Below are 70,252 nucleotides of genomic sequence, written 5' to 3'. Positions count from 1 at the left end.
AAACTCTAATTTCAATTCCTCCAAATTTGTAGCAGTTTTAATTTATTTGTCTTTAACTTAATACTTTAGTAATAGCAAGTAATTATTACTATCATTATTATCTTTTCATGCATTTTATTTATTCAAGCATTGGTCTTTATTTTAGGGAATTTTGATAGTTGTTTGGTAATATTGTATCTAATGAAAAATAAATATTGTATCTAATGAACATATTTTTCATTAGATACAATATTTTTTTACTTCCTACTAGAGAAACGTGCCTTGCACGTTGAGTGCCAACTAGTATATATATATATATATATATATATGTGTGTGTATACATACAAATCTTGATGCAAGTTAATATTGTGAAAAACCATGACAGAAAAATAAAATAAAATATGAAATTTAATCACACACAATATATATCAAAATTTACTTGATTTAGCTAGCAATAATGTACCTACATTATTTATGGAGTTGTAGATGATTTTACAATTCCTCTTTTGGTCTGTCCAGCTGATGTTGGGTGTTTAACAGCTTCCAATCAAAACATGCCACGTATGAAGTTTTACATTAAATACAATAAATATGATTTTATTTGGTTAAACCACACTATCAGAATTTGAGAAGCGACCCACACTACAAGGAATTTGACTTTTTGTAACGCTAAAAAACGTTGCAAATACTACATAAAATGCTGCAATATCTCAATTGCAACTTTTTTAGTTCTTTGCACATTCGACACTGTAATCTTTTCTTTTTTGATCAATTGCAACGATATCAAAAAAATGTTGCAATTGATATCAATTGTAGCGATATATTTTTGTTACAACTTATATTGCAACACGTTGGAAATGGGTTATGAAATTCGCATTAGGATCGCTGCTTTTGAGCAATTTCAACGATTTTAATCATTGCAAAAGCTCATAATAGAGCTGCAAATACCTTATATCAGAAGCAATGCTTGCTTCCTTCGTTGTATTTAATATTTTTTGCAAGGAGTAAAATCACTGCAAAAGGTCAAAAAGCGCTGCAAATACCCCATATCAGAAGCAACTCTTGCTTCCTTCGTTGTATTTAATATTTTTTGCAAGGACTAAAATTGCTGCAAAAGGTCAAAAAGCACTGTAAATACCCCATATTAGAAACAACGCTTGTTTCTTTTGTTGCATTTAATCTTTTTTCCAAGGACTAAAATCGTTGCAAAAGGTCAAAACGCACTGCAAATACTCAATATCAGAAACACCGCTTGCTTCCTTTGTTGCATTTAACATTTTTTTCAAGAACTAAAATAGCTGAAATAGAGTGATTGCGATGAGTTTTGAACTATTTGCAGCGATTTTTTGACTAAAATCATGACCACGAAATGAGAAATCCAGACCACCACCACCACACGAAACCCAAATCACCGCCGCACCAAACCAGGTCCATCATCGCCACAACCGGACAATGCCGTCACAGCCTCCCATTTGCAAGCCCTCAACCTTCCTTTTGCAAAATCTTGAAACCCATGAGGAGTGATTCGTTGTCGTCATCATGAGGTGTTGTTGTGAGGCATTGTCGTTGCCGTGAGGAGTCGTTGTTGTCATGACCCCTAGGCTTCGACCATCCAAATCGAGAAGCTTAACTCGAGAAGTTCAAAATATTATGATCAGAAAAAGAGAGAGAGAAGGACCTCGCCTCCACCTCTTCCTCGCATTCCTCCTCCACTGCCCCTTCTCTCCTCGTCAACGTCTTGCTTGCCATCCCTACCAAATCCGACTCCCAACCCTCCAGCCGATCCGCACCCTCCCTTGACTCCACTACCCATCCTCTCGACTGGTGATTCTTGTAGCTTGCAAGTAAAAGAAACTTAATCTCCATGCTCATGTAGTTCTATGGTTTAACAAAACGAAAAATAGTTTGGCTAGGTACAAACAGGATGTGCAAGTTGGAGGCAATTGGGTTGTACATGAGAGTTTATGTTGAATAAAAATAAATAAAAAGGACAAAAGCAGACTTCTCTTTTTCTCTTTCTTCTTGCATTTCTTTATTTCTCATACGTCTTTCTCTTTTTTTCCTTGTTTGTTTTCTGGGATATAGATTTCTTCAATTACTTTGTCTAAGCTAGTTCTATGTTTTTTGTCCATGTTTTCTACTAGGTCATTTCTACAACATTCATGGTAAAGCACTTTTTTTTTTTTTTTTTTTGTACTTCCTTCTGTTTCATGATTTCTTGATTGGGTAATTTTATACTTTACTGTTTCTTGAATGCGGTGGGGGGAAGATGATGGCCCATGGCCATTTGCATCATTTGGGAGGTTTTCATTCAAAGAAAAAAGCTAAAGGTGAATTAAAGGTGTTTATTAAATTTTCAAGCATTCTAGACTTCTAGTCCTGTGGAAATTTTCGGACAACTTAAAGTGGGAGATGAACTGAGAGATTAAAGATCCTTTAGATAACCAATGGAAGGTCCTTTTAGTTTTAAAGTTCTAATTTTGTTTGCACAAATGAACAAAAAGCATCTCTTAGATAGATATACCCCTAAATCAAATAAGCTTGGAGATTTTAAATAACAGGAGTTTCAAATACCAATGACAGTAATATCACGACCACCATTTGCGAAAGATCCATTGAGCAAAAAAGAGGAGCAAGTGCCAAGCAATGCTCTTCCATGCCAAACCCACAACCATCTTTCTCTCTCGCTCCTTTCATCCTCTCATCCAACCAGTAATCTCCATAACTCTTGATTCTGAAGTGGGTATCTTCTCTCTCTCTCTCTCTTTGTCTTGCTAGTTTTTTTTTTTTTAAGGCCTCGTTTGGTTACACAATTCAGACGAGATGAGATAAGAATAGATATTTTGATGAAGTTGAATAAAATATTATTATAATATAAATTTTTTAATATTAGTTTTATTTTGGGATTTAAAAAAGTTAAATTGTTTATTATATTTTGTGTGCGAGTTTGTGAAAGTTGTAATAATTATATATGATGAGATGAGGTGGTTTAAATTTGGATATCCAAACCAGCTTTAAGTCTGAGTAAATCATACCATTGCTTGGTGGTTGAAGGTTGTGCTGGTGACAAAGGGGAGGCTTGAGCTTGTCACACACTAGTTGTGGTTTGTGGACAACAGTGGATCTGTGGAATGAGTCTCCCTCAAGATCGGGTTCATTGGTTACATGAAGTACTTATTGCTAGCACAAAATACAAAAAACTCTATAGAGAGAAAGTGGGAGTGCATTCGATGAGAGTGGGTGAGAGAAAGAACTAGCCATCTGCTGAGGAAAAAGAAGGGAAGAGAAAGAGGGAGTAAGAAAAGAAGAAAGTGGGATCCAAGCTATCAGACAATTGCGTCCCAACTGCACACATCGACTATATATAGAGTTTTTCAAAAAAAAAAAAAATCAGTAGAAAGGGTAACTTCACTGGCTTTGCGAAGAAATCCTCCGCCCCTTCCTCCAAGTTGAAATCATCAATTACAATTTGAAACAATAAAATCATTAATCACAAGTGGTGGGCCTCAATAGGAGAGGGGAAGGGGATTTCTTGCACGGGAGGGAGGACTTTCACAGAGTTTTTTGTTGTATGCATGTATATGGGATGAAAAATAGAAGAGCTACATGGAACAAATTTATTGGTGGGCTGTTGTTTAATAGCAGATGGACCAATTGGAAGGTTTTTTCATGATTTTATTATCTTAAAGAATGATAAAATACACTTTAGGGGCGAAAATATATTGTTCCAGACGGCTATATTGTTCATAATAAACACATATATAGGATTGTACTATAAAATCCTAATTTCGTAATTACTGAGTTATTCATTCGAGCAAACTCTTTGTATAATGTTTGCTTTAGCAAACTCTCTGCTTGAGCTTTTCTCGAGTCACGGACAGGGTCAAAAAGTTTTTCCGGGGTCATTGCCCCCATACCTCCACATATAAGCCCAAGTGTAATTGAAACTCCATTAAAAAAAAAAAAAATCGCGATGAAACCTTATCGGGTTGGGTCATCAAATTAGGCCGTCATAAGAATAAATTAGGCTCCATAAACCCAACAGTTAAAACCCCAAAATGTAATATTGTTATTGACGAGTTATTTATAATGAAAACAATTATTTGCAACGAGAATGTATTGATTTTGATAGAAATTTGTCATTTTTTGGCATAAAATATAACTAGTTAAATACAAGCATTTTTCTTGTAGTGATAGTCATGTAATTAAATATTATAAGTTTGTGAGTTAATTAATCCATATTGCCATGATCTATCACGCATCCTTGTTTTTTTTCTTTTTTCTTTTTTCAAATAAAAAGGATAGGAGTGGTTAATTGGACTTGGCTTTCTTATTTGGGCATGATCATAGATTCATAGTAACACTCTATCAAGCGAATATGGGGGCTTGTGACTTTTATGGAGCCTACACAATAGAAAGCTGCAACGCTCCTTCAGATCAAGTTTGAGTCATAATTTAGACCTTAATCTTATTAGAAATTTTAATAAATCTTTAGGCAGTTAAAACCAATTATCTAAGATAAATCTATATTCAAATTCGAATCTAAAACTTAGTAAAAACCACTTGAAAGATGTAACCCAACAAACATTAAATAGTTCTTCTACAGTTACCGAAGAATTCACCCTAAAAAGTGTCTCAAACAGTATATTTCATTTTTTTATGAAGTTTTTAATCAATATAAACATTTAAAAAAATCAAAAAATTATTTAAAAATAATTCCTTAATTACTAAAAAAAAAAAAAAAAGGAAATGAGGACACATATTCAGGACAAGTAGTATTTATGAACATTAAAGGACCAATACATGGTTCGGAAGTTCCTAGGATGGTGATATGTCACATGACATCTAGGAAGCCTAATGTCAGATTGAGGGCTTGATTCATATTGGTTCAAGGCCTGTTTCTCAAGCTCAATTATTGATGTAATCTATTAATTTTTCAACTTTTCATAAGAAGTTAATACATATATATATATCAAGTTACTTCATACATTCTAACATATCTTGATAGACCCACAAAACCCTCTTAAACATCTTTACTCACTCCTATTCATAGATCAACTCAAATCATCTAAAATCACGTCAACATCCAACGCAATGAAAATTATTAAGTCTCGTATGTTTTCTATGCCAATATTGTTTCCAAGCTGCCTCCAATGATTATTTGTTTAATATATATATATGTATAATAGGACACATTCAATAAATAAAAATCATTGAATATATATTTATATAGAAGCCTAATTCCTCATTATTTGAAGACAAAGGGGCGGGCGATCGAGCATGGTGCACACACTACAACATTTGTTAGTTTTTGCCGCAAGAGTATGTGGTCGGAAAAACTATAGTCGTAGTGGAAAATGCTCTTTACCCACTAAATCTATCCGTGGGAGAGTAGTGACTTAAAGTTGGTGACACTAAGTATTTTTTTCCACTAATTCGTGAATTGGTGGGAAATTGTGACATTTTTCCACCAAATAGATAGTGGAGATAGCTAACGAATTTCGTGGTAAAAAGTTACTCAAATTAGATTGATTAGTGAGAAATACTATATTTTATGACGAAATATGCTAGTGGGTATTAATATTACCCACTAGAGCATTTGGTGGAAAAAAATGTTTTTTGGCAAAAAAAAAAAGTGTATTTGCCACGAGACATATTTGCGGCAAATAATAAAAGAATTCAGAAAAAAAAAATAATTGAAGAAAAAAAATAATGATATTGTTTCACACCTACTAATCAACATTCAACTAAATTACTAAATATCACATATAAAAGAATTCAGAAAAAAAAAATTGTAAAAGCAAAAAAAGTCATCTTATGGAAAGATTTACAATCATTGACTATTTGTACAGATATGGAAGGATTTACAATCGTATATTACACAACTATCACCTAGAAATACCTCCTATAATGGATTTCTCGATCAGGGGGCAATATTACACAATCAGGGGGCAATATTCTTGAATCCTCGACACAACTTGTAAGAATACTAAGCTCAATTCACAGTAAAGGTCCAACGTAGGCTCTCATACATAGCAAGGAGACATAGTCACATAATTACTTTTTACAGAAAATTGTCACAACATTTTATAGAAATTTCACCATGATTCAGTAGTGCTCTATCTATCGAAGTTTACACAGAACAATTACTCCAAAATAATGCACTAAAGATATACACGTCCCTTTACTCCAAAATAATGCACTAAAGATATAAATGTAGGATTTTACCATGCTTAAGGGCTTCGACAATGATGAAATCGTGCGGGAGCTGCTGCTGCTGTGTCGGTGGGTTGCTCGTGTTGGTGCGGCGTCGTGGCTAGAGGTGGCGATTGTGGCTCATGGCGTTGGATCTGGTGGCACAGAACAGGGGATCCATGAGAGAGAGAGAACGCGAGGGAGGATGAGGGGTCGTCGCCGAGGTGGGGGCTTCGGCTGTGGGAAAGGGAGGAAGGGGATCATCGCCGAGGTGGGGGGCTGCTGGTGGTGGTGCGGCTCAACCGCTGGCGGCAGAGTTGGTTGGCGACGGCAAGGAACCGAGTGAGGGAGAGGGGACTCGGTTTGGGCTTGCCTCGGGGAGAGAGAAAGGGAAGAGAGGGAGAGGGAGGCGTGGGGTGGCCGGGTCCGATGAGACCGTCGTGCCCTGTGGCGGCGACGGTGACCTGGGATGGAGCCGAGGAGAGAACAAGCGAATGGGGAGGGGGTCCATGCTGCAGCATCGGAGGAGAGAGAACACAGAGATTAAACAAGGGCGCACGGGTTTGGGGGGGGAATTTTAGGGTTTCAAGTTTAATGTGAACCGTCGGATCTTTAAATTTAATCCAACGATGAAGGTTAAATACCGAGTGGAATCAGCTGAAGGGAATACTTATTTGCGTCGACTTATTGTCGCCGCAAAAGGCCATTTTTTTTTCCGTCTCCACCGTTTGGTGTTAACAGGTTAGTTTATTTTTCACTACACGAAGTAGTGGCAAAAGGCAGTTTTACCCACGATTTTAAAACCGTGGGAATGCAGTCATGGCAAAAGAACATTTCTTTTTCCACAAATATAATTTGTAATAAAAAGTAGGTATTTTTCATGAGCATATATAGTGGGAAAAGAACTAGTGGGAAAATGTCAATTTTGTTGTAGTGACATTGCCGTTTGTCGAACCATCGATCAACATTACTTCTTGATGTGTGATGTGATAGTATCCATAAGTACATTAATTACGAGGTAATACATCCTTCAAAATTTAAAATGTAATGATATATATATATATACTAGGGTTTAAGGTAAGTAATTAATCTGCATTTTCACCGCATATTCGTATGTCCAAATTGTTAGTTGCTACAACATTCTAATCTTTTTTGAAAATCAGCGGAGATTAACCACAAAAAATCAGAAAGATTATTAGGATTTGTGGTGTGATAAAATCATCAATTTAAGGACTTGATCTCACATAAAATTATTATTTTAATGAGTAATGCTATATATAGTAGTGGAGTATGCAAGTGTCATGCAGTCGTTTTCAAAAAGAATCGGATCTATTCTTAAAAAATTAATTTTCTTTTCATATAAGCTCCGTATTTATATATATTTTTTTAAAATAATTAAACGGCATCTGAATACTTAAGACTGTAAATATAATTTATTTTATTTTATAATCTAATTGGTTAGGACTTCCCTTAGGTAGGTGGTGCATGGTTATTATGTATGGGGTGGGCTTGTTGTACCAACTCTCTGTATGCTGTACTGATTGTAATGTAAACATGGGCAAAGCCCAATTCTTGTGGAAGTTCATGAGACATGAATTTTCTTACTGAAGAATTACCCCAAAATAGAAGAAACTGTTAGCTTGAAAGTTTGATTGTTCAAATTCTTTTTGTGGGTTTGAATGAATATTTGTATTAATATGCATTATATATGTTTCATTTGTAAAAGAAATAAGTACAAAAAAAATGAATATTTGTGACGGATTATTTACAACTATTTGCGATGAAAATAGACTCATTTGTAAAATAAACAAGTTGATGGTTACAATTTTAATATGCTGATACCAAAATTTGAAACTTTATATATTTATATAAATAGATTTTATGTTCATGTATAAATACAGGATAATATCGACTAATGCGTTTAATTTTTCACCGTTTATTTGTTTATTTCATTTAAAGAAACAATACATATATGGCATTTTTGTAATGTGTAACTTCTTTTATTTGCTTTTATCCTAATGACTAGTAGTTGGGCAACGTCCAAGGGACGTTCGCCCAATGTATAGAAATATTATTTTTAAGAATTAATATTATTTTTATTAAGGAAAATTTTTTGATTAATAATGTAATGCTTTTAGGAAAAAAGAATATAATTTCTAACATCAAATAGTAAGATAAACTTAAATCAGTTTTAAAGAATTTAGAATTAAAAAAAAAAAAACAAACCTTGAACCAAAACTGTACAGCGCAGGAGATAAATCGTTAACAGTAAAGCAACATGCAAAGCACGTTTTCTTAGTTTAATAAAGCGATTATTTTTAAAAAGTGATATAATTTTTATAAAGAAATAAAATACTAAGGTTTTTATATTTTATTTTAATGTTTCATAATGAATTTAAATTGATAAATAAATAATATTTTATTGGAATAATTGTATTTGTAAATGTAATTGGTAAATAGATTTAAACTTAATTATTTTACATTTCTCTTTGTTTATATAAGGAATGAATAGAAATTTTAAATCACATATATAAATTATAATTTATATAAAATATCATATATATAATAGAATATAGAATATATATTTATATAATTTATATATATATATCTAATATACCTTCTAAATAAATGATCATCAATGCATGGGTTATAGGATCAATACATGCTGCATAAATTTTAATAACTATGAATTTATTCATAAATGATTGGGGAGAGAGATTAAAAAATTAAGAACTTTTAAGAAAAGAGAGAGAGCCACTTTAATTTATTCATGTAACTAACGACGTTAATTTTAACGGTAAAATAATAAAAACCGTTAAACTAATAAAATTCCGTTAGATAGCTACTTTATATATATAAAGATATAATATATGTATATATATCATGTAGAGAAATCGATCGGTGCATTAATGCTTCCAACTATATATATACGTGTTCTTGATGATATATTAAATATTGGAGAATTAATTACTTTTTTATCCATAAATTACCACTTGCCTCTTATTAATTTACATCTTAAAACTATTCAAATTTTCAACTTGCAATACCCTAATTAGCCAGCAATTTATAATCGTTAATTTCTCGATCGATCGTTCACTTGATCAGAGATCACGATCATAAATATTAATTGAGATAAAAAATCTAATGTAAGAAGATTAATTAATTATTTTATTAAAGTGGAGAACAATATATACAAATATGGTAGTTTGCATATGCTCTGTACGTATGTGACAAGTGAAACTCTATACCCACCAGTGAAAAGATTGGGATTCTTGCCGACATCATGTGAAACACATCGGCCATGTAATAGATCGAGCTCATTATATATACAGTGCAAAAGTTGATGCATACTAATTGTTGTGGAAATGGCATAGTCCCCACATGCATGTTTTAGGATTAATTGGGCGGCCGAGCAATGACGTCGATTTTTACTAGGTTTTGTTTAAAACCTCCCCCCCAACCGTTCCCTCTCTCTCTCTCTCTCTCTCTCTCTCTCTCTCTCACCATTGCCATTGATGGTCTCTTGCCTCATCGCCAGTCTATCGGACTCTCTCCTTCTTACCATCGCAACTTGCCTCCACACAATCCAGATATTTTTCTATGTCTCAATGAGTCATTGTTGGTGGGCTGCCAGACGTGGCATCGTTGGTGGTGGGATGACGACTTTGGGGTCCAATCCACCTCCCATGGGGCAAGGTCGTGCCCGAGAGCCAAACTTTCCTGTGGGCGGGGCGACTGGGGGGCCATCCGGGGTAGACAAGTCCTTGACGAATAGTCTCATTCTGAGGATGTTTATGCCCCGGCTAGCAAGCCATGACCAGAATGCCTGCTGCATGCAAAGTGGGCTGAGATCACTAGGGCCGACCAGTACTCCATGTAGTGGCTGGGGCCGGTAGCCCATGATGTGATCCAAGTGAATTGTTATTATAACAAAATTAGAGATTTTTCATTTTTCTAGGTTATATAGTCAACAAGAAATGACTAACTGTTAACTGATCGATAAGGTTACTTTCCAACCGCTCCTACGGGGGATTTTGTCGACCCACTTTAGAACTCTATGGACAGAAACAAAATTTTAGTGCTTTCATCCCATGTGAGTAGGGTCATGATGAGTTGGCCATAATCCATTCATGGCAATAAAAGTTTCCTTAAATGATCTCATTCATGTATACGGTACCCATCAGTCACACCCTTTATTTTTTACTAGTACATAAACCCTAATACACATTATCTATATTACTTAAATAAAAAATTTATATATAATTATTTTTATGTATTTTTTATATATTATACTAATGTAATTGATTATATCATTTTTTTTAATATATATAATAACTATTTTAACTAATTATATCAGTAAGATGCACGAAGAGTATATAAATATAATTATACGTAACAGAATTCTATATTTATTTAGTATTTTAAAATTTTGAAAAATCCCAAGTAAACATAACAAATTCTTTATCTAAATTAAATTCAGTTAAGCCTCAAAATCATGCATCCAACCATCATTTTCTTATACCAAATGAGCAGTAAAAAATGCATGAATTAAATAGCCCGGTGAGAGTGCGTTTAGTTGAAAGTTTAAAGACGCAATTATTTTATTCAATGAGTTTTATTATATATAAATAAAGTTACGTATTAATCTTCATATTAATATTAATTAATTTATATTTAAAATTTAAATTAATATTATTTTTAATAAAATTTATTTTTTAATTAATTACATTAAATTTAGTTATATGTTTATATGTAAATTTTTCGCTATACAAGAAATCAATATTAAAGAGATATTAAAAAAAAAAAAAAAAAAGGGAGAAAGAGAAAGTAGAAATAATTATGTCGGATGATCGATCCACAATCTCTATCCCAAATCAATGCCTCGGTGTTACAAACTGAATAGACAGCATAAACGTGTGGTAGGGCTTCACATCATGAATGTAGGAATCATATACGGCAGAGTACCCCACAATCAATTTACTTTAGACCTAGGCTTATCTATCTACCGTTCAATTTTCAGGTTGTTGGCTGAGGCTCCACCCTTTTCTACCTATTAATTCCACTTTTTATTAAAAAGTCTTTATTTAAAAGTCGGTGTACAAAGAATATATTTTATTTTATTTATATGAGAAGATTTTAAGTTTATTAAACATATTTTAAATTAAAATTTCTTATAAATCAGATCTTGTTGTCAATAAATTAATAAAGGGTACTATACTTTATATATCGATTTTCAAGCGGAAGAACTCTTTTTTATTATATATTTTTTTGGTTACATTATAAGTTAATTTTAGTGGTATTTCGATAAACATAAGATACACTTGTTCATTTTTCAACACTTTATAATATGGTATTAAATGATTATTCTTTAAGTTGAGTATAATAATTAATTTCTAATCATTTTTTAATACGACGTGATGGTAAGAGAATGATGATATAAAGAATGATGGATATTATTACTCATATTTAATAACACAATAAATTTATATGTATTTAATCCAATGGTTGTAATATGGATGTGTTGGTTGTTACGTGATGGAAAATATTAAGAATTTTATATATAATATAAAGATTGAAAATCAATTCTTGAAAAATATGGGAATCATATACCAAATTCTTAAAATGATATTCAAAGTGGTCCCAATATATGGTGACATGCACGCAATATTTAGATATTTAATGTTGGTTGGGGGTGGGGGGGAATTTATTTTGGAATAAAAATAGATGTTGTTTTTGGAGGGCCCCCTTAGAAAAAACGAAAATAAATACTATTATTTTCTAAAGTTTTGTTTAGTTTTATAGTAAGTAGGACCATGCCCTTTGATTCTTGAGTCCTCTAGATTCGTCTCTTGTAACATTGAAAATGAATGGACATGGAATGAAGTCATGCATGCATGTTATTGTCCCCCATCCTAAGATGTAAAGAAACTTAAAACAATCAATGGTACTATTTTTTTCACCACTTCTTTCACCACTTCTTTCACTACTTCTTAATTGGTTGTTGTTTTTTTCCTTTTATTAATTTGATATCATTTCTATTTAGAAAAAAATAAGATATCATGTCGGCTGAAATGTATCGATGAAGTTGCTCTATTGGATTGGACAGGTAGGGGTTTTGTGTTTTGATTATTACCGTTACATGATAAGGTCAGGTCAATGTGATAACTTCATCGATACACTTTAGATAACATAACAGTAAGATCTCGTTAAAATAATAAGATAAGATAAGATGATTTATAAATAATAGTGAAATAATTTATGAATAATAGTGAAATTGTCTAAATTAAAATATTTGGTGAGATTTTGAAAATGGAGAGAGCATCATCAAAAGAACATCATTTGATTAATCAATAGAATGTTGAGATGTGATGAAATGGGATTGAAAGCTTGAAACCATATCAAGAAACAAGATGTGCTATGATGTATGAACATAGATGAAAAGAAAAACAAAACAAAGTGTTTGTTTATTCTAATAGATAGGAACAGCATATCATTAATAAATTATGTTTTACATAGTTTTTTTTTTTTTAATGTTTTAATTCCTCGATGAATGTAAAAACTGCAATTTTCTATCAACAAAAAGTCAAAGACACATATCTCCCATTCAAATCAAAGGCACTTGCATGGAAGCTGAGATTTCAAAGTGCTTTTGCTTTCATATAACTTTCTTCTCTTTCATCCATCTTATTTTAAACAGCTCAATCTAATCTCTTATCCTTTTGTTAGTCTAACGTATTCGAAACGTTCAAACAACTTGCGTAAGCAACTGAAAACCTGCAAACCCTACCAAAAGTCACTAACAAACAACCTGATCATGGAATTAATTAATTAATTAATATCATTTGAATATTATTCAAATGAGTTGAGTTTTAGTAATGAATTGAAATAATAGAATGTGTTTTATGAGATTTACCTAAAATGAATTTATGTATTTTTATAAAAAAAATTAAAAAATGTTGTGTGTCTCACGTGTAAAGAAGTGTTGAGTTGAAAAAGATTATAGATCTTACGTGTAAAGAAGTTTTGAGTTAAGATGACTTTAATAATTTTGAATCAAACATTTAGATCATATTAAAGTTATCTTAAAATTAGACTGAATTGCCTAAAAATATTACATATATGTGTGTGGAATTTGTTAGTGTGTTTTTAAGAATTAATTAATGGATTCAATTCATTAAAAATACAAGATTTATTTATTTATTTTTATTTTTTATTGTTTGAAGTTTAGAAATTGCCATTTTCAATTGAATATAGCCGAATATTCCAAACTTGGTAAAGGTAAATTATCCTTTTGAAGGGTTTTCAAATTGCAATTTTCTACGTAGAAAGAGGTCATTCTCGAACAAAAATCAAAGATGATGTCGTTGATCTTCTCCTATCTGAACTACTTTTCTGCCATTTGTAATGCAAAATTAATGAATTTTTATTTTTTAAAGTAATATGATTTATAAGGGAGTTTTGTAACGTATTTTTGTGTATTTTTTTTATATATTTTATTGATATGATTGATTAAATAATTATTTTATATTAAAAAGATAATACAATTAATCTTATTAATAAAATATATAAAAAATAAACTGTACATGTAACTTTTATTTACGAATAGTTTCGTAATTGATGGATTTTGGGTTGGTTGGGTCAAGATGTCAGAAGCATGGAGCTCACAAGTTTGAGTGCATGAAGGCGTCCACGTGCCCCTTCCCGCATCCGCCTTGCAATTGCTTAAAACCTAAGTAGAAAGCCACGCCACGCCCCTCAAAAGTCGGCACAGAGCCCCCCCGCTCCTCACAAACGCTTGCTTTCTGTCATTTTCCCTAGAAAACAATAAAAAAAACTCCACCAGAAATATAATTTCAAGTGTATATGTAATATTCACCGGCCCTGTGGAGAAAAACTACGGAGAGAGTGTGTGTGAGAGAGAGAGAGCGAGAGTTGAAAGGAAGAAAGAATATTTATCAAAGCCCTGAATCGAGGAGCTTTTGGGACTGCACCGACTCAGACTCTCTCTCTCTCTCTCTCTCTCTCTCTCTCAGTCTCAGATATCACCGTTCAAATCCGGTACTTCTCTCTCTCTCTCTCTCGTCTCTGTTTGTTTAGCTATGTTTCTTGCTTAATTATTTCTCAATTTGTACCCAGTTTGTGTGCGGTTTTCGTAGTTTCTAGTACTAGTTCATAACCCGATTGTAGGAAAGAAAAAATAAAACCAATAAACAAATTCAGTTATATATATATGTTGCAGAAATGGTATTTGATCAGAACTCGGCTCCGAAGGATGTGCGGCCGTTAAACGTAGCTCGAACTATAGCCGAAGAGCCCCGCATTGCGCCAGCTGCTGCTACGGGTCGAAACATTGAAGGGTTTTACCCCAACCCACCCCGGGAGGCCGGGAACCCTTTGTCGATACCGGTTTATTATCCTCCGGGAACAGTATCGGATGCTGGGTTTGTTGGTTTGGGGTACGGAAATGGGGCGGCGACGCCTGGTGTGGCAATGTGGGGTCCTCGTATGCCTGTTCCGCTGGGGCATCCGGGTGTGAGCCCTACTACTGGTGTAGGCATGGGGCTTGGTTATAATCCCAATTTGGGCAATAGGGTTGGTGGAAACGCTGCTGATCTCGCAAGTACTGTTGTGGCAACTGGGACTGGCTATGGTGTGAATTTGGGAAATCGAGTTGGTGGCAATACTGCCGATCTTCCTGGTACGGCAGCTGGGACTGTCTATGGTGTGAGTTTTGGCAACCGAGTTGGTGTTAATGCTGCTGATATTGCTAGTTGTGCTATGGCAACTGGCATTGGCTATCACGTGAATTTGGGCAATCAGGTTGGTGGTAACACTGCTGATCATGGTGGCAATGGCGTGGATCAGGCTGGTAGTGATATGGCAACTGGGCTTGGCTATAGTCCCAATTTAGGGAATCGGGTTAGTGGCAATGTCACTGATAAGGCAGGCAATAATTTAGGTACTGGATTCACTAATAGTCCCAACTTGGGCAATCGGGTTGTTGGCGGTGGCACTGGTCAGGCGAGCGATGAGGGTGGGGATGATTCTGTGTCTGGGAAGAAAGTAAAGATTTTATGCAGTTTTGGGGGAAAGATTTTGCCAAGGCCAAGTGATGGGATGTTGAGATATGTTGGAGGGCAGACAAGGATCATTGGTGTCAAGAGAGATGTGAGCTTTAACGAACTGGCACAAAAGATGGTGGATACTTATGGGCAACCTGTGATTATCAAATATCAGCTCCCCGATGAGGATCTTGATGCATTGGTGTCAGTCTCATGTCCCGATGACCTTGATAACATGATGGATGAGTATGACAAACTGGTTGAGAGGTCTTCAGATGGGTCGGCTAAGTTAAGGTTGTTTCTGTTTTCTGTTTCAGAACTCGACCCTTTGGGTACAGTACAGTTTGGGGACTTAAATAATAGCGGGCAGAGATATTTTGATGTGGTGAATGGGATCATGGATGGAGTTGGTGGTGGAGTCATGAAGAAGGGAAGTATGGCAAGTGCTTCTTCAACCCAAAATTCTGATTATAGTGGGAACGATGCTTTTGATAGCTTGGGTCCTGGTCAAGGGGATGCTAGTGGGCCCTCATCAGCCAGCATGTTATCACCCAGAGGAAATTCAGCTACTTCTAATGACACTGCTACAAGAATGGTGTGTGTAGATCCCAGCCCTGCAACTTATGCTGATACCTCTGCGGCACCACCAGGCATTCCAATTATGAGTTCTGCTCTTCTCCAAACATCTCAGCCTGAGGTTCAATTAGAAAGCTCTGTGCCTGTTACTGTTACGCAGCCACAATTGGGGTTGCAGCAAAGCAGAATGGACATTCCGACATCTTCACCTTATATGCAGGCCTATGCTGATCCTCGCCAAGAAGTTATGAAGCATGCAGATTATCTACAGTTTCCTCCTCAAATGGGTTTCCCGAATCCTCATCTATTGGGGACTGCTGGGTCTGTGTTCACCCAGCAGCAGCTCCATGATAACTCTGCTGGCATCACCTCCCATCAGTTTATTCCTGCAGTGCACATGACAATGACTCCTGCATCTTCTCATTTTAGCATAAGACCGAATATGGTTCAGCCAGTTATGCAACCACAACTAACTCGGTTGGATCATTATGCTGATGAAAGCAAATTTGGACCAGGTGTTGTCCAACTTCCTGTTGATCAGAGCTACAATTCATATCAGGTTCATGTCCCTTCTTCGGTGGTAGGAGGTGGTTATGGCTGGCACCAGGTTCCAGTGCCCGAGCGTGTAATTCTCTCTGATGGATTGGTACCCCATCAACAGGTAAGGTTTCCTGAGAAAATACCAAGGTTGGATGATTGTTATATGTGTCAAAAAGCACTGCCTCATACACATTCGGATACTTTGGTACAGGATCAAAGAGACAGTAGCTCAAGCCTAATGTCTGATGTGAACTCAATTTGTCATAGTCTCCATGGGGAGGATAAGTTGAAAGGCCAGCCAATGAAAAGGGTTATTGTAACTGGAGCCTTGGGGGAAGGCATTATTGAGCAGAAAGCCGTTCCTCAACCGAGGGTCCTTGGTCAGGTAGATAGTCAAGTTTGGACACCACAAATGGACATAACTAGGTTTACTCAGAGTCCAGAGACGCAGATTGAAAACGAAATGACTGTACTCCAAAATGAAATCGATCTCGATAGGCTTCGAATTGCAGCCCCCCCGGGTGTCATCAGTAGGACAAGTGATATACAGTCGTCTCATGCTGCATTCATGACCATTGCACCTCATTCTTACCAAGATGATGCTGTCCAGCAGCCTTCAGTGCCAGGTCAATACCAGGTAAAAAAGGATGCCTTAATGAATAACAGTGATGTATCTCCTGTGGGTGGTGTATCAACTCAAATTTCAGAATGTGTGGTTCACGAGTCTCCCAAAGAATATTCTAAAAAACTTCCTGGTAACCTTCCCAGAGAAGATACTGCAGACACTTTCTTTCCACATGAACAGCTGAGACCAGTTGATGGGAGGATGGATACCCTTGGGATGCCCTCCCATGAAACTTACATTAATGAGAATAGGAAGTCAAATCTTGATAAAATTAGAAAGGAAGAAAACTTCGATAAAAAACCACAGCTGGTTGCTGGGAAGGAGGTGCTTCTAGACAACACATTTGGCAAACCCAAAGCTGTTTTTGACACAGTTTGCAATAAACCAATTGATGGTCTGCCTTGTCCCTCTACAGATGCGCCACATGTGAATAATTCTCGACCTTTGGAGTCCTATGAAATGTCAAAACCACCTATTTGGGTTAATCCTGTATCATATTCACAATCTAACATTGGATTCCGTAACTTGAATCCTGAGGAAACTTGTTTTGGCGGCCCTGCATTACTTGGTGTTGAGTCTTCTCATCCAACTGAAAGAATTCCAGCTCCTGCTGAGTGGAAAGAGGACACGCTTCAGTTCCAGACCAAGATGGTCCCAGGTGATACAGAAGCTGTCCCTTCGAATAGTAATGTCCAAGATTCCTCGAACTCACTTTTCAGCAATCAGGATCCTTGGTCTCTACGCCACGATACTTATTTTCCACCTCCAAGACCTAACAAAGCTCCGCTTATAAAAGAAGCCCTTGCTACCAGGGATCCTTTAGGTGGGAACCATTTGGGCAGTGGTGGGGGGCCAAATGCAGAAGTACAACTGGAGGTTGGAGTTCATCAGCCATTGGGCATTCCAAACAGGGATTTGCATTTGGAGCAGGTTAGGTCTGCTAAAGGTCAGTAATATGTCAATAGCTTTGTGCAATTACTCAATTACTTTTTTATGCATATATGTTGGGGTGATTATTCATTTTATTTGTCTTCTCAAAGGTTCGGCAGAGGAACAGATTAAGCAAGATCTCCAGACCGTTGCCGAGGATGTAGCTGCTTCTGTTCTGCATTCAGCTTCACCTTCCAATTCTGACTTGCATGATAGAATTGAGTCTGCTTTTGAAACCTATCCTGAAGGAGATATTCAAAACAGTTGTGGTGACAAGCAGGATAAAGCTAAAGTTGAGGTCACTTATTTACTTGCTCTTTCTTTCCTTTCCTTTCCGCAAAAGGGGAAATAGGGGTGGGGTGGGGGGTTTCTCTGATTTCAATTACTGGTATATATATATTTTCCCACTTGTTCACTTCAGGACGACAAGAACAAGCTGTCAGATAAGACAAACCTTGGTTTTCCGGTATCTGATGGCATTGGCCGCTTGCAGGTTTGGAAAATTTCACCTTTTCGCTCCTGAAATCATGTGTTTTTGCTGCTAAGTTGGCCTTTATACCATGTTTGCGGCAGATTATACTGAATAGTGACCTTGAAGAGCTTAGAGAATTGGGTTCAGGCACCTTTGGCACTGTTTATCATGGAAAATGGAGGGGCACAGATGTTGCAATCAAACGGATTAATGATAGATGTTTTGCGGGGAAGCCATCAGAACAAGAGCGTATGGTTTGTGCCTTCCCATTAAAAACTTTTTTGTTTTGCTTTGTTTTTTCCCCATTTTTGCATTTTTGCATGCTTCTTAGTACCCTACACTTTGCTATGTGCCTTCAATCAGAGAGATGATTTCTGGAATGAGGCAATCAAGCTCGCTGATTTACACCATCCCAATGTATTAGCTTTCTACGGTGTTGTGCTTGATGGCCCTGGAGGTTCTGTGGCAACAGTAACGGAGTATATGGTTAATGGTTCTTTAAGAAATGCTTCGCAGAAAAATGAGAAGTAATGCATCCTTTCCCCTTTTCCTTAATGAAATGCACTTCTAAACATGCCATTTTTCACAAAAACTGATAAGAGAGGTATTCATTTCAGGAGTCTTGACAAGCGCAAGTGTGTCTTGATTGCAATGGATGTGGCCTTTGGAATGGAGTACCTGCATGGAAAGAATATAGTGCATTTTGATTTGAAAAGTGACAATTTACTGGTCAATCTTCGAGATCCTGACCGTCCAATATGCAAGGTTAGCTATTTGGCCTAATATTCTTTGCAACCTTGCTCTGTTACATTTTTTAGGTCAACATGGTGAGCTATTTGGTTTTGCCAAATTCAAATGACAAAACTTGTTCACTAGTATCAGGTGTTGGCAGATAAAAAACAGTCCCTAACAAGTTAGGATTATGTTTGCAAGGCTCCATGTTTTCTGTTGAGTTGTCCTCAAGTTTGTTGTTCTCCAGTTGTTGGTTGTTCACAAGTGCTTTGTACTTCTCTGATTACCCTTTTTGTAAAATGCACAAGCATATATTTGCTTTTATAAATTCAACATAAGATAGAGAAATATTTTATTAATAGTTGCAGTGGTGAGCGTAGCAGTAATGTGTTCTGTGCGCTCCTTAAATTTGGTGTTAAGCAATTGATAATGGCATGCTCTCACTCATGTCTGCAAGTAGGTTTGAAGCAGCTTTCCTTATTCTTTTATTTTATTTGGCTACTCCAAATACAGGCAATGAATATCTAGATTCCACAGACATTGTATTTCCTTGCATCAACTTGCAGTCATCATTTTTTTTTATAAGTACTTGCAGTCTTCATTTATTTGTCATTTGTGGAATAATTTTCATCTTCCCTCATTAGAGTTGGGATTATTGTATGTAAGAGTACTTAGTCTTTCTTGCCCTCACCATATAGATTCAGTATTCCTTTGTTGATCTGCTTTCTTGTTAGTGTAACATATGGATTTGCACGAGGTATCAACCTTCAAAGTGGTAAACTGGCCAGTTAGATTCCATTAGTTTTTTTTTTTTTTTTTTTTGGTCTCCTTCAAACTGGTTTGACATGTTTATTTCATTTGCCTGCTATTTTATCTTATCTTACATTGAGAGGTTGACTTCGAACTTACACTTTGGTACCAGGTGGGTGACTTGGGCCTGTCCAAGGTGAAATGTCAGACACTAATCTCTGGAGGTGTTCGGGGAACACTTCCTTGGATGGCACCGGAGCTTTTGAATGGTAGCAGTAGCCTAGTTTCTGAGAAGGTTTATGCTCTTACCATCTCATTTAATCCTCTTATGAAATTAGCGCCCCGGCCCCTCTCTCACTTGCACAATTTGAGATCTATGAAATTCCTTGTATAGGTTGATGTATTTTCATTTGGAATCGTGATGTGGGAGCTGCTCACTGGAGAAGAGCCATATGCCGATTTGCACTATGGGGCTATCATAGGTAGTATTTAGTTTGCACCAATGTTTATAATGTTTTTCCCTTTAGGTGACTCAAATTTGAGTTGCTGATAATCGGTACTGTCAATTGCAATTCAGGGGGTATTGTGAGTAACACATTGCGGCCGCCTATACCGGAGTCCTGTGGCCCAGAATGGGGATCACTGATGCAGAGATGCTGGTCATCAGAGCCATCTGAGAGACCAAGCTTCACTGAAATTGCTAAAGAGTTACGTGCTATGGCAGCAAAGCTTCCTCCCAAAGCACAGAACCAACCACAACAACTGCCCTCTACACAGCTCCAAGTTCAGAAATGATTTCAGGCAAGTTGCTTCCACTTAGTGTCTATGCCCTTTGGCTAAAGGGCTTGGCTCACAGCTTGTTGGAAGACAATTGATGTCTTGTGCTCAAATGTATGAGAAAAGATCTTCTCACTGTGGATAGAAAATTTAGTTTTATTTTTCAAGCATTTAGGTATAGTTTTCTGAAATATGTGTCGCATTAATTACATATATAGTTCTCACTTTTGTGATACCAATCCCCCAAATCGTTTGTAGGTTGACTCTGATTGGTGGCCCATGCCCTGATGCTACTACTAGTTTGAGCTGTCCTTGAGGAGGGGAATACAAGTTCTTTTTATACATTTATTCCTGCTCAAAGTATAAGAAACCAACACTGCGCAATCATTATGGTCATGGTGGAAAGGGAATCAGCTTTTGGTTGGCAGTCGAATACGAGAAAAAGAGAGAAATCCATAATGCCTGGAAGTTGGCGTTCATACAAAATTCCGCTTATAACACAAGAAAATATGACTTGGTGGTTGCTCATTGACGTGGCAGTCAATCTCACCATATCCTATTTACTGTTCACCCTTTACATTATGTTCTTATGGTTTGGCTTAGCTCGAACACATACACCTCTATATATATATATATATATATAGAGAGAGAGAGAGAGAGAGATTCTTGCTACTTCGCCACTCGAAGTATCCTGTTGGAATTGTCCCGTTGATGTTCTACCATCGCTTAGTGTCATGTGATTTATTAAAAAAAAAATATTCAAAATAAAATGAAGTCTTCAAAGATAAAAATAAGACTGAAATCCAAAAATCGCTGTTCCTTTTACGTTTGTATTTTAAATTTTTTTTTAGTAAGTCACGTACTACATGGTGGTGACTTGTCAATAGGGCAACTCAAGCGGTATGCTTCAGACGGCACAGTAATATATATATGTGGTGCTATCAATCCCAGTAATTTGGTGTGAAGGCTTACATAGATGCCATGCCCTGTCGGTGGGTGAAGTATCTAAAAAATAAATCCCAATTCAAAACAGTTTTGATACTATCAATTACCAGTAATCCTCGAATGGCAAAAAGAGGTGAATGATCTGTAGAAAATAGGGTCATTAATTGATCCTTGTTCGTGGATGTAGTCGACAGAAGACGTGTGAAGACGACGCCCGCGTAGCTAAGCTAGCTGTTAATTCCCACAGCCGCAAAATACGGTCAATTTTGGAGTCCAATAACACGAAATTTCCCCCATTTTTCTAAACATTTATGGATTGGCCTCATCAAAAAACGGTTGCTATCACCCAATCGCTTAAAGCCACGTTAAGTATGAAAATAAACTCCAACGAGAATCTTGCAACTATTGCCTTTGCAATTTCTTGGAATATCATTAAGCAAACGCTTTCCGTTTCCTTCTCTACCTCTCCTCCTCCTTAAAAAGACCGACCCTTTAATTCCTACCTCCATCACTGCAATCTCTCTCTCTCTCTCTCTGTGTTTGTAATATGGCTTCCATTGAAGAAAAACCATTGAAGGTGCATGAAGAAGGAGATGAAGATCATATGAATGAGCACGAAGAGGCCGTTTCCAGTGGTGGGTGTTGTTGCCTTGGGCTTATGGGCTTCAGATGGGGACAAAGCAATGAAAGGGAGAGCAAACATCTGCTGCAGGTCAATAAAGGAGAACGGAAGGAGACATGGTGGATGAAGCAACTGATTAAGGTTAAGCAGGGTACAGAATTTGTGGCAGGGCCCAAGTGGAAGACTTTCTTAAGAAAGATCAGCGCATTTGGTAATCACAAGAACAAGAAGAAGCACGGCAACGGGTTCCAGTATGATCCTCAGGCTTATGCCCTCAACTTTGATAATGGTTTTGATGATGGGGATCAAGAAGATGGCTTTGTTCTTGATTTCAGGTCCAGATTTGCTGCTACTCCTTCATGAAAAGCAGCACAGTGAATCGTTAAAAAGTCGTTAATGATGTTGATAATTTTTGTTGCATTCATTTTGTATTCTTTTTAATTACCTCCTTAATTCCGTGTTTATTACATTCTATTTCATTCATATCAATCAATCTTGCTGATCTCTTGGTGGAAGAGAATTTTGGTTTTCATGATTACTGTAAATATATTTTAGATAGCGTAACTGTGGGGATCATAATGTCTAATTAAGTTGCTTTATGCACGTTTCTTTTCTTTTTTGAGGTAGATTAATCATGTACAGGCGTGTTTCTTTGATAGATCGAGTTGGCGGCCAATTTGCCAATACGTTACCTAAGGCATATGTATGTTAATTCGCCACTTTCTCGCTTTACAACAGAGTTTTTAAAAGTCTTTAAAGGCTGCTCTTTCGTGTTAAACAGACTACGCTAAAAATTTGGTGGTTTTATGAATCATGGGACCAACCAAAACCATCACAAATTTAGTGGTCATCAGATCTGTTGCCATTATCGAGGACAACCCAGAACCATCGTCAAATTCGGCTGAAAACGGATATCGGGTATTACCCGACTCAAAATAAACGGGTTTCGGTTATTACTGGTTCCGTTTTCAGCAAAAACGGGTCGGGTAGACGGTTTTTTATACAGCCCTACTTGCTGTGCCTATTCTGACAATTCTTGCTCATATTGTCCTACCAAACACACAGGTTGCACATGTACGTGCTAGCTGCAACATGATATTAATGTAGCAAATTGGAAAGTTCCAACAATTTGACATAATAACCTTAGATCCTTCACAATATCCATAACTTCTGATTGTCTTTTAGCCCAGTCATTCACCCATAACTCACAGCCATTATCATTCGAAGATGTATATGCATGCCAAAAGCAGAAATATTAAATATAGAGTACGCTACAAGTGGTACTAAAAGATGCTATCTAGGCCCACAAGCTATATATCAAGAAGATTCTCCTATCTTATATATGTATAATATATATGCTTCAAGTTTAAACTTCTTAGATGAGATTTATGGTACAGATATCAAGTGTATGGGAGTGTCCAAAGGCATACCCGTCAACTGGAACTGTTCAGCAGTGTTAATTGGCTCGAAACATAGGTCTCAGGCGGCATGTTCAGTTTCAAGACTTGAGTCCGTACATATGAGTACAATATAGATCTGCAAATAGTCTTCATGTAATCTTCATGACTTGCAGGCAGTAGTTCTCCGTCACAATGATGTGTTCCGACTATATATAAACTTCCTAAAGATTTGGACACAAGCTAGCTGCTAGGAATATATAACAAGTTTCTTTTTTCCTCTTCGAGACTGTCCAATTACTAGAAGGGCTGCTTGCTGGTTTCACCTGCATTACTTCTTTCCGAATTACAATAGGCAGAAAGTTCTTAAAGTGAATCTTGAACTTGGGCAATAAAAGAATACGTAAAGCTTCACCCTACCTCTTGCGTTTGCTCTTCACTACAGTGGGAGATGAAGGGTTACTATGCCAATTTCGTTTCCTTTGATTTATGAACCAGTTATTTATTTGCTTTAATTGCAAGCCCGTTTCCTGAACCAACCTAGCTTTGTCTTCCTCCTGATCAGAGCAATGTTTACAAGCCAATTAATAAGGGGTATATAGTAGTAGAGGCACCATTTGTAAAACCTGTTGCCAAACTGATCATTGGAGGGAGTGATTATGTCAAATCTACCGTTGGGTATGGCCACTTTGAATGTGATTGCCACCAAGCTTTTAAGAGGGAGGTGGTGTCGCCTGGAAGCTTTCCTGCTCTTCTCTTCCGTAGAATCTCCTCTCTAACGTCTACAATCTTCTCCTTGTAACCCTGAAAAGCAAAAATCGTTATGAGCTACGTATCTGCTCAACAGAAGAATAACAATGTTGCGAACGCTGGCTTTCTTACTTGTTTGAGCTCATGCTTCAGTTCTTGTCTTACACGCTCCATCAATGACCTCTCACTTTCAGTTGGGATGAGAGGGCCAAATCCCATGCTGTCATGCCCATCCATATAATTTCCATCATACAAGTTGGTGTCACTATCTGCTTGGTCATCTTCATCATCAGACATTGTAGCACCTGTACTTTCAACTGGAGATACACCTGTTCACACATGATTAATGTGCAAGTTAAAATAGCCACTTTAACATAAGAAAATATGGATATTATAAAGAAGCACATGCAAATACAATCTAATTCCATTGTTTTCTATTGTCTAAGACAGCATTAAGACATATCGGATAAAGGAGGGGTGCCCGGTGGGAATTAGGGGCTTCAGTAATTTACCTGTTAAGCTTTGCAGAGACTGCTCAAGCTCCCAACAAGCCATTACTGCTTCCATGGCATGAACACGAACATGTTGTTGCAATTGTTCTTTAAAGGTACAGAGCAATAGAACATAATGTGTCTACATCAGAAGGAACAAAGACAAAGAAAGAAGAGAAGAAAAAAGGAATATTCAGATAAAAAGATACACCGCTTTTATAACATCAAGAATATTTGGGTCCGTTAAGAAGTTCGACAAAATCTCAGAAAGTAAAAGATTAGCTACTCAGATAGCAATGTATCGATGATACAATCATACATAATAATGACTTTCCATATTTCTGTACATCCGAGAACGGTACTTTTGCATCTGTCACAATATTGTGGTGTCAGCAACTAATACCCATTTAATAATGGGTAATTATTTCAAGTAGTTATTGGATATTTTATATCAAAATATCAACTTTGTTTCACTTGAGTAATGACTGATCAAAATATGGTTTCGACCCTGTGTTTTACATCTAAGTGGGATGCAATATATACAACAGAAAACTTGAGTTATTTGAGACCAGCGAGACTGTTAAGAATTATTAGATGACGACTTATTAAGACTATAATTTTTATTTCCATTTAGCAAAACATGTAGTGTCTTGTCGGTTTCATTTGTGTAAAACATTTGATAATTGGTTAGTGAGGTCGGTTTTCCATTTCTAGAGTCGAGATGTTTGCAAGTAGTATCATGCTCCATAATAGAATGATTGAAATACGAACCTAATACAGTTTTTTCAAAAGTAAAAATAGTAGTTTTGACTGAAGCCGAATCATTTCCATCACATATCATATATAGCACTTTCCCATGGTTGTCTCTAATTTGGTTTTATGTGTGATCACTTTGAAGCAATAATAGCAGACAAGGCTAGAGCCACCATTACTGTATCCACTGATTCCCCTCTTACTAAGGATACCTCGCAGACCCGTGACTTTCCAAGTTAGCTAGATTCAATATAATGAGCATTTACACCTCCAATTAAGCATCAATTCCTAGAAAAATATCGTAAACTTTTATGATTCTATTATTACATGTTGAGGATAATCAAGCTTATAAAAAAAATGCCAATAATTTAAAATCCAACCGGATGCCATGCAAAGTAAGTCTATCACCAGCTCAAGTCACAGCTATTCCTGTGCTTAATGGCGGATCATATTTTGAAAAGACAGCAAGATCAACTGGGTTAAACAACAAGTGGAAAGAGATTCTCAAAAGCACTCCCAAGTTTCGATTATTAGTGTACTCTGAACAGCATAATTCGTCACAATTAGGATGCCACACAATACACGTACATTACGATTCACATAAAGATTATGACTTTCCAGAAGCGTAGCAGTTCCCTTTTTTTGTTTTTTAGGTCTTTTTTCTCCCATAATCTTTTACAAAATAGACAACGTTTTCGGTTGAAGCCACCAAATTGGATTCATATTAACACAACACCCAAGAAACAGAAAAATTACAAAAAATAAAATAAAATTCAACATGAATTTCAATACCAAAATGAATTCCCCCCCCCACCCAAAAAAAAGAACAAAATCAAATGAAAAAAAAAAAAAAAAAAAAAGGAAGCATTTTTTCCCTTCATCAAGTCAACCTCGAACTACAAAAACAAAAAAACTCGCAGGCATAGCCATTTCAATGATTCGAACCAGACAATTTTTACGTAAGATATGGGATCCTATGTCGACGTACGGTCGAGTAATAGCAGCGAATTCTTGGGTACAGTATTGTTATGAACAAATTCATAGAATCATCGGCTTAAGTTCTTTATCTTTTTCTTATGCTTGCAGAGATAACAAAAAAGAAAAAAAAAAAAATAGAGAAAGTAACTAACTAAACTAACCATAAACTGATCGAGCTCCTTCTCGTCCACCGAACCGTTTCCTAGCACCGAGTACTTGGCCACCACGCGCTGGGACTGAGCAAGCTGAGCGTCAATCCTCGGCAACTGGTCCACTGGCGTAGCGATCCTGAGACAAGCCACATGCGCCGACAGCAACTGCTCGAAAAGCGGGTGGGCCGCTATGTCCGCCTTCTGCTTGGCGCTCTCCCACTCCCAGTTCCCTTCGCAGTCGCTCTCTGTCCGGTTTCGATCCCCACTCTCGACGGAATTCATAATCGCGGAGACCTCATCTTGTCGGTCGCGAAGATGGACGGAATCCTGACGCCGGAGAATAGCATCGCTGAGCCAAGTGGGAGCTCCGGATCCACCGGCCTCGGAGACGGTAACTGAGAGCGGCGGCTTCCCAGTGGTGTCGAGCATGAGGCGGTGGTGCACAGCCTCTCTGTCGTCCTGGTCGCCGAAAGAGTCAAAAGCCATATCGTGATCGTGAAACGCCATTTATACAGACAAAGCAGTTTTACCTACATATACGTAGTCAGGGTTCAAAAGATGGGATTTTGAGGAGACGGGTTGATGAGGTTGAAGGTCTTCATGAAGGTAATGGAGTCATCAGGTCGATGGAGAGACCACTATGTGAGAAGGTGTGAGGGAAAGAGATCAAAAAGCTCCGTCCGGCAAAAGCCGATTCTCTTTATTTATTTAATTTTAGGTGCTTGACCCCTTGAAATTGAATTTCTAATATTTTATTCATAATCATATTTAGTTCATCCGATCCAACGGCGGGAACGGTGGTAACGTGTCCTAGAGATTCTATCGGGGATTACTATGTATTAAGACAAAGATTGATGATTGATATTTGTAATGTTTGGAGTTTGGAAGCAACCTCTTGTCATTTGACGTGAAATTCACTCCCCCCATTTTTTTTTTCAAGTCTCTATCCTATTTATAAAATAATTTACCATTTAAATTTATTTAATAATATGTCACTATAATTGAAGATAATAAAATTTAAAATAAAAAAAGAAATATTTTAAGAACTATTTGTTGCAGCAAAACATTTAGAGAAATTCTCTTTTATAAAAATAAATTTATAAAATAACATAATTTCATTTAATTTGTTAGAACTATTTTATAATAAAAATATATTTATAATTTGATGTTATTATATCAAATCACTCTAATTTGTTTACGAAATTAAATACTTTTATAACTAAAATATTTGTCAAAGAAAGTATATCATTATTAACAATTGTACATAAAGATCTTTATATTGAGAAATGATATTTGTAATCGTAGTTATGTAAATACAGCATAATTTTTTTGAAAAAAATGAATTAATACAGAATTAAAAAACTAATTTTTTAACCATAAATTTTATTTTTTTAAAAAAATTACACGATATTTGTATAATTTATAACTGTACGTAGAATTATTTATATATATATATATATCTCTTGGCAGAAACGGAAAAAGAGTATAAAAAAAGAAAGAGAAAAAAAAAAGAAAACAAAAAGAAAAGGGTAACGTGAAGTTATTAAGGCGACATGGTTGGTGTTTATAGATTCTTTGCTTTGTTGGAGGAAACTGTGGAACTTGCCAATGACGTATCCAATGTTCGGGGTCCACTAACGGAAAGTTGCCGTACAGATAACACGTGTCGGATCAAGGTTTCATGGGACCACTTGGGATTCCGGGCCTAGACCTGCAAATCAGGTCCGTACACCTGTGAACAAAAGTAGTAGGTTAGCCGGGGGGACCGGCTTCGCCAAGCTGCTTGCCGGCGGCGACTGCGAGAATAGGAGAGAGAAAGAGGGGAGGGTTCACGCGCGCCACTGTAGGCGTATGTACTAGGTGGTCCCCTATGCAGCTTTAAAGCCAGAACGTGCAGATCGGGGTCATCGGTGCATTCACCGGACCCCACTCTTCTACTGTTCTTATCACTGTTTTTGGTACCAACACGTGGTGCTTCACCTACGTTACTCCTAAATCTTGTATCAAAATTACCAATAATTATGTTATATCTATATTAAAAAAATATTTTAACTATAAAAAATTATACAAAAATAAATTTATAAATTAATATAATTTAATACAATAATTCAAATTATAAAATTATTTTAAATATAAAATAAATTTAACGGATCATATAAAATCACGTCAATTTATAAATTTAATTTTATGTATTCTTTTTATATCTATTGCAGTTATCTTTATATTAACAAAACAAAAACTTGATGTGCAATTATTTATATATTTTTTTTATATACTTAATTAATATTATTAATTACGTCACTTTTTTGTTCATATAAAATAATTATTTTATATATATAACATAACTCTTATATTAATATATATTATTTATAAGAGTAATATTATATACTGTCTGGTTAAAATTTGTTCTCTATTATTCAATTGACTAGAGATTTTGATTGTGTATTTATCTTTTACTCTTGATCTGGTTTTTCATTAAAGATCGTCTGTAAGAGAGAATTTGTGAATATGTAACCTTCATTAGATTTACTGATAATAATTGTTTAATGGATAATTTTATTAATTACATAGACACCCAAAATATCCCTCCGGAGTAAACGAGGTAAAAAGGGGGAAATTTCACTGTTCTCGTTGTCCTCTTTGCCTCAAAACTCTCTTTTTGTGGGTTTGCCTGTCAATTCGACAAACTTTATAATTATATATAAAGAATATAATTAGATTAATACTACGTATAATCATAAAATATTTAAGTATCGTGTAGTCATTTAAAAAAAAATAAAATTTATTATTTAAAAATTAATTAATTTTTATGTAAGTTTCATATTTACTCTCTTTTTTTAAAGTGATTATACATCGCTTGCACATTCACGATTGCAACTATAATTTTTCATATAATTATGAGAGTCGTTTTTTAATCGAGTCTTTTTGTCTCAATATCCAACTTTTAAAAAATAATTTCCATTGGTTTTAGTTTGCAAAAACATAGAGATGTGGATGGTATCCATATGGTCAGGAATAAATCAATAGAATTGATCATGTTGACGGCTAAATTTTATTTATTTATTTATTTATTTTTATACAGGAGTAGGAGTTCGAATCTGATTCTCTCATTTCGAGATCAATCCTTACGGCATTTGGTCCGAAAGAACTTGGCGGATACAACCAAACTTAAATATTGCCACAGCATGCATGGAAGACCAAGAATCCATCCTTCACCTTTGGCTTGCTTTAAATTCAATTTTGATGCAGCAACATTAATCTAATTACATGGATTGATCAACTCATGTTGGATAAACATGATCAGATGTTGCATATATATGCATGCACGTACGTACGTATGTATGTATGTATTTATAGCCATTTCAAATGCGCCATCTTTAGATATCTGCATATATAAGCTGTAATTAATCTTTGAAGAGCTGAGATTATAGTGATGATCACGGCCATCCTTTTCATTTAATATTCTTGCTAGTGATACAAACCGACATATATTTTTCATGCTTTCCATGCATTTAATATGGTTCTGTTTTATTATAAATAACTGCTTATGATAAAGAATCTTCAACAAAACTAATAAATGTCTTGTATGTATATATCATGTGAGTTGTTTGAAACGCATGGTGACCTACCCATCAATTCTGATGACTTTCATGCTTATAATTTAGATGCTGCCTGGTTGGTAGTATACATTGGTTCCAAGTTTTCAAAGTCGCCGGTAATAATTTAGTATTTTCAGAGGTTACTACTCTCTCTAATTAAGTTAATGTAGCAGTTGGAAATCTACCTTATCTTTTGCGTGCAGATATATACTGACTCGCTAATGATGTGTGCATGCAGTATCAGATATGGGATTATCATTCTCGATCTCTTGCTTACTCATGGTAAAGAAGTTTGGTGGGTCATCATAAGAGGATCAGCGTCTCCCTTCCGGCAGGGCATGCAGTCTCCCAAACATTCTCGTCAAATCTAATGGTCCACAACATGCCACGTTAAAATAATGTAATCATCTCTGTTATTGCTGCCACACTCCCCTTCATTCCTCGCCTTGCTGACCTTTCCTTTGTTTTTAATCTTATCTAATTGCATATAATAGAAATAGGAAGAACAACTCGTTCGGAGCTTCTAATGGGTTGTTCCTCTTCTCCTTGATCAAGAGGAAGAGTACCAAGAAAATGCAAGTTGGTTTATCGATTCAAATAAAGAAATTCATGGAAATAGGTAGCTTGGTTTGATTGATGCGTCCTGATGTTGAACTCACGAAGAAGATGGAGTCGCGGGAGCACAGTGATGGGTGCCGAGAAACATATGGTCAATCTGACGGTCGATGAATATAGAAAGAAAATAGTAAAACCATGCACTTTGATCATGATACGATTTCGCTCATGGAATGTGGGTAGAAGAAAGGGAATGTAATAGTTTACCAAAACATGTCATGTTGCAAAACTGTCACATTCAACTTCTGTCTTCATTTCCAAACTGAGTTTCCCTTGAAATACCAATATCTCTTCAATACCCATGGAACTTGGCTCCCTCCATGCGAACGAGTCTACACTCATTCTCCAGCTATTTTTGTGAGGGGAAATATGGGAGTGTGTTCAACAGTAGACAAGGTACTTAATTTAGTGTGACATAGCATGTTTTTTGAGTTGTCAGATTTATTTTAGTCCAAGTGATCTTCTCCCGTTTGAAAGAGGGAAGATTTAGGCCTTGTTTGAATTCACAAAACATCTTATCTTATCTAATCATTATAATTTTTTTAATCTTCCAAACAAAACACAATAAACAATTCAATTTCTAACAAAATTAATAGTAAAAAAATATTATTATAATAATATTTTATTTAACTTTCAACTTTTATCTCATCTCAACTCAATGTCCAAATCGAGAGGAGCTGCTCCCAATTGGAGATAAGGTGACAACTATGCATTTATCTATACAAAGTTATACCTCTCGTTAGTGCCTTAGTTAAGAGTATAAAGCCTCATTAGACTATACAATCCATCTTATCTCATCTAATTATTACAAATTTTTCAAACTTCCACCATAATATAAAAATAATTCAACTTTTTTAAATTCTTGAACAAAAATATATGAAAAATATATTCCAATAATATTTTATTTAAACTTTAATTTTTATCCCATCTCATTTGTGTAACTAAAGAAACCTAAGTTTGAAAGTAGTTTGTTTAGGAGGGCCTATTTTGATCCAAAATGGGTTTCGACCGGTAAAGCACTATGGAGGGCCTGAATTCTGGTAAACAAAAAGCATGCTTTTGAAGAATAGTTTCAAATATAAAGCCAAGCTTTGACTGCCAGAACAAGACGCATAATCCAAAGCAAAGTTTCGGATGCCACAGTGTCTGAATTAACGTTTACAAACGTCTTCATTAATAAGAGTTGAAGGTTGTGTGCAGCTCATACCAACAATGCATGACCGGGTATATAGAGGATCAAAAAGAAATTTCTAATGCATCAGATTGCAGGTGAAAAGATGTTTGTGCACAATTGCACTTTGTTGAACATATATGTTCAACAGGCTCTGCAAATGATTTGCATCAAGAAAATTAAAGTATATTCAACTGTGCTCTCCTTTTTCTTTCTGAAGTAAACAGAGAATGATTTTTTTTGTTGAAAAAAAAGGATAATAGGAAACAGCCAGTACAAGAAAAATAGACAAGTGGGTACAAGAAGGACCTTGAATCAGTGATTAGTGAGATTAAGGTAGACTAGGAGAGAGGGAAGGTTTAGCCACTTTGACCTCACCACAGTCACTGATATATACAGTTTTAAGAGGCCTGTTCCATATTGAGCGAGCATTTTGGGCTCTTTCATCTCCAAAAAACTCAGCCAAGTCATTTAATTGGCGAATCCGTTCACCTGGTTTGTATGTGGGGATGGATGCTATGGCTGCCACGACATCCAAACCTGAGATAGAGTTCAGCTGAGAGATTAGTGATCATGCTCTTGATGATAGTATAGCAGAATTTCTTTCTTTGCAATCTTTTGCATTGAAGATCCTTTTTTGTTCCATGCTTGTGCCTTCAAGTTAGTTTTCAGTTTTTAAGACCAAAACAGAATCTCATTCTATGTGAAATAGTTCAGTTTGCTATCCAATTACAAAGTTTTCACACAAAACAGATATGTACCTTTAAATATATGAAATTATGTACCACCTATCAGAAAATGTATGAAATTCTATACTGCGATGAAGAAGTTCATGTTGATAATTTCATGAAATAATAGTTGTTGATGGGGAGATAAACAGTTGGGGAAAATCTTTCCGTAAGGCATTGATATAATATAATTGGACATCCCACTAAACCCAAAAGCTCAAGCCTAAAAATTTGACTCACTAATGTTACATTAGTCACTAAGTTTTGTAAAAATATCATCTCTGGAGATTTCATCACAATTGAAACCCGAATAAGAAACTATATGCAGTGGACAATACATTCCAGATATCACTTCTTGTATGCTACAGACTGACTGAGAAAAGTGAGCCAGAAGATCTCCTAGAATTAAGATTCTGGGACACTGTTGCATTTTCAAAGAAAGCAGAGACATTTTTATTATCGTACTGAAGAGCATCTGTGCTAGTGCTACCTAGCTAGACCTGTATGCTATAAGCTAAAGACAGAATTTTAACGGATTAGCACCACAATTAAGATCCCTCGTGCACTGCACATTGCCCACAAAAGGTGATAGAAGGCACAAGACCATGTTTTTACACAAGACGATCATGCAAACCTTGTTAGGCCACTATTGTAAGAGGGTACTTTGAACTTCTGTACATATTGATTAAACTTTCAAGGAGGAGAAAAGACAGCACAAACACATTCGATGTTCATAACTTCATTCCAACAACAAAATTTGGGAAATACAGGCTAAAGTACCAATTGCATTCTAGCATATTAATAAAAATATGTTCGATTCTGGGGGAAAGACATCACCAGAATGTTACCCAAGAGCAAAATGAAATAAACTCCCCTTTATTTTCGCAAAAATCTTTAACTAGAATCCCTCCACAACAATGCAAAGCCAGAGGTTATTGCCAAATTGGGAAACAACCAGAAATCAATCAACTAATCGAAAAGATCACATTTTTTTTATATGCCCTCTACAAAATATTGAATTTTATCAATTAATTATCAGAACTGCAAGCTTGACCAAACACCAAACAATATATATGGTGATCATACCAAGAGAGCTCATTTCTAGTAGGAGTGTTCAACATCATGATAATGAGCACAAGAACTAACATCAACCCCACAAAATTAACCCATTCCAGTCAGTCCTTGATATTTAAGAAGTACTCGGAAAATAAACAATGTATCCGCTTTATTGTTATTGGATGGCATGAAATTCCATAACACACTGAACAACCATGAAACTCACCTTCAAGCACTGTTCCGAAAATAATGTTCTTGCTATCGAGTTGAGGGCACGGCCCGGGTCCGGTGGTGATCAAGAACTCCACATTCCGATAGTTAGGGTCGAGCTTGATTTCATCCTCGTCATCATTCTCAGACAAACACAGCGAAACAACGCCTGCACGGGAATGAGTGAGCATGAAGGCCTTGGAGTCGATGGTTTCGGTGTTACGAGGCAAGTCAAGGGGAGGGCGAACCTCGGCTTTGTCGCGGCGGCCTTGGCGACCGGCAAGGAAGAACTGGCCGGGGAAGATTTTGTGGACAAGGGTGTTCTTGTAGGAGGAGGAGGAGGTGGGAGAACACATGGACTTGAAATTGGTGACGGTGATGGGGACGAGGTGGCCATAGAGGCCGAGGATAAGGCGGCCTAACGGGATGGACTCGGAGCAGAGTGGGGAGTTGGAGGAGTCGTTACCGGAGGGAAAGGTTGTGGTGGGGCAGAGGCTGAAGTCCATGAAGACGCGGTCAGTGATGGTGGTGTCTAGCGGTGCTGGTGGTAGAATGGTTGCAGGAGAGGCAGGTGGTGGAGTGGTGGCGATTGAGAGTGAAGAAGAGGAGAGGAGAAGAAGGGAGCGGCGGGTGAGTGGGATTTTGGGGTTGAGGTGGAGCGGAGGGTGGTTTTTGTGGTGGTGGGTCTGGGAGAGGATGGGTTGCGGATAATGGGGTGTTAGAGAGCGGGTCATGATGCAGTGAACATGTTCACTTTTCAGCCTATGGATCGGATAGCGAGGGTGAGGTTGAGAGAGGAGGCGAGAGGAAGACGGATAGAGACTGTGGGGTCTATACTTATTAAGTATTCGGATAGGAGAGGATCTGTTTGGAGAAAAAGAAAGGAAAAAGGGGCTACGAATTTATATGTGGACATGTATCTTTGAACGTACGGCTCTCAGCTGTAAATAAATGGTTTTGGTTATGATTCACTTATTTTTCGATTCACTTATTTTTCCATATCATTAAATGGTATGTGGTGGCCACTCTGACTTTTCATCTTGAGCAAAGTACTTCCTGTTCTTCATGCCATGTTATATCCCCAGTGAATCATGCAGGCAATTATTCATGCCTAGCTAGTGAGGAGTAGCAAGATTATTGGTGTTACACAGGTCATCTTGGAGTGAAAATTTTCTGGCTTTAGTAAATTAATCATTCAGAACAATCTTCTTTAGATCCTAAAGTTGATTGACTTTTTACTTCTCTCAGCATGTATACATGGACGCTCAGAATATGATATAAATGAACTGTGCAGAATAGTCTCCTTAGAGGAAGAGGGTGCCCTGTTCTAGTCTTGCTCATGGGATGTAGCACATACCACCAATTACCAATTAGGCTGTTACTCCCGTCTATCTATCTGAACCCATGTAGCTTACTAATCAGCAACTTTCTCTAATGTCTGCATCTGTTTACTTGCACACAGTTATTTATCTATGGGGGCAGAGTAATTGCTAAAAACCTCCTATGGGCATTTCAATGGATGCAACTCAGCAAGAATTGGGGTCTGAACCCACACAACACATTGTCATCGTATTTCCGACAGTATGTAATCGAATGTAGGACTCTGTCCCCCATGTCTTCATCCAAGAATTACAGGAGTACTGCGTTGTATTAAGCTGTCACTGAAAAACGCAAAACAAATTTGCAGAGAAGTTTTCCTTTAGGTAGAAGAGAAAAAAGAAACGGGACAGTCTGTTTACAAAAGAACTCAGAAGAATAAAAAGAGTTGATTCTTGACAGTAGAAGAAATCTGTGCTTCAACTCAAAAAAAAACATTCAGGGTTGGCAGTAGTTCCTAACTTCTTTTCTTCTAACGGAGCTGTAAGAGGATTTGGAAGCTGCTATGGACAAAGAATTCTCTGTCCGTGAATGTTTATTGGGAAATGAGATTTTCCTTTGATGAAAACAATCACTGGAGGAAGCACCTTTCAAGTTATGCATTGCGCAGCTGCAGTTGCGATGGTACGGCCTCCGCTCAATCTCCTTGTCCTGCATTGATAAGCATCCATCAAACACACATCGAAGCATCGTCTCTGCTGCTCCAGCGGCCATTCTGTCTTCGCTCTCTCTCTCTCTCTCCTCCCTCTCACCCTTTTCCCGAGCCCCCCCTGAGTTTGTGAATATTAATGTGTGTGGGAAGGGGACCGGGATGGAGGTGGGGAGAGAGATCGACGTTGCAAAATCGTGACTTGAAATGTTTTTGAAGCCTTTGAATGCTTTCTAAAGCATTTATATAGGTGAGGGGCGACGTAACTGAGTGGGAATGTGGGTGTAATCAGGAGAGAAACCGTGTTTGTGTGGTTCAGCCGCGTAGAAGTAAAGAGAAATTTGGGGAGGTGGGGTACGCAACAAAGGCAAACGTTTTCCCCTATGAAGTTTAGATTCAGATAATGGGGCCCAGGTTAACGTCAGAGTGAGAGAGTCTTGACCAAGGGGGGGAAAATAAGCAAGTCAGCTTCACTCGGCATGCGTCCTGTTCAGGCTTTGCCTGGCAAATGGCTTCATTCGGCTAAGAATTTTCTGTTTTGCTTGGAACTCATTTCACATACGGTTCTTTTAGCGTAGAGATTTGGGCTACTCCTAGCATAGATTACTCCGGAATATTCATTCTCCAACTACATACCTTGTTAGACTCAAAAGGAGTAGTACAACATGATTAGTAACTCTTTTGTCCCACAAATCAAATTTTAAGACCTAACAATAACTATGCTTTGGCTTGATCGTGATGGCTTTTGTTTTGTTTATGCTGAACACACGTTAATGTCGTTGGTGAAGGTCTTGGTTTTGGTTTCAAACCTAGCTAGGTGAGCATCTGGTTAAGTGACATGTGAGTCTGACCCAAGATGGTTGTATTGAATTTGGAAGATCAAACAAAGAGTTGAATGATGTGTGAAAGTAGGAAACATGCAGGGCCTCTATTGATGCCTTCGTTTTGCTGTTTTCTTGTTATTTACTGGGATTTGTTGCACTGATGGACAAATACAAATTCTCTCTCTTGTAATCTTAAGCAGAGCTTTGGCAATATACCCTGGATCTCTTATATCTATATAATTTTCTTATTGTTGGTTAAAAAAAAAAAAAAAAAAGAAAGCGGATGAACATATAAATTGAAAGAGTACTGTTATGTATTTAGTATTGTGGTTTCACTGATTTGACCTCTTCCAACAGCTTGGTGTGTCTATTTTAGCATTCTTATTAATTCATATTCTCATTCCTTTAGGAATTAGAATTTCCACTTCGCAGAAAGATAGGTAAACGCCAACAGAAACAATTAAAAGGAATACTATGTTTAACTTGAGTGTCAGCACGTTCAAATAATGATAAATACAGTTTTCCTTTTGAGAAAAAATAAGGTCTACCATTAAAAAAAAATATTCTTTTTATGTGGATCTTAAATTTATTCACTTTTTTTTAAAGGGAGTACGCGAGACTTGTATACCCTTGAACTGTAAAGATCATTTCTCCAGCACTTCTTCCGGGCTTTGATCTATGTCCTAGTAAATGAGAATGAATGAGGAATTTAACTCTTTTGAGGAGTACTACTGCAAGCTTGGAGATGATCTCAAGTAAAAACGTTATGTACTCATAAAGATGGACTGGTCATGCTAGTTAAACCCATGATCAAGAGCTAATGCATGCTTGCTGGCCTCAATTAATTTTCCCAACCATGCTGCACCAAACCAATTGCTGCCGGCATTGTCGTTAAAAGGGGAGAAAATCCAGCAAATAGGTAAGAAGTGAGACTGGAGGCCGTAATATTTGTTGAGGATAAAGTACTACATTTATGTTGTTGTAATTGTATATCATTTCAGCTTACACGCTTATGATTGTGTATAAAATAAATAATAAAATCTATATTTTTTCATGACCAGTTTAAGCTTTTAGAATAAGCCATGATTTCAATGAAGTGGTATTTCACAAACAATCCTATCTTTGCCGAGTTAATTAGTACTTGGGCTGTTGTTTCAAACAAAATGTGATCATCAATTGACCGCATGCATGATGTTGTACGCAGATTTCGTTCATTCAATATCTTTTTTAAATTTGGGGCAATTCTGGAAACGACAGTACACAAGACAATGTCTACATAAAACTTTGCAGATTGTAGGCCAGGTTCAAGCCGGAAGAAACCGATGCGCGTTCGTTAATCCTCGAGCATTATGATCTTGGGGAGCACCGGAGGAGGAAAAATAGTGAAAGAAATACATAAAATCAGCTGCTCACTTCCTAACCTTCCCCTTCTTCTAAATGAGCCATAGCAAGCTTGTGGAAATATCTGTCATGTGTGCAGAGACAAATCTCCATTAGCATATATATCTTCGATCTCTCTCTCTTCTATTTGACATGTCAGGAAAAGAACATTGATAAGGCCGGGATTTGGAAACTGTTATGAGGGACAAGGAACAATCTGTCCACGAATGTTTCTTGGGGAAGGAGATGTTCCTTTGATGAGAACAAGCATTAGAGGAACCGACTTTCAACTTATGCAGTGCACAGCTGCAGTTGCGGTGGTACGGCCTCCTCTCCTTCCCCATGTCCTGCATTGATAAGCATCCATCAAAGACGCAATCTCGAAGCATCATCTCTGCTGCTCCCGAGCTCATTAATTAATTCTAAGTACTGAAGATATATATATATATATGAATAATGTTGGTGGACAATTAATATGTGTGCGAGTTTCTGTGGTTTATGGAAGTTTTGAAACTATTGCATGCCTGCTGGAATAAGGGACAAGGAGTACTACTGGTAGTAGTACTGTACAAAGAAAAATTTTGTGCTCATATGCACCGTACGTTCAACTCGAGAGAACAAGTGCTTCTACATGCATGAGGATTGATATATAATTAAGACAAACGTTTTCTCTTGGTATTTAAGTCCTTTTTAGTTTGTTTTGCTTTTGGCACTGCACTTTCCTCGTTTTGAACTTTTCTTGTTTATATGGAAAGTATATATATATATGAACCAACATATCAATTTTAGGAGTGGAAAGTACTATAGATACATAGAGATTATATAAAAGGCAAAAATTAAAGTTTTATGTACTTATTTTCGAACATTTTCTTATTAATTAGCATTTGTTTCTTTTCATTAAGAGTCCTAACTCATTAATATCCTTAGCTATGCGTAGGGGTGATATTTGCACCTTCTGGGAGGGCAATCCTCAGCCCTGCATGGATCCCCGCGGGAGGGGAGGGTGTGTGTCGTGTTGGCCCCTCATGTCATCGACCCACCGCCACCGTATATTAGATCATATAAGCTGAGTCAAAATTTATGACACGTGTATAGTAGTTAATTATGTTAGTTATTCTTCCATTTGTGTATAAATAGACTTCAGATATATGTAAGAATATGAAGTTCATTTTTTAATACGATTCAATATATTTTTTTTTTCAAGATTCTTTTGCTCTCTATTCTTTCTTGCATTTCATTTCTCTTTTGTTCAACTTGATACCGTGTAGCGTGTGGTGGTATCGCACGATGAGTTTTCTAAAGAGAGAGAAAGAGAAGATACCTGGGGCTGGGGGCGAAGGCGAGAGAGGGAGAGAGTCTAATATACTAAGCGACGATAGTAAGAGACCGACGACGAAAGATAGAGAGAGAAAAGAGGTGCTACGCGAGGAGAAGTTAAGTTTAAAATCTAACGTATTTTTTAAACAAAAATTCTATGTGTAGTCATTTTTGTGTACTCTTTTGTGCACTCCAGTGATATTTACCCTTGACATTTCTACGTACGCAGGTGCCCGCCCCCGGGCCAGTGCTGGCCGGATGCCTGCTCAGCAGCCCTAGTAATTAGGTGGACATTGCATTTGCAGCATGCTAAGTAAGGAAAGCCACGTCTTTAATTAATTAATTAATGGAGTACCCAATTATTAGATAAAGATCAGCTGGTACTCAACTGAAAATAATAATAATAAATTATTGCCAGTCACGCCCGTTTCGTCTTTCTCACCGTCCCTGAATGTGGCCGCGGCCAACTTCAGCCGCACCATGATCATTCATCAATAATTAGAATAAGAATATTAATAAAAATAGCTGGAAAAGGCTGCTTTCTATATATGTTCAATTAATATTAAAATATATAAAGACTGGGAATCGTTTGTCTTTTTGAATTTTTAAATTCAAAAGTACTCTATGATCATTACTCTATATTTATCTCTTGATGATCACAGGATTTTTAATAACCTAATTTAAATCATGAATTATAAATAATTAGGAATTATAAAAAGAAAAATTTTATATAACATATTATCATTTTACTTGCATCTCTTTAAGTAAGATGTGACATATTTATTATTATTGAATAATCATTTATTGAATGTTTTTTTATCATCAAATAATGATAAATATGCCACATCATATATAACGTGATGCAAGTGAAATTATGATATGGTGTATAAAATTACTCTTGTAAAAATGGGATCGAGGACATGTCGACAGACGTATAATTAATTGTATAATAATGAGATAATGATCCACAGAGGGAGCCGACCCCGGCTTGCCATCATGTGGCCATCCAATCCATCATATGTGCGTGCCGATATTGTCTGGGAAATGCTTTTTTAATTAATCCATTGATTATATATATATATTATAAACTAAAGATTAAATAATTTAAATGCATGTAATATCAAGATGTGAACATTTTCATTTTCCAAGCTCCAAAAGCTTGTCAATGGAGGTCAAGATCGTTGGCTATCCAATTCGACTTAATCCAAAAGTTACATGAACAAGTTATGTGGAGAAAGTTTTCATTTGCATGGATTCGATCTTCATAATTATAAGAACTGTCTTCTGCATATATCATATAAATTTGCAGTACTAGTAGATGATCTATCAAATACAGATGAAAGGATTTTTATTTAAAATCATTTCATCATATACAAAATCCATTTGCACCAGACCATCCATGTATAAGATCCTCTTGTGGATCTATAAACATAATTAAACCGTACGTTCATGACAAATCTTTTACCCACTATCCATATTTCTTCAAAGCTAGAACTGATTTATACGTAGTGATGATCATCGTTCAAAGAACATATATAGCCAGATGAGGCCTCCCTGCGTGCTGCGGCAGCCGCCACCACAGGCGCTGGTGAAGAAGAAGGCGAGGAATGACTAGAAGAAGAAGCTGATGCGTGTAAGGCCAAGGATCCCTCACTCCAGGACCTCCTGATGGGGTAGGATACGCTCTTTTTGCAGCACTTGGCCGAGAATGCAGTAATATTGGAGCTACCTTTACGCGACTTATTGTGGAGGGCACAGCCACAATTCCGATGGTAAGGCCGGCGCTCAATCCCTGTGTCACAACCTGCGATGCAACCCTCGTACACACATCTCAACAATCCCTCCGCCGCGGCTCCGGCACTACTGGCCATGTATGCCGACCCTTACTGGCCACCACCGCTGCGTGCCTCTCAATATTACGAGCACCACCTAATTCGAAGACGTTTTCTTTTCAGGCGCTGAAGGATAGCATAGGTGGGCATTTATAGAAGTGGTTGGAGGATCATATATATAATAGAAAAAGAAAGGAGAAAGAGCGTGGCGTCAAGCGTTATAGACTATGGTTGTCATGAAGCGGAATAGGCGGCATTTAAGAGTAGTAGAAGACAGAGGTGTCATGTGAATTGGTCACTAGCAGAGAATAAATAGACAGCAGTGTTAGCTAGCTTGCTTGGCTCATGGCCTGGCGCATCTGTGCGCACGAGTGCGCTGTGTGTGAAAGAGTAAATTAAGGTAGCTACGCGGTAGGCAAGAAAAAGCAGGGGACCTTCATGTGATTGTGTATTACTTACCGACACGATACTCCATTTGCACCAAAAGCAAACTCTAGATTTTTCTTCTTTATAAAATAACATATAAAAGTATTATCGTTTTATATAAATACGTTTAATTTAAAACATAGTTGTAAAAAAAGTTGTATGTATATCATTACTCAATAATCTTCTACTTAGAGATGCGACAAGGATATATTAAGATGGGTCACTTTTTCTATTTGGTTTATGGTCTAGTGCATTCTATATAAGTTATTGGAATTATGTATCGAGCCACATTTAAGCAATATGACATCCATATTTTTCCCCACGTGGTGTAAATTTCTCTAATCTTATTATTATTGTTGTTGTTAATTATACACTTATTGTAAGGGAATTTTTTCCCTCGGGCCAAAAGCTTAAAAGACAAGCCTAAATATGGGAAGCTTGGCCCATTAGAGATTATCGGCTTTGAAGTAGAGGTTGACTTATGACTCTAAAGGCGCGGGAAACCCCGATAATGCAAAGAAGGAAGGGACATGCTATCTCGACATTCTCTTGCTACACCAAGCCTCAAATGGCACTGTAGAAATAGGTGAGCAAGAAATGCAGGGAGCCCTCAATCTTTTGACAGTGGAAGGATGAGAAAACTGACAGCGTGCAGCTGCAAGACAAAGGGACAAGAAGCCACGCCGCATTAATTTTGCTACCCCAGAAGCCACGCCGCATTAAAGAAATCTGACTAAATAAACTATTGAGGGAACTTATTTCCCTAACACAAAAGATGGGCAGTTGACCTTCAAAAACTTAGTTTAAAAGTTAATCCCCAGGTATAAAAAACTCTCTCTAACCCTTTTACTCTCCTACACAAATCACTAAAAGGATACTGACTTAAGTATTGGAGATTTCCCGGCCTCCACCAAAGGCACCCCCCTCTTTTTGTGTGTGCAGGACCAAGATCGAAGATTCGAGTCGCTGTAGCCTGGCTTAAAGGTGTGCGAAACACGATGTTAAGAATACCATATTTTTTGCCCCATATGGCATTAATAAACCCTAGTATTTATTAAATAGGTAATGATACTTAATTAAAAAATTCACACAAACAACTATAATTGTCGTGGGACTTAAACTTTAAAGTTCGAATAAGAAGTTTAAGAATATCAAATCTGGAACTCATTAAATTAATAGCAAACTAGATCTACACAACCCTAACCCTAATTGACAATGCGCAAATGCATGCATGGTTATGCAACTTAATTTGGGCAATAATTAATCTCATATATAGGAGCAATGCCTTTGAAAAATCTCTTTGAAGGGTTTGAAAACGCTAAAAGCAGCTTATAATTATCACTTCATCATGGATATATAGATATTATCTTCAATACTCGGTTGGAATTCGATTGTTCAATTTGAATAGATATAAACATAATATGTGAATCCCAACATTCAAATCTCTTTGTTTTCAAATTAAGCAATTCAATTATTCAAAATAAAAATAAAAAATAAAAAATCTTAGTCTCTAAACATCTTTCTCGTTGTATCTAATTAATATTAATGAATTGAATAAAAGCAGAAAGGGAATCTTCTCATTGAAAAGGAAAAAGAAAAGAATATTGCTCCTTTACTGGTTAGATATTCCTGAATTATTAATTGAAAGTTATTCTTTGCTAGTTGTGAATTGTCTGGAAAAGGATATTACATATCCATGTACATGCATGTAACTTATATATATATATATATTGAATGAAAAAAATCTATTCAGCACCTATTTTCTTATCATCCTCTCATTATCTTATGATATGACATTAGATAATAGGTTCATAAATAAAATATAATAAATAATCTTTAATCGTCTAATATCACATCATGAGATGATGAGAATTGTGATGATGAGTAATATTACTCATTTTGAATTATGGCATGAAGCTCTGGACTGGTTGCTCAATGCTCATGATAGAAAATTTTTACATGGAAGGCTTACACTACACATATTCACTTAATCAATATGTGATTTGTCATTTTTGTCATTCTGTCTTAATCCATTAGAAAATTGTTCAACTATATAGAAAAGGAAACATGCTTGCTGATGGATTGGGAAAGCTAGCTAGCCAGGAGCTCATCGTTTTAATGTATTTTATTCATCAATAATAGCATATATAGCTACTAAAACGATTGAATGGTACTTTACATGTTAATTAATTTAGACGAGGTGGTAATGTAAGTATGTACAGATTATATCAAGGGAATATCATGATCTGTTGAGAATACATGATTTTTAATATGATTGCTTGTGAAGAAGAAAGAATAAAGATCAGATGCACGCATTAAGAGGAAAGATGGGGGAGCTGGCCTGCTTAATGCTTGTAGGAGAAGCATTAAGCAGGCCAGCTCTTGGATTATGTCCACCAGATTCCATACCAACTTTACCTAATTAGGACAAAGGAGATAATCTCTTCCAAGCTGTAAACACCAAAAACCTGAGAAACCAAGTACTACTTGAACCAGAGGAAACCTACATGCAGGCATGCTAACACGAAAATTATATCATTGCTATTGAGCTTAATTTAGGGTTTTCTTAAATGCCAATAGGATGGTTGCTTCTTTTCTTAACTTCCCCATTTTTTTTTTTATAAAATGTATACATTAGTCCTTCCTCGACCAATAGTAATTAAAACATCTAGCAAAAGGCTTAATGATTTATTTTAAAAGATAAAATTTAAAATGTAAATATTATAAATTAAATATTATTATTTAGGTGATATAGATATGGTGTATTATATTACTCATCGCTTTGCAAAATAGAAGAACTTCGATAGTAATGGTATAAGAAATGAGAAATAAATTTTAGGGCCATATTGCTTATCAAAAATTAAAAATCTTATTTCATTTCAACTTATCATTAGAATTTTTTCAAATTCTTATACAAAAAGTTAATAAATAATTTAATTTTTTTAAATTTTAATATAAAATTAATATTAAAAAATTATATTATAATAATATTTTATTTATTATTATTTAAAATATTTCATTTCCTTTCATCTCATCTATGTAATTAAACGGGACGTAAAACATTGGGCCCAGCCCATACTCATTGTAAATTGTAATCCTGACCAATCTCTTGAACAGCAATATGGATCAGAGATATCACGCGTTCGAGTTGAGGGAAGTTGGGTAGATCGATCTGTTAAATTTCCCATTTTCTTTATGGTCAACCAGGGCACAAGACTTAAAACTCTTTAGCTTTGCCAGTTGCCAAACTCCCGAAGAAAAACCGACCATATAAAATTTGGAGAGGCCCCTCAGGGCTCAGATTCCTCAACCCCTCTCTTCGTCGGCGCTTCTTTCTCACACGGAGAGGCCCATCTCTTCATTTTCGTGTCTCTCTCCCTCTTCCGGCGGTGAAGGTCAGTTAGATCCGTACTTTATCTTGACCCTTTTTCATTTTCTGTTATCTTCGTTTTTTTTCTATTCGTTTAGATTCACACTCCAAGAACTGTGTTTTATTTCAGTGCTTTCATATCTGAATCTGCAATTAAACCCAAAGCTCACGTAGAATTTGGCCTTGTTTTGCTGTTTTTCATTCGTTTTCTGTACTGGGTTTTCCAGATCTGACCCACGTCGTTCAAGAATGGGGGTTTTTAATCAATTTAGAATCTGGGTATTGACCATCTGCTTGGTATTCCAATCCGGGTATGGGTTTTACCTTCCGGGTAGTTACCCTCACAAATACGGTGTCGGTGACGAATTATGGGTGAAAGTCAATTCCCTTACTTCCATCGATACGGAAATGCCCTTTAGCTATTACAGTTTGCCGTTTTGTACGCCCGATGGGGGTATCAAGGACAGTGCTGAGAATCTTGGGGAGCTTCTAATGGGGGATCGGATTGAAAACTCTCCGTATCGGTTCAATATGTACAAGAATGAGACAGAGATCTTTTTGTGCAAGACCGATCCATTATCAGCCGAAAAGTTTAACATATTGAAGGATAGAATTGATGAGATGTATCAGGTTAATTTGATTCTTGATAATTTGCCTGCAATTCGGTATACAAAGAAGGAGGGTTTTGTTTTGTGGTGGACGGGGTACCCTGTTGGAGTTAAGCTTCAAGATGTTTACTATATATTTAACCATTTGAAGTTTAATGTGCTCGTTCATAAGTATGAAGAGACCAATGTGGCAGGTGTAATGGGAACTGGTGATGCAGATATGATCCCATCAGGGAAGATGAAATCCAACGTACCTGGTTACATGGTTGTTGGATTTGAGGTGATACCTTGCAGTGTTACGCATAATGTTGATTCAGTGAAGAATTTGCAAAAATATGGCAAGTACCCCACTGCTGTGAAATGTGATCCCAACACTGTGTCTATGTCAATCAAGGAAGGGCAGCCAATTGTCTTCACGTATGAGGTCACATTTGAGGAGAGTGACATCAAGTGGCCGTCGCGTTGGGATGCTTATTTGAAGATGGAGGGATCGAAAGTCCATTGGTTCTCCATTTTGAATTCTCTAATGGTGATCACCTTTCTGGCTGGTATTGTTCTCGTCATTTTCCTGAGGACTGTTAGGCGGGATCTGACCCGTTACGAGGAGCTTGACAAGGAGGCACAAGCACAGATGAATGAGGAGCTATCTGGGTGGAAGCTTGTTGTGGGGGATGTTTTCCGCGCCCCAACCAACCCTTCCCTTTTGTGTATCATGGTTGGAGATGGGGTTCAGATTCTTGGAATGGCTGTTGTTACAATATTGTTTGCAGCTCTTGGATTCATGTCACCAGCATCACGTGGAACACTTGTTACAGGTATGCTATTTTTCTATATGATACTTGGTATTGCAGCTGGTTATGTAGCTGTTCGTCTTTGGAGGACAATTGGCGGTGGCGATCACATTGGATGGGTTTCAGTCTCATGGAAAGCTGCGTGTTTCTTCCCTGGTATTGCCTTTTTGATCCTCACCACTTTGAATTTCCTCTTGTGGGGAAGTCACAGCACAGGAGCCATTCCATTATCTCTTTTTGTCATCCTGCTTCTCCTCTGGTTCTGCATCTCAGTTCCACTTACCTTAGTTGGTGGATACTTTGGGGCAAAGGCATCTCCTATTGAATTCCCTGTTCGAACAAACCAGATTCCTCGGGAAATACCAGCTCAGAAATACCCTTCTTGGTTGCTTGTTCTAGGCGCTGGCACCCTTCCTTTTGGCACCCTTTTCATTGAGCTCTTCTTTATAATGTCTAGCATTTGGTTGGGCCGTGTATACTATGTCTTTGGGTTCCTCTTTATTGTTTTGATGCTCCTCGTGGTGGTTTGTGCTGAAGTATCTTTGGTTTTGACCTACATGCATCTCTGTGTGGAGGACTGGAAATGGTGGTGGAAGTCATTTTTTGCTTCTGGTTCTGTTGCCATATACATCTTCTTGTACTCTGTAAACTACCTCGTATTCGACCTGAAGAGTTTGAGTGGACCTGTCTCAGCCACTCTTTATTTGGGATATTCGCTCTTCATGGTTGTAGCAATCATGCTGGCAACGGGCACAGTCGGGTTCCTTTCATCGTTCTGGTTCGTGCATTACTTGTTCTCTTCAGTGAAGCTGGATTGAAGAACATTCTCTGCTCAAAAGAACACTTTGAAGAGCATTGTTGGTCATTCGAGGAGACAGAAAATTTGACCCTTCAAAGATGTTCCACGGTGTGTACTTTTCTACAGTTTATTTTGCTAGGGAACTAGGAAATGTAATGACAATAATTTGTCCAGATTTGCTTAATTCTTTATTAGCTGAAAATCATGGCATGATACTTTGCCACCAAAGTTTATTTGCGTTCTGGGGTACAGGAGGCATCAGTATTTGGTGGTAGTTCTTATGGGATCTTAGTGTAAACTTTTGGACTTCAGATCTGTTTGGTTTGAAATGTTAAAGGTACAATATTTTTGCTGTTTTTGAAATGTTAAAGGTACAATATTTTTGCTGTTTTTTCTTTTCGGGGAAATCTTGGACCATTTTGACTTGTTTTGCGTTTCTGATTTATCTGCTTATTTGTATGAGCATGCATCATGAATCCAGATTCTTTCTAGTTATTCATGTTAGGGAGATCTTGTACTCTCCACATTATTGAAGTCGCGGAATTTGTGTATGACTAGAGCCACACACTGCTACATAGCAATTCACATCAGAATATCTTTTGGGTGTCTTGAGATTTGTCCTCTTATGGATCTCATGCTCTCGGCATCTCTCTCAATTTTCTTGGCAATCCTTGTTGGTTTCCGAAATTCTATCTTATTTCTTCCGCTGCCTTCAATTGCTGTGGTTCTTTTTTTTTGTTAATTTTAGTTGTTGTGGTCGCGTTAATCGTGAGCTCTTGCTCGGGTTGTCCCCCATGAAATGGTCGTGGGTCGTTTGGCTATACATGGACACATTTGCGCATACACTGTTTGCACAGAAATCTATAAAATTGTTCTTGCCGTAGACTTTGGAGAAGATTGGTGTTTGGTGCAGTTACAAAATGAGTTTTTTGCTACAGCTAAGGATAGCACTACTCGATTTTGGTTTTGAATCAATAGATTGTGATTTGTGATCATTTCATGAGTAATGCATCTATAAAGAGAGATTTTGTTTTATTATTATTATTATTATTATTATTTTTTTTTTTTTTGATAAGTTATTATTATTATTATTATTATTTCGGGCAACCTGCTTTGGGGCTCTACATACTCACTTTTACAGAGTAAATCTCGTTCTTGTGCACTGCATCTTTGGACTATGCCGAACTGATTAAATCGTTGGCTTTTCATCAAGGGTCCAAAGAATTGTTTGCACTATGAGATGTTGAACCAGCTTGGACTTGGACTTTGAAGAGAGTGATACTCTAAGACGAAGGCATTCACTACTTGGGTCAACAACTTTTTGGAATTAAAAGTAAATTCATAAATTGACATAGTTTTATATAATATGTTATATATAAACCTTGAGGGGTAATTCAATAGGTTAGGCCTTGAGTTTGTTTTCTAATAGTCATTAGTTTGAGTCCCCTTAGGGTCACTTAAGGTTTACCTGGCCGTTAACTTCATGATCTCGTGAAATTAGTTGAGGTACACGCAAGCTGGCCTAAATATCTACGAATATTAACATATATATGTTATATATACTTTACAATATGATATGTTATGTCAAGTTATCAGTTTGAAAATACGGACTAAAATATGTCTCATTTCATATTAGTGAATTTTGGTTGGGCCACTTCTTTTGACTTACTTACAAAGTTATTCACTTCACATGATTTTTCATGTTCTCAAGGAGAGGTCGATCGGGTTATTGCATTGGTATGTTCTCCTCAGTTAGTTGTTGGGCCGCTCTTGTTCCTAGACCACTCAAAACTTTCCTTCTCTTCATCTTCTTGCTTTTATTTTGTCTTTTGTCAATTCATTAACAATCTATTCAAGAGAGAAGTAATTCACCACAATAAATTATATTTCTCCATTTTTTGGTGCAATGTGCACAGGTGGAATAATAAATTAAGAAAGGTATTCAATTAGCTGCTCATTTCCTAACCTTCTTCTACTAAATGAACAATATTACAATCTGTAATGTCTGTGACAAATCTCCATTAGCATGTCTTCTTAATCTGAGGGAGGGACAAGCTGGAACAATCAGAGAATAATGTTTCTTGGAGAATAATGTTCATTGAGCAGAACAAGGAAGTACCGATTCTCAAATTTTGCTGTTTGATATATCAATTTCGATATGGTAGTTAGGTGACAATTGGAAACCCCATGAAGCTTAATCTTATATATAAAAGTTCCGATGAAAAACAACATAGTATATGTAATGTTCGATCGTTTAGATGAATGATATTTCTTATGTCAGTAGTTAAATTACTACGTAAGACCCCTAAAATCAGCTAACCCCGGACTTGGACAAGCTCATCACAACGGATCATCGATGATACACTAGATATATATAACGGAGCGAGTTAGCTACCAACCATTTGATCATCATCATGTCCTGTGGGACATGAAATTAGATTCAGAGCAATCGATCGACGAATATATTATATATATATAAGCAACATTTGGACTACTAAATGATCTATCAATTAATACGTGCATGAGATCATGAAAGGATTTTTATTTAAAATCATTTCATCGATCCTTGATCACATACAAAACCCAATTGCAATATCAGAACATCCATCCATGGGATCCTGATCTTGTTAGTCTATAAAGATAATTAAGCATGCAGTGCCATTTATGGATAAAAAAACAAAACGTTTACAACCACCAAACCCTTCATCATGGCAAATTAATTTTAACCCACCATTCATATTTCTTCAAAAAACTGAATTATACTGATCATCATTAAAAAAAACAAAAAAAAAAGGAGTAGACAGATTCAAATCTTGAATAAAACATACTCGTCCTGATCTTCATTACGATCACACAAACTGGACTGATGATGACTATTAGCTGGCTTCCCTGCTGCAGCCCCCACCACATGAGCGGGTGAAGAAGAAGGAGAGGAATGGTTAGAAGAATTAGAAGCTGCGTGCAAGAGCAAGGAGCCTTCACTCCAGGACCTCCTGATGGGATAGGATACGTTCTTTTTGCAGCACTTGGAGAATGCAGCATTGGGGCTACCTTTACGGGACTTATCGTGGAGGGCACAGCCACAATTCCGATGGTAAGGCCGGCGCTCAATCCCTGTGTCACAGCCTGCAATGCAACCCTCGTACACACATCTCAACAACCCCTCCGCCGCGGCTCCGGCACTATTGGCCATATGTATGCCGACCCTTACTGGCCACCACCGCTGCCTGCCTCTGATCAATATTACGCGCAGTACCAAATTCAAAGACGTTTCTTTCCAGGCGACGAAGGGTAGCAAGCAGAGGTGTGCATTTATAGAAATAGTTGGGAGTATCATATACGTAATAGAAAAGTAAAAAAAGAAAGGACAAAGCAGGTACTGGCGTCAAGGGTTAGTTGTCATGAAGCGGAATAGGCGGCATTTAAGGGTCGCAGAAGCCGTGTCATGCATCTGAATTGGTCATAAATCAGCTAGCTAGCAGAATAAATAGCATGCAGTACTCTGCCATAGCTTGGCCTGGCGCATATGTGCGTGTCCGTGTGAGAAAGAGAAAAGATGGCTACGCGGTAGGAAAGAAAAAAGGGGAACTTGTGATTGTGAATTACTCACGGACACGATACTCCACCCATGCATAAAGCAAAACCTTTATTTTATTTTATTTTATTTTATTTTTATTATTTTTTAATATTAAAAAAATAGAACTATTATATATGTGTGATCATGGTTGGTTTAATTCCCTTTATATATGATAAATAATATTTGTAGTTATAGTTATACAAGTATTACATAATTTTTTTTAAAAAAATAAATTAATAAGAGATTCACGTTAAATAAATTCTAATTTTTTTTAAAATAATTATGTAATATTTATATACTTTACGATTATATGTAGCATTATTCTTTGCATATATAATATAGTCATTAAATATCTTCTTGAAATATATGTGTAGTGCTACTGGTGTTTGGTTTAAGTGGAAAAGTGATAGTATTGATCAATATATAGAAAATTAATTAGAGTGGACATAACATTAATTAATTCATGTGGGTGAAAAATAGTTGGTTTAGATCAATATATTGGGATTAATTATAAATATTGAAACTTGTGGAAGAATCTTTTAAGAGAGGCCACAAGCTGGATTATATAATTAAATTGGGTCACATTGTAATTTATATTTGGTAATTTATGGTTAGCACATTCGATTAGTTGTTGGAATTATTATTTTTATATAAAAGGATATATACAATCTATATATATTGGAAAATGTATTAAAATGATTAATTAATTAATTTATTAATTATTGTAGTGTTTTCATTTTGATTTAGTGCATGTTTGGGATTGCGGTGAGAAATATAGCTAATAACTTTAGGACTTATAACTTATAACTTAAGTAATAAGTTCTACTATTAAAAAGTTATTTACTGTTTGGTAACCATATGTTTAAAACACTTTCAAACATGTTACGTTTATTTGGAAACAAATTAAAAAAATACTTTTTGAGGTAGAAATGACAATTATTTGAATTTTTTTAAAATTATGATCATATTCTTAAAAGTTTGAAAGTTGTAAATATCTTAAAGTTGTATGAATATTTTCATCTATTAACAGTCTTTTTAAGATTCGAATTACATTTCGCATTATTCAAAAAATTACTTTTGAGAAAAAGCATCAAAATCATCTCATTTTATCTCACTATCCAAACGAGCCCCAAGTCAATATTATTCTTGTTTTCTTTTTAATTTCCTCTGGCTATTATTCATGATCTCATTGTTTGGGAAAAAAAAAAAATTGTTTTAGCTAATTAATTTTCATTATATTTGTTATACACTTGTAACACTTTTTTAATTAGCCCCCTCTAGCACCTACCGTGTCATTATAAGAAAATTACTTATTTAGAACTATTTATTTCTTAAGAAATTGTTATTTTATGTCAAAATTATTCTATTCTTGTCACTTATAATCATTTTTGGTGCAAATAACTTGAAATAAATTAACACACATAACACGTGTGTGTTACACTAGCTACCTACCTTCTAGATCAATATACCGCATGTCTATTAATTATCTTTGATCACCTACCTAAATTAATATATATATATGTATATATATCCCACAAGAGATTTGGTGCATACATACAAAATTTAGTTAGTCCTATATATTATATATATAATTAGTCGTGCCCTAATGTCATGTCCAAGTACTCTTACAATTATATATAATATGCAGCCGTGTACGTGTCAAAAAATTATATTAAAGAATAGGTCAGAAAAATCACGTTCGGTATTTGTCTGTCTCATGATCTCCTTATAATAATAAACCCGGCCTCTCTAATAATCCCATTATTTGATCAAAGTAAGCTACTAAGGTATTACCCCCATGCATGTCAGATTACATTTCGTCGGTATATAGCTCAAAGAGTACTACTACATCCCAAAAACATTATATAAAATTAATTTTATAAATTGATACGGCTTCATCTTATTTGTTAGATTTATTTTACAATAAAAATAATTTTAGAATCTGACGAACCACATCAAAGCACATCAATTTGTATGATTTTTTTGTAAAATCCTTTTATGATTAGAGTATTTCCCTAGCGTGAATATTGCAAAAAAATTAAGAATAATATTGCATCTATCTTCATCTGTGCATGTCATCTTCATTAATCCCCAGGCTGCCAAGTCTCAAAATATGGTATAACATATCTTATGAAATTTAGAGATAGACTAACTATAAGATAACTATAAGATCTTTTTTAAGCTCTTGTTTGGACTCTTAAACTTAATTACAGTATCAAAAGTCTATGACTTAGATGACATGAGATCCAACCTTCATAAGATAGGTCTTGGCCGGGTTCAATCATCTTCCCTAAATCCTCTAATAAAATAAATAAATAAATAACCTTAAGTAGAGTCAGATCAGAGATCATATAGAAATACAAAATATTGACTCTTACATAAACATTTAATGATATTCGAAAAATTCGCATGCACGGACAACGTACAATATTAATTTTTGTGGGCTAGCTCTGCTTCATTAATGTATATATTTGTCTTTCTCTATTGCCTGCAAAAGTTTATAAAGACTCTTGGTGAATAAATATATAGCACACACATATATATATATATACACACACACTAGCTAGATCCTAACCCTAATCGACAACGTGCGTCATATATATGCGTGGTTATGAAACTTTTGGACATTAATTTCGTAGGGACGTACAATGCATGCAAGCCTTTGAAAATCCGGTGTGAAATTTATAATTACGACCCTTTTATTAACGAGCGAGAGGAGTTGTGCTCATCCGATGGAAATGGAAGTCAATATTTTTTATTAAAAAAATAAAAATTTAGTATAGTTGTAATAGTTAGGCCGGGTGCATGGTAAATCATGTTTATTAAAATGATTGCTAGCTTGTGAAGAAGCTGGAAGAATAGATCGATCAGATCATATCAAGTTAAAATATATACGCAAATGCATGCCCATGCTCTTGGATCATCATCATGCAGTGTACCATATAATTCCATACCAACTGTACCTAAATTAATGGAGTACTGATCAATGTGCCTTAATTTGCAGCCTGGCCGGCTAGTGGACCAACCAACTTTCATTACTGATCAATGCATGGTCTCCTCCAAAGGATCACATGGAGATCGATGATGTCTTGCAAGTCATCACCAAAGACTTGATCATCATAAATCAACCAACACCAGCGCCCATGAACATCATGATCTATTAATCCAAGCAGATCAGGAAAATACTAGAAGTTAACATGAACAAGCAAATGCTCTATTAATTAGCTGGTTCAATTCAATCGATCATGAAGGGTTTCCTTAAAGTTATGGATGTCTCTTAATTTCGATTAATGTTAGATATAATCATAGGTTGTATAAGCGTTGCACGCTTCTTTTGAAAAAGAGTAGGGCTCTATCGTTAAAAAATTAAATTTTTTTTTTTATCTGAGTCTCTTATTTATTGACTCTTCTCAAAATAAATATGTGGCGTTTGTATATTTTATGACTGTAAATGAAATATGAAATGAAAATAAACCCTAAGCTAGTCGGCCCAGCCCATAAACTTTGTCATTTTGACCAGTTCCTTTGAATCGCAATTTGGATCAAAAAATTCTATCATCCCTACACAACATATGACTATACATGATTTTTTAATTTTTAATTTTTCTTTTATCAAATGTGTAGTGTATGGATGATGAGTAGAAGAAGTCAATTAATTTATGAGAAATAAAACAAAAAATAAAAATAAAAAATAAAAAACAAATTAAAAATAAGTGACATGTATGGGATGATGAATAAAAAAAAAAATCTTTTTTTAATATTCAATTTTGTATATAAAAATAATTTATATTATAAACGAATTTGAATTTGACCAAACCCATCTCAAATAACTAATAAAAATAATTTTATTATATTTTTACAACCCTAACTAAGCCTGATAGGCCCATTAATAATTGAAAATGGTGGGCCACGTAAGGTGGCCGGCCATCCCCTCCCATCGGTACGGGTAGCCCAATTTTGAGCATTCACAGCTCATAGAAATACTCTCTATTGGTGGGACTAAATTTGGTCATTGTGAAATTCACCAGTTTTGATTTGCACGATACATTTGATTACATAGCACTCGTTTGCTTTCGCGATTGAAAATTAAAATTTTAAAATTTTTTTAAAATTTTTGTATGGTCATAAGTTTTATAAAAACAAACACTCATTTTGATCTATCAATTTTTATTTCAAAAAATCTCAAGTTTCTTATCAAGTTTTCATCTTTTTAAATCTCACCTTATTTCAATACCGTTCCCTCCAATAATATATTTTAAATAAACAGTATATTGACATGAATATACACTGCAAAAAAGAAGAAGTAAAAGTTGTACTAAACTTACAGCAAAATATTTGATTAAAAGAAAAAATATTTACACATAAGGTAAATAAATAAAAAAAGCAGTAAAAAAAAAAACATTCACCATTAATAAATAAATAAACAAAAGAAGTAGCAAAAATAAAAAATAAAAAATTGACCAAATGGTTAAAAAATATTTGGTTGGCCTTAATTAATGGTTGGCCTCCAACATTCCAGCCCATTTTATTTTATTTTTTTTAAAGAGGGCTATCAATTCCTTTAATTATTGATCATTTTTGTCTTGACCTAAAATTCATAATTTCATAAATACTTTAATTATAGAAAAATATCATAAAAATAAACAAATATGATTTGATATTGGAGAGGGCTCAATACTTTATGAGGTCAATACGAGTTTGATCAGTGGATCTGGACCATCAACTGGGCTCCTAGCTTGCGGCCCTCTAAGAACTTGGCCCACCTCCAGGGGCCCAATCCACCCTAGATACCGAAAAGATAACCACTGGAGAATTTGTTGGGTGAGCGCAGTTACCATTTGGATATCAAATGAGCCCCTCATTCCAAGATATAACGATCATCTGATTCATTGGTATTGAAAATGGTTTTCTCCTTGTAATTATTGACTTAAGCATCAAAGACGTTTCTATGAATTTCTCAAGCTACTCTACTCTTTAGTTGCAGGTGATTATACATGAGTGATGGTGAAACATGTTCATAATAGATATAGTACGTTAGATTGTAAATTTATTTTTATTATAAACTATATTTAAATTACTATATAACCCCAAGGGATTAGCCTAAGTGGTGAAGACCTTGGTTTTGGGGTCTCATTCCCTTCAAGGTCCAAGGTTCAATACCTCATGGGTGCAAACAATCCTTTGGAGTCACACTCCCTGGTGAAACGCCAGCGATTTAATCAGTTCCATGTAGGAAAACTTCCGAGGATACGGTGCATAGGACCGGGGTTTACTCTGCAGGGGTAGGTCCAAAGGGTTTTGCCTTGGAGAGGTTCCCCGACATAAAAAAAAAAAAAAAAAAAAAATTATTACATGATGAAACTATATTAGTTTATAAAATCTGTTTGTCACTGCAGCAGTATTATTATTATTTTGTGGGTGATTTTGTGAGAGTTGGAAAGGAGCCCAAGCCAGAGTGATGCAAAAAGGGTCGAGGAGAATGTGTTTTAAGTTCTGATGAACAATTAAATCAGTCCTCAAATGATCACAGAGAACTGTAGGTATTGTTTTCGGTCTCCTTCTTCATTAGGTTCGTTATAATGCATCTTTCAAAGGGCTAATATATATATATATATATATTTATTTATTTATATATATTGATTTCTATTTTTTTTTAATAACATATTAAGTCAAATATCTTTTTCTGATATATAAGTACATGAGGATGCTGAGTTATGAGTTGTACTATATACAGTTATTTTGATATATTCTTTGTGCTATTTACTGATACGATTATTTGATATTAAAAAAATAACGTAATTAATCAAATTAGTAGAGTGCATAAAGGGTATATAAAAATGACAACATATATACTTTTTATATAGAAAACTATAAAAGTAGAATATGAGTGTAATATATAAACATTGTGATAACTGATGTGATGAATTCATATCTCAAAAAAAAAAAAAAATTGAAAGATTACTGATTACTGTTTAATAATTAACCATCAACCTTTTTTTATGATATAAAAATTATAACAATTAAACATATAAGAATATTGACACTTGAGGACAGGAATTGGAATCTGAATTCTGAAGGTCATTATGGTCAATCAATTACAAGACTACAGCTACTTTGGCTTTGCCACACTCACGAAGAAAAACCGATCGTATAAAATCTTGTATAACCTCCCCTCTCTTCGTCAGTGGTTCTTCCTCAGACAGAGAGGCCCATCTCTCCATTTTCGTGCATCCCTCACTCTTCCGGCGGTGAAGGTCAGTCAGATCCGTACTTTCTCTTGACCCTTTTATTTCCTGTTATCTTCGATTTCTTCCTAATTCGTTTAGATTCTCACTGCTAGAACTGTGTTTGATTTCTATGCTGTCATATCTGAATCTGCAAGTAAACCTAAAACCCACGTAGAATTTGGGCTTATTTTGCTGTTTTTCATTCGGTTTCTGTCCTGGGTCTTCCAGATCTGACACACATCTGGCAAGAATGGGGCTTTTCGATCAATTTAGAATCTGGGTATTGACCATCTGCTTGGTATTCCAATCCGGGTATGGGTTTTACCTTCCGGGTAGTTACCCTCACAAATACGGTGTCGGTGACGACTTATGGGTGAAAGTCAATTCCCTTACTTCCATCGATACGGAAATGCCCTTTAGCTATTACAGTTTGCCGTTTTGTACGCCCGATGGGGGTATCAAGGACAGTGCTGAGAATCTTGGGGAGCTTCTAATGGGGGATCGGATTGAAAACTCTCCGTATCGGTTCAATATGTACAAGAATGAGACTGAGATCTTTTTGTGCAAGACCGATCCATTATCGGCCGAAAAGTTTAACTTATTGAAGAAAAGAATTGATGAGATGTATCAGGTTAATTTGATTCTTGATAATTTGCCTGCAATTCGGTATACAAAGAAGGAGGGTTTTGTTTTGCGGTGGACGGGGTACCCTGTTGGAGTTAAGCTTCAAGATGTTTACTATATATTTAACCATTTGAAGTTTAATGTGCTCGTTCATAAGTATGAAGAAGCCAATGTGGCACGTTTAATGGGGACTGGTGATACACCTGATATGATCCCATCAATTAGAAAGGGGGATTCGGATAAGCCTGGGTACATGGTTGTTGGGTTTGAGGTGATACCTTGCAGTGTTATGCATAATGTTGATTCAGTGAAGAATTTGCAGAAATATGGCAAGTATCCCAATACAGTGAAATGTGATCCCAACACTGTGTCTATGCCAATCAAGGAAGGGCAGCCACTTGTCTTCACGTATGAGGTCACGTTTGAGGAGAGTGACATCAAGTGGCCGTCGCGTTGGGATGCTTATTTGAAGATGGAGGGATCGAAAGTCCATTGGTTCTCCATTTTGAATTCTCTAATGGTGATAACCTTCCTTGCTGGTATTGTTCTCGTCATTTTCCTGAGGACTGTTAGGCGGGATCTGACCCGTTACGAGGAGCTTGACAAGGAGGCACAAGCACAGATGAATGAGGAGCTATCTGGGTGGAAGCTTGTTGTTGGGGATGTTTTCCGTGCCCCAACCAATCCTGCCCTTTTGTGTATCATGGTTGGAGATGGGGTTCAGATTCTTGGAATGGCTGTTGTTACAATATTGTTTGCGGCTCTTGGATTCATGTCACCTGCATCACGTGGAACACTTGTTACAGGTATGCTATTTTTCTATATGATACTTGGTATTGCAGCTGGTTATGCTGCTGTTCGTCTTTGGAGGACGATTGGCTGTGGCGATAACAAAGGATGGGTTTCAGTCTCATGGAAAGTTGCTTGTTTCTTCCCTGGTATTGCCTTTTTGATCCTCACCACTTTGAATTTCCTCTTGTGGGGAAGTCACAGCACAGGAGCCATTCCATTTTCTCTATTTGTCATCCTGCTTCTCCTCTGGTTCTGCATCTCAGTTCCACTTACCTTAGTTGGTGGATACTTTGGGGCAAAGGCATCTCATATTGAATACCCAGTTCGAACAAACCAGATTCCACGGGAAATACCAGCTCAGAAATACCCTTCTTGGCTTCTTGTTCTAGGCGCTGGCACACTTCCCTTTGGCACCCTTTTCATTGAGCTATTCTTTATAATGTCTAGCATTTGGATGGGCCGTGTATACTATGTCTTTGGGTTCCTCTTTATTGTTTTGATTCTCCTCGTGGTGGTTTGTGCTGAGGTATCTTTGGTTTTGACCTACATGCATCTCTGTGTGGAGGACTGGAAATGGTGGTGGAAGTCATTTTTTGCTTCTGGTTCTGTTGCCATATACATCTTCTTGTACTCTGTAAACTATCTCGTATTCGACCTGAAGAATTTGAGTGGACCTGTCTCGGCCACGCTTTATTTGGGATATTCACTCTTCATGGTTGTAGCAATCATGCTGGCGACAGGCACAATTGGGTTTCTTTCATCATTCTGGTTCGTGCATTACTTGTTCTCTTCGGTGAAGCTGGATTGAAGATCAACATCCTTTGCTCAGAGGAGCCTGAGCACCTTGAAGAACATTGTTGAGGAGAGAGAAATTGTGACGGGTTCAAAGATGTTTTACTGTGTTTACTTTTCTAGAGTTTATTTTGCTATATGGGGAACTAGGAAATGTAATGACAATAATTCGACCGGATTTGCTTAATTCTTTATTAGCTGGAAATCATGGCAGGAGACATGGCCACTAAAGTTAACTTGCATTCTGGCGGACAGGACGCATCAGTAGTTGGTGGTGGTTGTTGGTATGGGATGATCTTAGTGTAAAATTTTGGATTTAAGATACCTGTTTGGTTTAAAATGCTAAAGGTACAATATTTTTGCTGTTTATTTTGACTTTGTTTTGCGTAGCTGGTTTATCTGCTTTTTTTTTTTTAATTAATCTTGCATATATATATATTTATATATATTAATGAACTTAAGAAACCACTTGAGGGTCTTTACCACTATCTATAGTTACAATATTGGAAGGTAAAATAGCTACTGGAATGCGACCAATAATCCCATTGGTTGTTGCCCATTGCGCTACAAAATGCGCAAATCGATTTTGAGATCGATTGATTTTTTTATAAAGCCATCCTTGTTGTAAATCTAACATTGGAGTGATGTCATCCAGAATGGGAGATATTTGCCAGTGAGATGAGGCGCCTTGGATGGATGATATAACAATGAGAGAATTACCTTCAAAAGTGACATTTGGGAGAATCACCTTCAAAAGTGACATTTGGGAACTGAGAGTGCTTTGCCCTATTAATAGCAAGTTTTGTTGCAAATGCTTTGGCTACTATTGGGATTGTTGTGTCAATTTCTTCTGCCCATATTTCTAATACGTTCCCTTGTGAGATGCGACTTATCGCTGAAATCCATGAAGAAGTCCTGATTGTAGCATTGAAAGAGATACTTACGTTATGGGGCTCAGGATGTTCCCAAGGTTGGATGATTTGATAAGTACTCTTCATTTCCCAAGCCTTTAGATTCTCTTGATAGGATAAATTCAGTTGTTCTTTTGCTTTCTGCAGTGGTAAGACTGTTTGATTGTGGACTATATCATTTCTCATTTGCCAAATAAAATACATTATCAGAGTCGCGAATATTTGAAAAGGTTGAACATCTTGGGGGTTTAGTCCCAGCTTCTGTTTTGGATTGAGTATGAGAGTAATTCATTCCTGAATTGTAATAATTACCAAGGAGGAAAGATTTAAAGGCCACCTACTTTGACTCCACAATATTCTTGAGATTGGGCATTCAATATAGAGATAAAGCAACGTTTCTTCTTGCTCATTGCATAAAGGGCAATTGAGAGATGGCATAAATAATAAAAATCTCTTCAGTATTCCTTTCGTGGGTAATATATCCCAGAAAATTTTCCACAAAAGAAGCTTGTGTCGATCATGAATTTTTCTCAAATAAGTTGATTTATCTTAAATAAGTTGATTTATCTACTTATTTGTATGAGAATGCATATAATTTTAAGCCCACACACGAATACCATTTCATTCCCCCCGCCCTCGTCGCTCTTCCAGCCAGAGCAAATTGGTGGTTTAAACATATATAGGTGTTGTCATTGTATATGTTTTATTTTGGGTGTCTTGAGATTTGTCATCTTATGGATCTCATTTTCTCCGCATTTCTTTCATTGGTTTGGTTACATAAAATTAAACTATTTCATTTCATCTCGTCTCATACAATCATTACATTTCGTCGCATTTATTCTACAAGAGTGGGTCCAAAGGGCCCTGCCTTGGAGAGGTTCCCCGACATAAAAAAAAAAAAATATATATATATATATATATATAAAACAAACAATTCAACTTTTTCAAATTTCAAAACAAAACTAATATTAAAAAATTATATGATAATAATATTTTATTTAACTTTCAACAAAATATCTCGTCTCATCTCATATGAACTGTGTAATCAAATGATGTCTAATTTAATTGAAATGTTATAGTTATTGGATTCGATATAAACGGTAATACCTCAAGTCTCTTGAATTAATATGTGGGTGTGAGTGCTTACAAAATGAAACATGTGCAGGTTGCAACTCCATATGTGCAGGTTCTCTGGTGGGTACTGTATATGTAATACTCAATTGGATTTCCACCTTACAAAAAAACCATCCGCGATGATCATTTGAGACCAACACTCTGCACATCGGTACATTAATTCTTCATTTTCCTTACATACCCTTCAATTGTTTCCATCAAGCTGGATCACTTGTAGAATTTCCGTATTGAACAGAGAAAAAAATGATAACAATGTTCAAGAGGTAGATGATAATTTGTCAATCCCAAATTGTAAAGACGGTAATATACAATGAAAGTAACTTTCTCCATCAAGGGAGGAGATCATTTCATCATACTTATATCTTTTACTTGAGTACTTTTACAAATTGCTTGTGTTCACAACCCACCGCAATGGATGATATGCATGATAATTTATAGACAACAATTTACAATTCAAACAATTTAGAATATATATTACGTTTTAGCTACATCAATGATCATGTGTTTATTGGATGCAGTTTCCTATCATATATAGTATATGATAATGAAAATATTATAAAGTTTAATTAAAATATTATAAAGTTTACAAATTATTTAAATATAAATTTTTAATTTTTTTTTTAAATTTGATAAAATTATATTATTTTTTATGTTTTATTTAAAAGTTTGGAACAATACTAGCGAGGCCAAGGGGTAGACTGCCCAAACCACCCCCCCTATTTATATATATATATATATTTATACATATTTATAAAATATTTATTATTAGTTTTACTATGTATAAATATATTAATATGTGTTAAATATAGTTTTTACTTAATACTTTGCTTTCGTAATACGAGAGTCTCATTTTGTCTAAGTAAGACTCTTGTATTGCTTTGGCCTCCTTTATAAAGGCCCCACTAGGCTACTTTCTCACTTGCACAAAGTATCACTAACAAATTTAAAAATTTTGTTATTAATTTTTAAATTATAATCATATTCAAAGATTTAAATTTACAATTTGAGTCCACATATGTGTTTTTGGTCGCTTTTTGGCCGAAAGATCATTTGTGGGCCCTATGGGTCATGGGCACTATTGTAGTCGGTTCGGAAAAGGGTCGACCTGGCCCCTACAAATGCAGGTATCACCCCTACTAGAAAGCCTTTTATCTTAGTCCATCTCTCTTTAGCTAAAAAACCAAAACACTATTTACTAATTGACCATACATAGACACAAATAAGTGTCACATAGGGACAAGAGGCTTTATAGTGAGAACCATCAAGGACCATCACTAGAAGGAAAACCTTATTCAATGTGCCAAACATGTGGGAAAATGTCTATATGGCCAAAATGTTGAGAAATGCCTGGGATCCTGATAATGAGTCCCAAGCATTTCTACTGATAGTTTTTTTTTTTACTTAGTGATTAAGTAAGTAATTTTTTTAATGATGTTGTGAATTTTTTTTTAAAAAAATTAAGGATAGAAAAAAAAGTATGAAAGAAAGGCACTTTGCCTTGTTGAGAGAATCTCTCGATGGGGATTCTTGGTGGCTGTAGTGCCACCTTTTTGAATCTTAACCCACTATCTGAGTTCCCTAAAACCTTTATTGCCAATTTTTATCTTAAACTCTACCGTCTCTTAAACTCTTAGATACCGGACCAATTTTACATGTTTATCTTGATCTCAAATTCCCAATTCCAATCTCGCCGCATATATAATCATTTAGAACCATTATCCTTATCAATCACAATCACTTCAAGGTGGTTCCTTCCTATTACAGATTAACCACTAAACTCCCACCAAATCAAACTCTCCTTCATCCACCTTTTTTTATTTTCCTCATAAATCATCCCACGGAAGCCAATGATCGACTTTGGATCGAACACTCTCGTGTCTATATATCACCTCCCTCAGCGAAAAAATTCAAATCGAATACTCCCAAAATTTCAACCAATCCACTATAAACCAAACACCACTACCACCAACAACTGAGACACCACAAAGTGATTTTCTCACCTTAGAACACCACCACCATGCCAGGTGAAGCCGAGCCAAACAACCATTGTGGTTCTCACCTCAGCTCTCCTCCACCGTGTCACAGAGGTGACCGATTGATCTTTCTACCATAGCTCACCCATAAAATTCCTTCACACCCTAAACTCCTCCCAGTGAGTCACGAGGCCCTCTGTTTCCTTTCGGTAAGTCTCTATGCACTGTTCCCTTTCTCTTACTTTCTCATTCTCTCTCTTCACTCTCTCAGTACCAATTCCAATTATGTCCTTTGTAAATGCCATACGAATTGTATCTCTTCAATGAATTTCAGTGGTTTCCATAAGTCTAAATTGCTTTTACTTTCCATTTAATTACATGCCAGTCACAAAAAAATTCCCCTCTCTCGTTTTCTCTTTAGAGTAGGGTCTCTTCTTGTCTATGTACAGAGGCTTTTATAGCCAGACCTTTTGACGTTTAAAAAAGTGCTACTATAGATGAAGAGGTAGAGCGGATTTGTGAGAAGCAGTCTCTAACTGAGCAAGAGCAGGAGGTAATCCATGTGGAAACTGAGTTACTATGAGATAATATGGTTAGAGTAGAAAAGTGTTGGATTTTGAAGTTGTTGACGGATCATCATTATAATAGAAACAATTTTAAGTAGACTCTGAAGAAGATTTGGCATCCAGTGAAGTCTCCAAAGTTCCAAGATTTGGGATTAGTATTTACACTTGCAGAATTTGAAGATATTAGGGATAAGGTGAAGGTGATCTAGGAGGGACCTTAGTCTTTTGATAAGCAACTAGTATTGGTAAAAGATTTTGATGGGTCATAAGAAGTCCATCAAATCTAGTTGATGGAGGCTTTATTTTGGGTAAGGATTCATGAGTTGCCTCTTATGGCTAGAAATGAGTATATAGGTAATCTAATTGAAAGTGCTATTGGCTGAGTCGAAGAAGCTATTCTTGAGATAGCGTGGGGGGCGTTTATGAGGGTGCACGTCTGTCTTGATATTTAAAAGCCTTTACTAAGATGAAAAAAATCTGTATTGGCTCCAAGGATCCATACTGGGCTCATTTTACTTGTGAAAGGTTACTGGACTTCTGCTATGGAAAATTGGGATATGGGCACCATGATTGTGCCGTGAAGAGGAAGAAGTGAAGTATTGAGTTAGTGAAGGAAGAAAAGTAGTTCAAAGTTCATAAATTTGTTGCGATTGTGGGGATAAGAGATGAAGTGGCCTTGGAGAAATGACCTACAATATCAGTGGAGGCAAGATTCCAGCCCTGCCGGCAGCCATGAAAATCTTCAATTGGAATTCTCCTGGGCTTAGGAACCCATAGAGAGTTTGTGCCCTTCAAGATATCATCAAGAAGAAAGCTATCGATATCTTGTTCCTCCAAGAGACCAAATTGAGGGCAAGAGCAATGGAAAAATGTAAGTATCGATTTGGGTTTGTTAATTGTCTTTCTGTAGATTGTGAAGGTAAAAGTGGATGTACTGTTATGTTGTGGAAGAAATAAATAAATTTTTCTGTAATTACTTTCTCAAAATTTCATATAGATGTGTTGAATAGAGATAATACCGATAAGTCAAATGAATGGTATCTTACGGGTGTTTATGGCCACCCTGATACTGCATGTAGAATGCAAACTTGGGACTTGATCAGATCATTATCACGAGTGAATGGGAAAGCATGATTGATTTGTGGGGATTTGAATGAAATTTTAGATCAATCAGAAAAATCGAGGGGTAGATCAAGATCTAAGAACTGATGCTGGCTTTTAAGGATATTTTAACTGACTGTGTCTTAATGGATTTGGGGTTTAGAGATCCTAAATTCACGTGGAGTAATAGAAGAGATGGCAGGTGTATCAGTGAAAGGCTGGATAGGTTTTTGGCTAATTATAACTGGACTCAGATTTTCCCACAAGTAGAAGTTACTCATGGCATTGCTACTTATTCTGATCATTTGCCATTATGGATAAACACGGAGGGGGAGCTTTTTGAAGGGGAAAAAAAAAAAAAACCCTTTAGGTTTGAAGCTATGTGGGTGTCTGAGGATAAATGCACACAAATTATTGAAGAGTCTTGGCAATCTTGAATGAATAGAAATAATATGATGGAGGTAATGGGGTTGATTAAATGTTGTAGTGAGAAATTTGAGGTTTGGAATAGAGCTACATTGGGGAATATTCAGCACTAACTGGCAAAAGCAAGAAATAGATTAAAATAGTTGCAAGATTCAGATCCAGCTAGGGTTGACACTGCTCACTTTTATTGTGCAAGGGAAGATGTTCAAGTGTGGCTTGAAAGAGAAGAAGTTATGTGGAGGCAAAGGTCTAAGGCACTTTAATTGAAGAAAGTGAACAGAATTCTAGATTCTTCATTCCAAAAATTCACAAAGAATGGAGAAGAATTTTATTAAAAAGCTGAAAGATAAGAGAGGTGAATGGCAGGAAGGGGATCAAAGAGACCAATTGGTTGTGGAATATTTCATCTCTCTTTTTCAACAACTAAGTCAAGGGGTTACTTGGAGATTTTAGAAGGTATTGAGCACAAAGTCTCAAGTGACATGAATGCGGAATAGGTTGGTGCATTTAAAACAAATGTACCCTGCAAAAGCCCCCTGTGACACCCAGACTTAGCTAAGTCTTTTAGCTTATTTTATTATAGGTTGGTGCATGGTTTTGAGCCATGCAAAAACCCAATTGTAAACCTAGGTTTAATGCACTAGGCATCTAAGTCCACGATTGAGCTGAAATATTGCATATTTCATACATTTAGAACTAATATATTTTAATCATTTCATGATATTATTATTGGTTTTAGATGAAAAAATGGTTAATAAGCATAAATACGAGTTGTATTTTTAATTGATTAATATCATGTTTATGCTTAATTTTATAATTATGATTTAATTGAACAATATTTCCTCACATATATAACATATTTTTGATAATCTATTTTTCCTTTTAATTTATTTTTGAGTGTTATTTCTTCTCCTTTTTTTCAGTTTAAATAAAACTCACATGAGATCCGGTTGGAACTTTTGACCAAAAGCACATGCTAATTGAGAGGAAATATAAAGAAACATGCAGAAAGAGAGACTCACGCATATGTAGCAGAACTTTTCTTAACAAGATATGAGTAGCTGTTTCAGCTTTGACAAAAAGATGATAGCAAAAGATAAGACAAAGGGAGGGAAGTATGCGGTGGACTTGGGCAGCTGAAAAAGACACAAAATGGAGACGACTTTGAACGTAAAAGAACTTTCGGCGAGAAGGACAGAGGCACGTTGAGAGGGGAGCTGGTTTACAGAAAAAAAAAAAAAAAAAACGAGAAGCTGAGGTTTTGAGGGCGGTGCTATTTTCGTTTGGGTGGACTTCGATTGACGGTGGACTCTAGAGCTAAAGGCAGCCTTCTTCTGGAACTTAAGGGGGGAGAAAAGAGTGGAAATGAGGGGGACGTTTTTACATAAAGAAAAGGAGGGAGGCTTACAAAAGGGTAGTTGAAGAACTAACCACAGATTTCAAAAGCTAATACATTTTTAAATCTGCACTCACATATTTTCCAAATATATATATATATATGTACATATATATTGTTAAGAAATGAGTTGCAGATTCAATGATAGATTCTTCACTATCAATGACCAGGAGTAGTTTGGACTAAGTTAGCATGTGCAACAAATGTGAGGCTTAAATATAAGTGTTTGGTGGGACATTTTCATTACAGCCAAATCCATGTTCCCTTCTAGCATCATGTGTTTTGGGCAGATTTAATATAGGGATCTTTATTATTGAATGAATTGTGTGTGTGTCCTAGTACTATACAAACTAGTCAAACCTACAAGATTAATGTATGACTTTCATTTTTCCAGATATATGTGAATGAAGAGGCTATGTGGTTTCAAACTTTGAGGAAATGAATTGGACCTTGTCTCAGTAGGGTGGATTTCTTCAAAATTGTATCTAGTGCTGTATCTTTGTATACAAGTAGTTATTGGCAAAATATGTTGTAGAGAATTGCAGTATATTTTTCATAACATATATTATAAAAAATATATGAGTATGCATGTAACATTCCCTATTGTACTTCCCATTTCTATCATGATGTATTTCCTTGTATATGGTTGACTTGGAACATATTGGAATGAAGTTAAAGAGTTGAAAAATTCATAGTAATTAATGGTCCATTATGTTATATAAATTTTGTTATATGTATGATTTGCATTATTTGAAGTTATTTATGAAATCACAATGGGATGTTCATTGGTGGATGGAGAAAAAATGAGATGCCTCAAATAGTGATGGTATTAATTCATGGGGGAAAATGTATTGTTCAAAGCCTTTATCTGATGACAGCTTTTGTGAGAAAAATGTTTTACGCACTAGATGGACTTATGGAAATATAGGTTGCTACAAGAAGGAACATTAGATTTACACACAAGTGGTCTTTGTGGGAAATAATCAAAACTGACCACCGCATGGCATAGAAAAAAGTGGGGACACCTACACAAACTTTTTCCTTATAACACCCTCACGTGGGTAAAGAAATGACTTTTACCCACGAGTTGTAGTTTGGACATACACCTTTTTACAGGGAGGAACATAAGTTTTACCTACTAGTGCCTCTTATGGATATGTCCAATACTGACCAATTTTGCTGGTGGCAAAAAGTACATTGAAATTGTAATTCCCACCAACGATCTTCATGGAAATTCCAGCACCCACAAATTGATTTCGTGGCAAATAGTACTAAATCCTACAAGCGTTCCCAAAGATGTAGGATTATTTGCCACGAGTACCAAAGGTTTGCCCGTGAAAGTTCTTGTGGGAAAAGCTTACTTTTACCCACAAGTTTAAACTATCGTGGGGAAAAAATCTTATCCCACCGATTTTATTCCATGAATGTCCCAAGACACGAGTTCGTGGGAATAAAGTATTTCCCATGGATACCATGCATTTAGCCACCATAACCTTCTTGGGTAAAACCCTCATTTCTTGTAGTGATATCGATCAATTAGTAGAACTAAGGGCGATCGATTGACCCTGCATGTAGAGATAAGAGATCGGAGGTAAGACATTCTTTCAGAGGTTGTTGATGATCAAGGAGAAAGAATAGTAGAACAAAATTCGGGCTGCAAACTTGCAAGCTAGGCATGCAATATATATGTACTAGAAATTGATCAAAGCTAATCATGATGTATATATCATGTGCAAATATAATTACTAAGCGGAGATGAAATGAAATAAATCATGAGATTAAAGTAGAGGATCATGATGTACGTATACGTACCATGCAATCACCATTAACGTTTGCTGGGATTGATCTCTGTGATTGGGGGTGAGCATCGGCCGGTCCGGACCAGCAAAACCGACTGGACCGGTACTGTTTGGACCGGACCGGACCGGTCCGGTCCGGTCCAATTTTTAAGGGACCGAAAGGATTCGGTCCGGTCCGGTCCCGGTCCCGGGGTTTTTCACCCCGGACCAGACCGAATAGAAATAAAAAAAAAATATTATTTATATAATAGTTGTATATAATTAATTATATAATTATATATGGTATAAAAAAATATTAATAGTCTAATATAGACTATAGTTATACTAATATAGTTATACTAAATCACTATAACTAATACTTCAACAATAGCTATAGTGACCTATACTAATAGTCTACTATTAATACTAATATACTATTATATAATTTATATAGTTATACTAATCACTATAATTAATACTATGTATAGCTATATAGTATATTTATCACTTTAATTAATATAATTTAAATATCACTATACTTATATTTAATGAATATATAAAAATCATTATAGTTAATACTTATATAGTTATACTAAAGCACTGATTTACCATAACTAATATTACTAATATATAGCTATATTAATGGTCTAATACTATTATAATTTATATAGTTATACTAATCATAATAAGTTAATAACTAAATCACTAGAAATATAACTATATATATATTTAGTATGAATGTATTATTATATTATTTAATATATAACTATAATATATAGTACTAGTATATATTAATATATTATAAAAGTTATAGTATAAATATAATATATAAATTATAATATACTAAATCACCATAACAATAACTAATACTAATATATAGTTATACTAATAGTCTACTATTATATAATTATACTAATCACTATAATTAAAACTAATATATAGCTATACAATATACTTATATAGTTGTACTAATACTATTAGTCTATTATATACTCTAAAACTCAATTCTAATATAGGCTATATAGTTATAACTAATACTGATATTTATATTAATACTAATGATGTAGAATATAGTTATACTAACTAATTGATTCAACATAACTAATATTACTAATATAATATAGCCAAATTGAATTATTAATAGTCTAATACTAATACAATTATATAGTTATACTAATCATAAATTCATAATAACTAAATCATTATAAGTCTATAACTATATATATTTAGTATCAATGTATTACTATATTCTTTAATGTATAACTATTAACTATAATATATAGTACTAGTATAACCGATCAAAAATATATATATATATATATATATATAATACTAGTATATATATTAATGTATTAACATATTATAAAAGTTATAGAATAAATTATAATATATCATATATTTGTAAATTTATAATAGTATTAGTATAGTTAGCTTAATATATAATATGTTAGTATTAAATCACTATAACTATATAGAG

At 35.8% G+C, this 70,252-nt stretch overlaps 8 protein-coding genes across 15 annotated transcripts; 4 read left to right on the top strand and 4 right to left on the bottom strand.

Moving 5' to 3' along the window:
• Positions 1-9,647: 9,647 nt before the first annotated feature.
• LOC122296447 lies at positions 9,648-22,737 on the top strand. Its single transcript, XM_043106176.1, has 2 exons — positions 9,648-9,660; positions 22,101-22,737. Exon 2 carries the CDS (start codon positions 22,131-22,133, stop codon positions 22,566-22,568), a length of 438 nt encoding a protein of 145 aa, XP_042962110.1. The 5' UTR covers positions 9,648-9,660; positions 22,101-22,130; the 3' UTR covers positions 22,569-22,737.
• On the top strand, positions 13,926-21,360 carry LOC122296445. 5 transcript variants are annotated; one of them, XM_043106173.1, is made up of 12 exons: positions 13,926-14,232; positions 14,414-16,473; positions 16,564-17,923; positions 18,018-18,205; positions 18,329-18,400; positions 18,481-18,633; positions 18,743-18,906; positions 18,997-19,144; positions 20,034-20,156; positions 20,256-20,343; positions 20,439-20,662; positions 20,897-21,249. In XM_043106173.1, exons 2-11 carry the CDS (start codon positions 14,416-14,418, stop codon positions 20,654-20,656), a joined length of 4,572 nt encoding a protein of 1,523 aa, XP_042962107.1. In that variant the 5' UTR covers positions 13,926-14,232; positions 14,414-14,415; the 3' UTR covers positions 20,657-20,662; positions 20,897-21,249. The 5 variants fall into 5 exon arrangements, 4 of the variants coding, with proteins under 4 accessions (XP_042962107.1, XP_042962105.1, XP_042962103.1 ...); XR_006238527.1 differs by having other exon boundaries at positions 14,414-17,923; positions 20,439-20,752; positions 20,897-21,360; XM_043106171.1 differs by having other exon boundaries at positions 14,414-17,923; positions 18,018-18,199; positions 20,897-21,360.
• Positions 22,738-23,398: 661 nt separating the features above from the next.
• On the bottom strand, positions 23,399-27,445 carry LOC122296446 (homeobox protein knotted-1-like 3). 2 transcript variants are annotated; one of them, XM_043106174.1, is made up of 6 exons: positions 26,736-27,445; positions 24,865-24,985; positions 24,485-24,681; positions 24,275-24,406; positions 24,023-24,159; positions 23,399-23,936 (listed from the first exon to the last, which is right to left on the bottom strand). In XM_043106174.1, the coding sequence occupies exons 1-6, from the start codon at positions 27,231-27,233 to the stop codon at positions 23,903-23,905; spliced, it is 1,119 nt and encodes a 372-aa protein (XP_042962108.1). In that variant the 5' UTR covers positions 27,234-27,445; the 3' UTR covers positions 23,399-23,902. The 2 variants fall into 2 exon arrangements, with proteins under 2 accessions (XP_042962108.1, XP_042962109.1); XM_043106175.1 differs by having other exon boundaries at positions 23,399-23,928.
• A 4,775-nt stretch (positions 27,446-32,220) lies between these two features.
• LOC122297166 (peptidyl-prolyl cis-trans isomerase CYP28, chloroplastic) lies at positions 32,221-35,077 on the bottom strand. Its single transcript, XM_043107107.1, has 2 exons — positions 34,122-35,077; positions 32,221-32,651 (listed from the first exon to the last, which is right to left on the bottom strand). Exons 1-2 carry the CDS (start codon positions 34,837-34,839, stop codon positions 32,443-32,445), a joined length of 927 nt encoding a protein of 308 aa, XP_042963041.1. The 5' UTR covers positions 34,840-35,077; the 3' UTR covers positions 32,221-32,442.
• A 6,074-nt stretch (positions 35,078-41,151) lies between these two features.
• Positions 41,152-41,523, bottom strand: LOC122297052. Its single transcript, XM_043106841.1, has one exon. The coding sequence runs from the start codon at positions 41,521-41,523 to the stop codon at positions 41,152-41,154; it is 372 nt and encodes a 123-aa protein (XP_042962775.1).
• Positions 41,524-45,066: 3,543 nt separating this feature from the next.
• On the top strand, positions 45,067-47,885 carry LOC122296554 (transmembrane 9 superfamily member 11-like). Of its 3 annotated transcripts, XR_006238584.1 has the most exons (3): positions 45,068-45,305; positions 45,508-47,815; positions 47,850-47,885. XR_006238584.1 is itself a non-coding variant. In XM_043106338.1 (2 exons), the coding sequence occupies exon 2, from the start codon at positions 45,530-45,532 to the stop codon at positions 47,495-47,497; it is 1,968 nt and encodes a 655-aa protein (XP_042962272.1). In that variant the 5' UTR covers positions 45,067-45,305; positions 45,411-45,529; the 3' UTR covers positions 47,498-47,841. The 3 variants fall into 3 exon arrangements, 2 of the variants coding, with proteins under 2 accessions (XP_042962272.1, XP_042962270.1); XM_043106338.1 differs by lacking the exon at positions 47,850-47,885 and having other exon boundaries at positions 45,067-45,305; positions 45,411-47,841; XM_043106336.1 differs by lacking the exon at positions 47,850-47,885 and having other exon boundaries at positions 45,508-47,841.
• A 2,399-nt stretch (positions 47,886-50,284) lies between these two features.
• Positions 50,285-50,671, bottom strand: LOC122297051. The gene has a single exon (XM_043106840.1). The coding sequence runs from the start codon at positions 50,669-50,671 to the stop codon at positions 50,285-50,287; it is 387 nt and encodes a 128-aa protein (XP_042962774.1).
• Positions 50,672-57,152: 6,481 nt separating this feature from the next.
• LOC122296553 (transmembrane 9 superfamily member 11) lies at positions 57,153-59,859 on the top strand. Its single transcript, XM_043106335.1, has 2 exons — positions 57,153-57,309; positions 57,511-59,859. The coding sequence occupies exon 2, from the start codon at positions 57,533-57,535 to the stop codon at positions 59,504-59,506; it is 1,974 nt and encodes a 657-aa protein (XP_042962269.1). The 5' UTR covers positions 57,153-57,309; positions 57,511-57,532; the 3' UTR covers positions 59,507-59,859.
• The last annotated feature ends 10,393 nt before the right edge of the window (positions 59,860-70,252 follow it).

This window comes from Carya illinoinensis, chromosome 15 (genome assembly GCF_018687715.1).
Source record: "Carya illinoinensis cultivar Pawnee chromosome 15, C.illinoinensisPawnee_v1, whole genome shotgun sequence".
NCBI lineage: Eukaryota > Viridiplantae > Streptophyta > Magnoliopsida > Fagales > Juglandaceae > Carya > Carya illinoinensis.
Note: the sequence above shows the minus strand (reverse complement) of the source record. Positions and strands in the feature narration are given on the sequence as shown.

What these genes read in the sequence shown, in the direction of transcription:
- LOC122297166 (XM_043107107.1), bottom strand. Translation starts at nt 34,839, where the DNA reads ATGACCCGCTCTCTAACACCCCATTATCCGCAACCCATCCTCTCCCAG. An exon ending in TTTCGGAACAGTGCTTGAAG is followed by an intron (nt 32,652 to 34,121) that starts GTGAGTTTCATG and finishes ACTCTATCTCAG; the next exon opens with GTTTGGATGTCGTGGCAGCC.
- LOC122296445 (XM_043106169.1), top strand. Translation starts at nt 14,416, where the DNA reads ATGGTATTTGATCAGAACTCGGCTCCGAAGGATGTGCGGCCGTTAAAC. An exon ending in AGGATAAAGCTAAAGTTGAG is followed by an intron (nt 18,206 to 18,328) that starts GTCACTTATTTA and finishes TGTTCACTTCAG; the next exon opens with GACGACAAGAACAAGCTGTC. An exon ending in GCACTATGGGGCTATCATAG is followed by an intron (nt 20,344 to 20,438) that starts GTAGTATTTAGT and finishes ATTGCAATTCAG; the next exon opens with GGGGTATTGTGAGTAACACA.
- LOC122296446 (XM_043106174.1), bottom strand. Translation starts at nt 27,233, where the DNA reads ATGGCGTTTCACGATCACGATATGGCTTTTGACTCTTTCGGCGACCAG. An exon ending in GTCTCTGCAAAGCTTAACAG is followed by an intron (nt 24,682 to 24,864) that starts GTAAATTACTGA and finishes ATGTGTGAACAG; the next exon opens with GTGTATCTCCAGTTGAAAGT. An exon ending in CAAAGTGGCCATACCCAACG is followed by an intron (nt 24,160 to 24,274) that starts GTAGATTTGACA and finishes TGCTCTGATCAG; the next exon opens with GAGGAAGACAAAGCTAGGTT.
- LOC122297051 (XM_043106840.1), bottom strand. Translation starts at nt 50,671, where the DNA reads ATGGCCAATAGTGCCGGAGCCGCGGCGGAGGGGTTGTTGAGATGTGTG.
- LOC122297052 (XM_043106841.1), bottom strand. Translation starts at nt 41,523, where the DNA reads ATGGCCAGTAGTGCCGGAGCCGCGGCGGAGGGATTGTTGAGATGTGTG.
- LOC122296447 (XM_043106176.1), top strand. Translation starts at nt 22,131, where the DNA reads ATGGCTTCCATTGAAGAAAAACCATTGAAGGTGCATGAAGAAGGAGAT.
- LOC122296553 (XM_043106335.1), top strand. Translation starts at nt 57,533, where the DNA reads ATGGGGCTTTTCGATCAATTTAGAATCTGGGTATTGACCATCTGCTTG.
- LOC122296554 (XM_043106338.1), top strand. Translation starts at nt 45,530, where the DNA reads ATGGGGGTTTTTAATCAATTTAGAATCTGGGTATTGACCATCTGCTTG.